A 72089-nucleotide genomic window follows, 5' to 3' on the forward strand; every position below is an offset into this window, starting at 1 on the left:
AAATATCACCAAAAGAAATCTCTATTTGCATGTAAAGAATTACATAAATTGTATTTATGTACAGCGTTGCATGAAAGTGCAATTGTCACTTAAAGTAGTGCAGCGCCATATAGCAAGAAAATGTTCTGGTCATGAAGGGGGGTAAATCTTCCAGAGGGTAAGTGGTTAATGTGCTATACAACATTCTCCATTTACTGGGCTGTTTATTACACCTTTCAAAATCTCCCCTTTTTCAAGGAGCTACAGTCACTGTAATGGGCCTAGCTTGATTCTTTGTCCAGTAACTTCATATTAACGATACATGCGGTCATGTAGCTTTACAGATATTTTAACATGCCCTAAGGAACATGTGTCAAACACAAGGCCCACGGGCCATATCCAAGTCCCAGCAGTTGGCAGCACAGAGGACAGGACTCCTCCTACAGATCCTGTGCCTCTCTGTGCAGCCGCAGCACCCCCTCATCGCTGCCTCCCCTGGTCTCAGGATTCAGCAGATTCTGGCAGCTGACTCCAGCCCTCCTCTGGTCCCCCTCCAGATCCTGAACTTTCTACTTCCCAGCACACTTGCCCTCCACTTTTTCCCAGCAGCAGCACAAAATAAGAAAATAAGGGGGGGTGCACTGTGATGTAAGGGAGGGTAGGGGGAACCTTGACCTCTGATGGTGGGGGGAGGCTCATGATATCTGATGTAAGGGGGGGGGGGTGCCCTGGATGTCTAGTCTTACAGAGACAGTCAGCCCTTTGAGGGCATCCATAATGCGGATGGGGCCCACTATGATAAAGAATTTGACACCCCTGCCCTGAGGTAACGTAACTTACTTTTTAAAAGGTTTTTTATATCTGATCTAGAGGTACATTGTCACTTACTTAGACATTTATCCAGAACTAGTGGTAACTATTATACACATTATCTAGTCAAATAATAATATATACAATAACATACAACTACATGAGGAAAACTATTATTTAACATCTAAGCTACACGTTATACATTGTGGAATATCCAGTTCCGGTTATTACACTTCAGTGTCATTATTAGAAAATATCCAATCACTGTCTGTTTGGGAAATTTCATTCATCTACCTATCTTAACTGCTTGCTGACCGCTTCACATAGGAATACGGTGGCAAAGCGGGCTCCCTGCACTGGACCACGTACTTAGAATGCGATCCGAGCACCGGGACAGGGGGTGCACACATGTGCCCGCCAGACCAGCACTGCTTTGATTCGGTACAGCACTCATCAGTCATCATGCTGATCTGCTGTAATGAATCACAGATCAGCTGGTTCCTGTGTTTACAAAACATTAATCAAAAAAGTAAAAAAAAAACTTAAAAAATTAAAAAGAAAACAAACGTTAAGAAAGTTAAAAACAAATTGTTGTTTTGTTGACTTCATGTTATATTGTTACTGTGTTTTATTGTTAATCGTTGTTTGCTTTGCAGGAAGACCAATCAGCTGCAGCACTGACATGTTTACTCTGACAGAATGTATACGCCCAAATATGGGGGCCGGGGGCGGTCAGTGGGTGGATCGCTCCTATACTTCGGCATATATTTTTTTTCCGTTTTCTTCTGGCACAGATTTCTTCATCCACATTGATCGATGTGAATGGAGGAATCCATATGTTTTATTTTTAGGTATGTGTTCTTCTTGAGGCAATATTCCTCCCACAGACATTAACCACTTGCCTACCGGGCACTTATATCCCGTTCCTTACCAGGCCAATTTTCAGCTTTCAGCGCTGTCGCAATTTGAAGGACAATTGCGTGATCATGCAACATTATTCCCATATGGAATTTTTATTATTTTTTTCTCACAAATCTAGCTTTCTTTTGGTGGTATTTACTTGCTGCTGGGTGTTTTACTTTTTGCGCCATAAACAAAAAAAGAGCAAAAAAAAAAGTTCCTTTGTTTCTATTATAACATTTTGCAAACTGGTCATTTTTCTCCTTCACTGATCTGCGTTGATGAAGCTGCACTGATAGGCAGCACTAATGAGTTGGGTAATGATATTCGGCGATGATAGGCGATACTGACTGGCGCAACTGCTGGGAACTGACTGGCGGCACTGACTGGTGGCACAGGTGGGTGGCACTGCTGGGTACTTGTGGGCAGAACTGGTGGGTGGCACTGCTTGGCATAGGTGGGTGGCACTGCTTGGCACAGGTGGGTGGCACTGCTTGGCACAGGTGGGCGGCACTGCTGGGCAGAAGTGGTGGGTGGCACTGCTGAGCACTGATGATCGGTGCCGATCCCTGCTTTGACAACTGCCGGTTCTCAACAGTACTTTCCTCACGCTCTGAAAGTAGTCAGAATAATAATATATACAATAACATACAACTACATGGGGGAAAACAATGTTTTACATCAAAGCTACACATTATACAGTGTGGAATATCCATTTCCGGTTATTACACTTCAGTGTCATTATTGGGAAATTTCATTCCTCTACCTATCTTAACTGTTTGCAGACCGCTTCACGTAGGAATACGTTGGCAAAGTGGGCTCCCTGCACTGGATCACGTACTTCATACACCATTCAAGCACCCGGACAGGGGGTGCACACGTGTGCCAGCCAGCCCGGCACTGCTTTGATTTGGTACAGCACCGATCAGTCATCATGCTGATCTGCTGTAACGAATCACAGATCAGCCGGTTCCTGTGTTTACAAAACATAAATCACAAGGTAGAAAGAAAAATTTACAAAATTAACTGGTTGCCGACCAGCCACTGTATAAAAACGGCGACAGGGTGGCACCGCTGCACAAAATCACGTTTTAAAACGTCATTCGCACTCCCGTTGTTTTTGCAGGCAGGGGGGCGCGCCCAAGCCCCCGCCGACCCGTGGGTGTCACGATTCGATCTCAAGTACAAAAAAAAATTTAGGAAATTAAAAAGTAAACAAAAAGGTTAAAAAAAAAATGTTTTGTTGACTTCATGTTATATTGTTACTGTGAGGAGGATGATGATGGAGGAGGAGATGATGGAGGAGGGGGAGGAGGAGGAGAAGGAGATGATGGAGGAGGAGGAGGAGAAGATGGAGGAAGAGGACATGGAGGAGGAAGAGCAGATGGAGATGATGGAGGAGGAGATGGGATGATGGAGAAGGAGATGGGGATGGAAGAGGAGGAGATGATGGAGGAGGAGGAGATGGAGATGATGGAGGAGATGATAGAGGAGGAGGTGGAGAAGATGAAGGAGGGGGAGATGCAGGGGAGGAGGAGATAGAGATGGAGGAGCAGATAGAGGTGATGGATGGGGATGATGGAGGAAGAGGAGATGATGGAGGAGATGGAGATGGAAGAGGATGAGATGATGGAGGAGGAGATGGAGATGATGGAGGAGGAGGAGATGGAGGAAGAGATAGGAGGAGGAGGAGATGGAGGAAGAGATAGGAGGAGGAGGAAGAGATTGGGGAGGAGGAGGAGATGGAGGAGGAAGAGAAGATGGGGATGATGGAGGAGGAGATGGGGATGATAGAGAAGGAGGAGATGGAAGAGAAGGAAATGGAGATGGAAGAGGAGGAGATGATGGAGGAGGAGATGATGGAGGAGGAGATGGAAAAGGAGGAGATAGAGATGGAGGAGGAAGAGCAGATGGGGATGATGGAGGAGGAGATGGGGATAATGGAGGAGATAGAAATGGAGGAGATGAGATGATGGGAGGAGATGGAGATGATGGGAGGAGGAGGAGGAGGAAAAAAGAAAGAAGAAAGGGAGAAGAAAAAGAAAGAAGAAAAGAAGATGAAAAGAAGAGGAAAAGAAGAAGGGGAAAAGAAGAAAGAGAAGGAATAGAAGAAGGAAAAGAAGAAAGAAAAGAAGAGGAAAAGAGGATGAAAAGAAGAAAGAAAAGAAGAGGAAAAGAAGAAAGAAAAGAAGAGGAAAAGAAGAAAGAAAAGAAGAGGAAAAGAAGAAAGAAAAGAAGAGGAAAAGAAGAAAGAAAAGAAGAGGAAAAGAAGAAAGAAAAGAAGAGGAAAAGAAGAAAGAAAAGAAGAGGAAAAGAAGAAAGAAAAGAAGAGGAAAAGAAGAAAGAAAAGAAGAGGAAAAGAAGAAAGAAAAGAAGAGGAAAAGAAGAAAGAAAAGAAAAGGAAAAGAAGAAAGAAAAGAAGAGGAAAAGAAGAAAAGAAAAGGAAAAGAAGAAAAGAAAAGGAAAAGAAGAAAGAAAAGAAGAGAAAAAGAAGAGAAAAAGAAGAAGGGAAAAGAAGAAAGAGAAGGAATAGAAGAAGGAAGAGAAGGAATAGAAGAAGGAATAGAAGAAAGAAGAGGAAAAGAAGAAAGAAGAGGAAAAGAAGAAAGAAGAGGAAAAGAAGAAGAAAAGAAGAGGAAAAGAAGAAGAAAAGAAGAAGAAAAGAAGAGGAAAAAAAGAAAGAAAAGAAGAGGAAAAAAAGAAAGAAAAGAAGAGGAAAAGAAGAAAGAAAAGAAGAAAGAAAAGAAGAGGAAAAGAAGAAAGAAGAGGAAAAGAAGAAAGAAAAGAAGAGGAAAAGAAGAAAGAAAAGAAGAGAAGGAATAGAAGAAAGAAAAGAAGAAAGAAGAGGACAAGAAGAGGAAAAGAAGGAGGAAAAGCAGAAAGAAAAGCAGAAGAAAAGAAGACAGAAAAGAAGAAAAAAAGAAGAGGAAAACAAGAGAGAAAAGAAGAGGAAAAGAAGAAAAAAAAAGAGGAAAAGAAGAGGAAAAGAAGAAGAGGAAAAGAAGAAAGAGAAGGAATAGAAGAAGGAAAAGAAGAAAGCAGAGGAAAAGAAGAAAGCAGAGGAAAAGAAGAACAAAAGAAAAGGAAAAGAAAGAAAAAAAATAGGAAAGGAAGAAAGAAAAGAAGAGGAAAAGAAGAAGAAAAGAAAGAAGAGGAAAAGCAGAAAGAGAAGGAATAGAAGAAAGAAAAGAAGAAAGCAAAGGAAAAGCAGAAAGAAAAGAAGAGGAAAAGAAGGAGGAAAAGCAGGAGGAAAAGCAGAAAGAAAAGAAGAAGAAAGAAGACAGAAAAGAAGAAAAAAAGAAGAGGAAAACAAGAGAGAAAAGAAGAGGAAAAGAAGAAAAAAAGAAGAAAAGAGGAAAAGAAGAAGGGGAAAAGAAGAAAGAGAAGGAATAGAAGAAAGAAAAGAAGAAAGAGAAGGAATAGAAGAAAGAAAAGAAGAAAAGAAGAGGAAAGTAATTGGAAAAGAAGATGAAAAGAAGAGGAAAAGAAGAAAGAAAAGAAGAGGAAAAGAAGATGAAAAGAAGAGGAAAAGAAGAAAGAAAAGAAGAGGAAAAGAAGAAAAGAAAAGGAAAAGAAGAAAGAAAAGAAGAGAAAAAGAAGAAAGAAAAGAAGAGGAAAAGAAGAAAGAAAAGAAGAAAAGAAGAGGAAAATAATTGGAAAAGAAGATGAAAAGAAGAGGAAAAGAAGAAAGAAAAGAAGAGGAAAAGAAGAAAAGAAAAGGAAAAGAAGAAAGAAAAGAAGAGAAAAAGAAGAAAGAAAAGAAGAGAAAAAGAAGAAAGAAAAGAAGAGAAAAAGAAGAAAGAAAAGAAGAGAAAAAGAAGAAAGAAAAGAAGAGGAAAAGAAGAAGGGGAAAAGAAGAGGAAAAGAAGAAGGGGAAAAGAAGAAAGAGAAGGAATAGAAGAAGGAAAAGAAGAGGAAAAGAAGCAAGAAAAGAAGAAAGAAAAGAAGAGGAAAAGAGGAAAAGAAGCAAGAAAAGAAGAGAAAAAGAAGAAAGAAAAGAAGAGGAAAAGAAATAAAAAAGAAGAGGAAAAGAAGAAGGGAAAAGAAGAAAGAGAAGGAATAGAAGGAAAAGAAGAAAGAAGAGGAAAAGAAGGAGGAAAAGAAGAAAGAAGAGGAAAAGAAGCAAGAAAAGAAGAGGAAAAGAAGCAAGAAAAGAAGAAGAAGAAAAGCAGCAAGAAAAGAAGAGGAAAAGAAGAAAAGAAAGAAGAAGAGAAGAGGAAAAGAAGAAGAGGAAAAGAAAAAAAGAAGAGGAAAAGAATAAAGAGAAGGAATAGAAGAAAGAAAAGAAAAAAAAGAAGGGAAACAAAAGAAGAAAGAAGAGGAAAAAAGAAAGAAAAGGAAAAGAAGAAAGAAAAGAAGAGGAAAAGAAGAAAGAAAAGAAAAGGAAAAGAAGAAAGAGAAGGAATAGAAGAAAGAAAAGAAGAAAGAGAAAGAAAAGAAGAAAGAGAAAGAAAAGAAGAAAGAGAAAGAGAAAGAAGAAAGAAGAAAGAAAAGAAGAAAGAGAAAGAAGAAAGAAAAGAAGAAAGAAGAGGAAAAGAAGAAAAGAAGAGGAAAAGAAGCAAGAAAAGAAGAAAGAAGAGGAAAAGAAGAGGAAAAGAAGCAAGAAAAGAATAGGAAAAGAAGAAAGAGAAAGAAAAGAAGAAAGAGAAAGAAAAGAAGAAAGAAGAAAGAAAAGAAGAAAGAAGAGGAAAAGAAGAAGAAAAGAAGAGGAAAAGAAGCAAGAAGAGAAGAGGAAAAGAAGAAAGAAGAGGAAAAGAAGAAAGAAGAGGAAAAGAAGAAAGAAAAGAAGAGGAAAAGAAGAAAGAAACGAAGGGGAAAAGAAGAAGGGGAAAAGAAGAAGGGGAAAAGAAGAAAGAGAAGGAATAGAAAGAAGAAAGAAGAAAGAAAAGAAGAAAGAGGAAAAGAAGAGGAAAAGAAGAAAGAGAAGGAAAAGAAGAAGGAAGTAAGAAAGAAAAGAAGAAAGAAGAAGAAAAGAAGAAAGAAGAGGAAAAGAAGAAAGAAACGAAGAGGAAAAGAAGAAGGGGAAAAGAAGAAAGAGAAGGAATAGAAGGAGGAAAAGAAGAAAGAAGAGGAAAAGAAGAAGAAAGAAGAAGAAAGAAGAGGAAAAGAGGAAAGAAAAGAAAGAGGAAAAGAAGAAAGAAGAGGAAAAGAAGAAGAAAGAAGAGGAAAAGAAGAAGAAAGAAGAAGAAAGAAGCAAGAAAAGAAAGAGGAAAAGAAGAAAGAAGAGGAAAAGAAGAGGAAAAGAAGGAGAAAGAAAGAGGAAAAGAAGAAGAAAAGAAGAGGAAAAGAAGCAAGAAAAGAAAAGGAAAAGAAGAAAAAAAGAAAGAAGAAAAGAAGAAAGGGAAAAGAAGAAAGGGAAAAGAAGAAAGAGAAGGAATAGAAGAAAGATATGAAGAGGAAAAGAAGAATAAAAAAAAGAGGAAAAGAAGAAAGAAAAGAAGAGAAAAAGAAGAATGAAAAGAAGAGAAAAAGAAGAATAAAAAGAAGAGGAAAAGAAGAAAAGAAAGAAGAAGAGAAGAGGAAAAGAAGAGGAAAAGGAACAGAAGAAAGAAAAGAAAAGGAAAAGAAGAGGAAAAGAAGAAAGAGAAGGAACAGAAGAAAGAAAAGAAGAAAGAGAAAGAAAAGAAGAAAGAATAAAAGAAGAAAGAAGAGGAAAAGAAGAAGAAAAGAAGAGGAAAAGAAGCAAGAAAAGAAGAGGAAAAGAATAAAGAGAAGGAAAAGAAGCAAGAAAAAAGAAAAGAAGAAAGAAGAGGAAAAAAGAAGGAAAAGATGAAAGAAAAGAAAAGGAAAAGAAGAGGAAAAGAAGCAAGAAAAGAAGAGGAAAAGAAGAAAGAGAAGGAATAGAAGAAATAAAAGAAGAAAGAGAAAGAAAAGAAGAAAGAGAAAGAAAAGAAGAAAGAGAAAGAAAAGAAGAAAGAAGAAATAAAAGAAGAAAGAAGAGGAAAAGAAGAAGAAAAGAAGAGGAAAAGAAGCAAGAAAAGAAGAGGAAAAGAAGAAAGAGAAGGAAAAGAAGAAGGAAGAAAGAAAAGAAGAAAGAAGAGGAAAAGAAGAAAGAAGAGGAAAAGAAGAAAGAAACGAAGAGGAAAAGAAAAAGGGGAAAAGAAAAAAGAGAAGGAATAGAAAGAGGAAAAGAAGAAAGAAAAGAAGAGGAAAAGAAGAAAGAGAAGGAATAGAAGAAAGAAAATAAGAGAAAGAAAAGAAGAAAGAAGAAAGAAAAGAAGAAAGAGGAAAAGAAGAAGGAAGAAAGAAACGAAGAGGAAAAGAAGAAAGAAAAGAAGAGGAAAAGAAGAAAGAAACGAAGAGGAAAAGAAGAAAGAAAGGAAGAGGAAAAGAAGAAGGGGAAAAGAAGAAAGAAGGAATAGAAGGAGGAAAAGAAGAAAGAAGAGGAAAAGAAGAAGAAAGAAGAGGAAAAGAAGCAAGAAAAGAAAGAGGAAAATAAGAAAGAAGAGGAAAAGAAGAAGAAAGAAGAGGAAAAGAAGAGGAAAAGAAGAGGAAAAGAAGCAAGAAAAGAAGAGGAAAAGAAGCAAGAAAAGAAGAGGAAAAGAAGCAAGAAAAGAAGAGGAAAAGAAGAAAGAAAAGAAGAGGAAAAGAAGAGGAAATGAAGAAAAAAGAAGAAAAAAAAGAAGAAAAGAAGGAATAGAAGAAAGAAAAGAAGAAAGCAGAGGAAAAGAAGAAAGGGAAAAGAAGAAAGAAATGAAGAGGAAAAGAAGAAAGAAAAGAAGAGGAAAAGAAGAAAAAAAGAAAGCAGAAAAGAAGAAAGGGAAAAGAAGAAAGGGAAAAGAAGAAAGAGAAGGAATAGAAGAAAGAAAAGAAGAAAGAAAAGGAAAAGAAGAAAGAAAAGGAAAAGAAGAAAAAAAAAAGAGGAAAAGAAGAAAGAAAAGAAGAGAAAAAGAAGAATAAAAAGAAGACGAAAAGAATAAAGAGAAGGAATAGAAGAAAGAAAAGAATAAAGAGAAGGAAAAGAAGAAAGAAAAAAGAAAAGGAAAAGAAGAAAGAAAAGAAGAGGAAAAGAAGAGGAAAAGAAGAAAGAGAAGGAATAGAAGAAAGAAAAGAAGAAAGAGAAAGAAAAGAAGAAAGAGAAAGAAAAGAAGAAAGAAAAGAAAGAAGAGGAAAAAAAGAAGAAAAGAAGAGGAAAAGAAGCAAGAAAAGAAGAGGAAAAGAAGAAAGAAGAGGAAAAGAAGAGGAAAAAAAGAAAGAAAAGAAGAGGAAAAAAAGAAAGAAAAGAAGAGGAAAAAAAGAAAGAAAAGAAGAAAGAAAAGAAGAGGAAAAGAAGAGGAAAAGAAGAAAGAAGAGGAAAAGAAGAAAGAAGAGGAAAAGAAGAAAGAAGAGGAAAAGAAGAAAGAAAAGAAGAGGAAAAGAAGAAAGAAAAGAAGAAAGAGAAGGAATAGAAGAAAGAACAGAAGAGGACAAGAAGAAGAAAGAAGAGGAAAAGAAGGAGGAAAAGCAGAAAGAAAAGCAGAAGAAAAGAAAACAGAAAAGAAGAAAAAAAGAAGAGGAAAACAAGAGAGAAAAGAAGAGGAAAAGAAGAAAAAAAAGAGGAAAAGAAGAGGAAAAGAAGAAAGAGAAGGAATAGAAGAAGGAAAAGAAGAAAGCAGAGGAAAAGAAGAAAGCAGAGGAAAAGAAGAAAAAAAAAGAGGAAAAGAAAAAAATTGGAAAGGAAGAAAGAAAAGAAGAGGAAAAGAAGAAGAAAAGAAAGAAGAGGAAAAGCAGAAAGAGAAGGAATAGAAGAAAGAAAAGAAGAAAGCAAAGGAAAAGAAGAAAGAAAAGAAGGAGGAAAAGAAGGAGGAAAAGCAGGAGGAAAAGCAGGAGGAAAAGCAGAAAGAAAAGAAAAAGAAAAGAAGACAGAAAAGAAAAAAAGAAGAGGAAAACAAGAGAGAAAAGAAGAGGAAAAGAAGAAAAAAAGAAAGAAGAAAAGAAGAGGAAAAGAAGAAGGGGAAAAGAAGAAAGAGAAGGAATAGAAGAAAGAAAAGAAGAAAGAGAAGGAAAAGAAGAAAAAAGAAAAGAAGAAAAAGAAGAAAGAAGAGGAAAAGAAGAGGAAAAGAAGAAAGAAAAGAAGAGGAAAAGAAGAAAGAAAAGAAGAGGAAAAGAAGAAAGAAAAGAAGAGGAAAAGAAGAAAGAAAAGAAGAGGAAAAGAAGAAGAGGAAAAGAAGAAAGAGAAGGAATAGAAGAAGGAAAAGAAGAAAGAAGAGGAAAAGAAGAAAGAAGAGGAAAAGAAGAAGAGGAAAAAAAGAAAGAAAAAAATAGGAAAGTAAGAAAGAAAAGAAGAGGAAAAGAAGAAAGAAAAGAAGAGGAAAAGAAGAAAGAAAAGAAGAGGAAAAGAAGAAAGAAAAGAAGAGGAAAAGAAGAGAAAAGAAAGAAGAAAAGAAGGGGAAAAGAAGAAAGAGAAGGAATAGAAGAAAGAAAAGAAGAAAGAAGGAAAAGAAGAAAAAGAAGAAAGAAAAGGAAAAGAAGAAAGAAAAGGAAAAGAAGAAAGAAATGAAGAGGAAAAGAAGAAAGAAATGAAGAGGAAAAGAAGAAAGAAAAGAAGAGGAAAAGAAGAAAGAAAAGAAGAGGAAAAGAAGAAAGAAAAGAAGAGGAAAAGAAGAAAGAAAAGAAGAGGAAAAGAAGAAAGAAAAGAAGAGGAAAAGAAGAGGAAAAGAAGAAAAAAAGAAAGAAGAAAAGAAGAAGAAAAGAAGAAAGGGAAAAGAAGAAAGAGAAGGAATAGAAGAAAGAAAAGAAGAAAGAGAAGGAAAAGAAGAAAAGAAGAGAAGAAAAAGAAGAAAAGGAAAAGAAGAAAGAAGAGGAAAAGAAAAAAAAAAGAGAAGAGGAAAAGAAAAAAAAAAGAGGAAAAGAAGAAAGAAAAGAAGAGGAAAAGAAGAAAGAAAAGAAGAGGAAAAGAAGAAAGAAAAGAAGATGAAAAGAAGAAAGAAAAGAAGAGGCAAAGAAGAAAGAAAAGAAGAAAGAAAAGAAGATGAATAGAAGAAAGAAAAGAAGAGGAAAAAAAGAAATAAGAGGAAAAAAAGAAAGAAAAGAAGAGGAAAAGAAGAAAGAAGAGGAAAAGAAGAGGAAAAGAAGAAAGAAGAAGAAAAGAAGAAAGAAAAGAAGAGGAAAAGAAAGAAAAGAAGAAAGAGAAGGAATAGAAGAAAGAAAAAAGAAAAGAAGAAAGGAAAAGAAAAGAAGAAAGAAAAAAAAGAGGAAAAGAAGAAAGAAAAGAAGAAAAGAAGAGGAAAAGAAGAAAGAGAAGGAATAGAAGAAGGAAAAGAAGAAAGAAGAGGAAAAGAAGAAAGCAGAGGAAAAGAAGAAAAAAAAAAGAGGAAAAGAAAAAAATTGGAAAGGAAGAAAGAAAAGAAGAGGAAAAGAAGAAGAAAAGAAAAAAGAGGAAAAGCAGAAAGAGAAGGAATAGAAGAAAGAAAAGAAGAAAGCAAAGGAAAAGAAGAAAGAAAAGAAGGAGGAAAAGAAGGAGGAAAAGCAGGAGGAAAAGCAGAAAGAAAAGAAAAAGAAAAGAAGACAGAAAAGAAGAAAAAAAGAAGAGGAAAACAAGAGAGAAAAGAAGAGGAAAAGAAGAAAAAAAGAAAGAAGAAAAGAAGAGGAAAAGAAGAAGGGGAAAAGAAGAAAGAGAAGGAATAGAAGAAAGAAAAGAAGAAAGAGAAGGAAAAGAAGAAAAAAGAAAAGAAGAAAAAGAAGAAAGAAGAGGAAAAGAAGAGGAAAAGAAGAAAGAAAAGAAGAGGAAAAGAAGAAAGAAAAGAAGAGGAAAAGAAGAAAGAAAAGAAAAGGAAAAGAAGAAAGAAAAGAAGAGGAAAAGAAGAAAGAAAAGAAGAGGAAAAGAAGAAAGAAAAGAAGAGGAAAAGAAGAAAGAAAAGAAGAGGAAAAGAAGAAAGAAAAGAAGAGGAAAAGAAGAAAGAAAAGAAGAGGAAAAGAAGAAGAGGAAAAGAAGAAAGAGAAGGAATAGAAGAAGGAAAAGAAGAAAGAAGAGGAAAAGAAGAAAGAAGAGGAAAAGAAGAAGAGGAAAAAAAGAAAGAAAAAAATAGGAAAGTAAGAAAGAAAAGAAGAGGAAAAGAAGAAAGAAAAGAAGAGGAAAAGAAGAAAGAAAAGAAGAGGAAAAGAAGAAAGAAAAGAAGAGGAAAAGAAGAAAGAAAAGAAGAGGAAAAGAAGAAAGAAAAGAAGAGGAAAAGAAGAAGAGGAAAAGAAGAAAGAGAAGGAATAGAAGAAGGAAAAGAAGAAAGAAGAGGAAAAGAAGAAAGAAGAGGAAAAGAAGAAGAGGAAAAAAAGAAAGAAAAAAATAGGAAAGTAAGAAAGAAAAGAAGAGGAAAAGAAGAAAGAAAAGAAGAGGAAAAGAAGAAAGAAAAGAAGAGGAAAAGAAGAAAGAAAAGAAGAGGAAAAGAAGAAAGAAAAGAAGAGTAAAAGAAGAAAGAAAAGAAGAGTAAAAGAAGAAAGAAAAGAAGAGGAAAAGAAGAGAAAAGAAAGAAGAAAAGAAGGGGAAAAGAAGAAAGAGAAGGAATAGAAGAAAGAAAAGAAGAAAGAAGGAAAAGAAGAAAAAGAAGAAAGAAAAGGAAAAGAAGAAAGAAAAGGAAAAGAAGAAAGAAATGAAGAGGAAAAGAAGAAAGAAAAGGAAAAGAAGAAAGAAATGAAGAGGAAAAGAAGAAAGAAATGAAGAGGAAAAGAAGAAAGAAAAGAAGAGGAAAAGAAGAGGAAAAGAAGAAAAAAAGAAAGAAGAAAAGAAGAAGAAAAGAAGAAAGGGAAAAGAAGAAAGAGAAGGAATAGAAGAAAGAAAAGAAGAAAGAGAAGGAAAAGAAGAAAAGAAGAGAAGAAAAAGAAGAAAAGGAAAAGAAGAAAGAAGAGGAAAAGAAAAAAAAAAGAGAAGAGGAAAAGAAAAAAAAAAGAGGAAAAGAAGAAAGAAAAGAAGAGGAAAAGAAGAAAGAAAAGAAGAGGAAAAGAAGAAAGAAAAGAAGATGAAAAGAAGAAAGAAAAGAAGAGGCAAAGAAGAAAGAAAAGAAGAAAGAAAAGAAGATGAAAAGAAGAAAGAAAAGAAGAGGAAAAAAAGAAATAAGAGGAAAAAAAGAAAGAAAAGAAGAGGAAAAGAAGAAAGAAGAGGAAAAGAAGAGGAAAAGAAGAAAGAAAAGAAGAGGAAAAGAAAGAAAAGAAGAAAGAGAAGGAATAGAAGAAAGAAAAAAGAAAAGAAGAAAGGAAAAGAAAAGAAGAAAGAAAAAAAAGAGGAAAAGAAGAAAGAAAAGAAGAAAAGAAGAGGAAAAGAAGAAAGAGAAGGAATAGAAGAAGGAAAAGAAGAAAGAAGAGGAAAAGAAGAAAGCAGAGGAAAAGAAGAAAAAAAAAAAGAGGAAAAGAAAAAAATTGGAAAGGAAGAAAGAAAAGAAGAGGAAAAGAAGAAGAAAAGAAAAAAGAGGAAAAGCAGAAAGAGAAGGAATAGAAGAAAGAAAAGAAGAAAGCAAAGGAAAAGAAGAAAGAAAAGAAGGAGGAAAAGAAGGAGGAAAAGCAGGAGGAAAAGCAGAAAGAAAAGAAAAAGAAAAGAAGACAGAAAAGAAGAAAAAAAGAAGAGGAAAACAAGAGAGAAAAGAAGAGGAAAAGAAGAAAAAAAGAAAGAAGAAAAGAAGAGGAAAAGAAGAAGGGGAAAAGAAGAAAGAGAAGGAATAGAAGAAAGAAAAGAAGAAAGAGAAGGAAAAGAAGAAAAAAGAAAAGAAGAAAAAGAAGAAAGAAGAGGAAAAGAAGAGGAAAAGAAGAAAGAAAAGAAGAGGAAAAGAAGAAAGAAAAGAAGAGGAAAAGAAGAAAGAAAAGAAGAGGAAAAGAAGAAAGAAAAGAAGAGGAAAAGAAGAAAGAAAAGAAGAGGAAAAGAAGAAAGAAAAGAAGAGGAAAAGAAGAAAAAAGAAAAGAAGAAAAAGAAGAAAGAAGAGGAAAAGAAGAGGAAAAGAAGAAAGAAAAGAAGAGGAAAAGAAGAAAGAAAAGAAGAGGAAAAGAAGAAAGAAAAGAAGAGGAAAAGAAGAAAGAAAAGAAGAGGAAAAGAAGAAGAGGAAAAGAAGAAAGAGAAGGAATAGAAGAAGGAAAAGAAGAAAGAAGAGGAAAAGAAGAAAGAAGAGGAAAAGAAGAAGAGGAAAAAAAGAAAGAAAAAAATAGGAAAGTAAGAAAGAAAAGAAGAGGAAAAGAAGAAAGAAAAGAAGAGGAAAAGAAGAAAGAAAAGAAGAGGAAAAGAAGAAAGAAAAGAAGAGGAAAAGAAGAAAGAAAAGAAGAGGAAAAGAAGAAAGAAAAGAAGAGGAAAAGAAGAAAGAAAAGAAGAGGAAAAGAAGAAAGAAAAGAAGAGGAAAAGAAGAAAGAAAAGAAGAGGAAAAGAAGAAGAAAAGAAAGAAGAAAAGAAGGGGAAAAGAAGAAAGAGAAGGAATAGAAGAAAGAAAAGAAGAAAGAAGGAAAAGAAGAAAGGAAAAGAAGAAAGAAATGAAGAGGAAAAGAAGAAAGAAATGAAGAGGAAAAGAAGAAAGAAATGAAGAGGAAAAGAAGAAAGAAATGAAGAGGAAAAGAAGAAAGAAATGAAGAGGAAAAGAAGAAAGAAATGAAGAGGAAAAGAAGAAAGAAAAGAAGAGGAAAAGAAGAAAGAAAAGAAGAGGAAAAGAAGAGGAAAAGAAGAAAAAAAGAAAGAAGAAAAGAAGAAAGGGAAAAGAAGAAAGAGAAGGAATAGAAGAAAGAAAAGAAGAAAGAGAAGGAAAAGAAGAAAAGAAGAGAAGAAAAAGAAGAAAAGGAAAAGAAGAAAGAAGAGGAAAAGAAAAGAAGAAAGAAGAGGAAAAGAAAAAAAAAAGAGAAGAGGAAAAGAAAAAAAAAAGAGGAAAAGAAGAAAGAAAAGAAGAGGAAAAGAAGAAAGAAAAGAAGAGGAAAAGAAGAAAGAAAAGAAGAGGAAAAGAAAAGGAAAAGAAGAAAGAAAAGAAGAGGAAAAGAAGAAAGAAAAGAAAAGGAAAAGAAGAAAGAAAAGAAGAAAGAAAAGAAGAGGAAAAGAAGAAAGAAAAGAAGATGAAAAGAAGAAAGAAAAGAAGATGAAAAGAAGAAAGAAAAGAAGAGGCAAAGAAGAAAGAAAAGAAGAAAGAAAAGAAGATGAAAAGAAGAAAGAAAAGAAGAGGAAAAAAAGAAAGAAAAGAAGAGGAAAAGAAGAAAGAAGAGGAAAAGAAGAGGAAAAGAAGAAAGAAGAAGAAAAGAAGAAAGAAAAGAAGAGGAAAAGAAAGAAAAGAAGAAAGAGAAGGAATAGAAGAAAGAAAAAAGAAAAGAAGAAAGGAAAAGAAAAGAAGAAAGAAAAGAAGAGGAAAAGAAGAAAAAAAGAAGAGGAAAAGAGGAAAAAAAAAAGAAAAGAAGAGGAAAAGAAGAAAGAGAAGGAATAGAAGAAGGAAAAAAAGAAAGAGAAGAAAAAGAAGAAATAAGAGAAAATAATTGGAAAATATGAAAAGAAGAAAGAAAAGAAGAGGAAAAGAAGAAAGAAAAGAAGAGAAAAAGAAGAAAGAAAAGAAGAGGAAAAGAAGAAAGAAAAGAAGAAAAGAAGAGGAAAATAATTGGAAAAGAAGATGAAAAGAAGAGGAAAAGAAGAAGAGGAAAAGAAGAAAGAGAAGGAATAGAAGGAAAAGAAGAAAGAAAAGAAGAGGAAAAGAAGAAAAGAAAAGGAAAAGAAGAAAGAAAAGAAGAGAAAAAGAAGAAAGAAAAGAAGAGAAAAAGAAGAAAGAAAAGAAGAGGAAAAGAAATAAAAAAGAAGAGGAAAAGAAGAAGGGAAAAGAAGAAAGAGAAGGAATAGAAGAAGGAAAAGCAGAAAGAAGAGGAAAAGAAGGAGGAAAAGAAGAGGAAAATAATTGGAAAAGAAGAGGAAAAGAAGAGGAAAAGAAGAAAGAAAAGAAGAGGAAAAGAAAAGGAAAAGAAGAAAGAAAAGAAGAGAAAAAGAAGAAAGAAAAGAAGAGGAAAAGAAGAAGGGGAAAAGAAGAGGAAAAGAAGAAAGAAAAGAAGAAGAAAAGAAATAAAAAAGAAGAGGAAAAGAAGAAGGGAAAAGAAGAAACAGAAGGAATAGAAGAAGGAAAAGAAGAAAGAAGAGGAAAAGAAGAAGAAACGAAGGAGGAAAAGAAGAAAGAAGAGGAAAAGAAGCAGAAAAGAAGCAAGAAAAGAAGAGGAAAAGCAGCAAGAAAAGAAGAGGAAAAGCAGCAAGAAAAGAAGAAAAGAAAGAAGAAGAGAAGAGGAAAAGAAGAAGAGGAAAAGAAAAAAAGAAGAGGAAAAGAATAAAGAGAAGGAATAGAAGAAAGAAAAGAAAAAAAAGAAGGGAAACAAAAGAAGAAAGAAGAGGAAAAAAGAAAGAAAAGGAAAAGAAGAAAGAAAAGAAGAGGAAAAGAAGAAAGAAAAGAAAAGGAAAAGAAGAAAGAGAAGGAATAGAAGAAAGAAAAGAAGAAAGAGAAAGAAAAGAAGAAAGAAGAAAGAAAAGAAGAAAGAAGAGGAAAAGAAGAAGAAAAGAAGCAAGAAAAGAAGAGGAAAAGAAGAAAGAGAAGGAATAGAAGAAAGAGAAAGAAGAGAAAGAAAAGAAGAAAGAGAAAGAAAAGAAGAAAGAGAAAGAAAAGAAGAAAGAGAAAGAAAAGAAGAAAGAAGAAAGAAAAGAAGAAAGAAGAGGAAAAGAAGAAGAAAAGAAGAGGAAAAGAAGCAAGAAGAGAAGAGGAAAAGAAGAAGGAAGAAAGAAAAGAAGAAGGAAGAAAGAAAAGAAGAAAGAAGAGGAAAAGAAGAGGAAAAGAAGAAAGAAACGAAGAGGAAAAGAAGAAGGGGAAAAGAAGAAAGAGAAGGAATAGAAAAAGGAAAAGAAGAAAGAAAAGAAGAAAGAAGAGGAAAAGAAGAAAGAGAAGGAATAGAAGAAAGAAAATAAGAGAAAGAAAAGAAGAAAGAAGAAAGAAAAGAAGAAGAGGAAAAGAAGAGGAAAAGAAGAAAGAGAAGGAAAAGAAGAAGGAAGAAAGAAAGAAAAGAAGAAAGAAGAGGAAAAGAAGAAAGAAAAGAAGAGGAAAAGAAGAAAGAAACGAAGAGGAAAAGAAGGGGAAAAGAAGAAAGAGAAGGAATAGAAGGAGGAAAAGAAGAAGAAAGAAGAAGAAAGAAGAGGAAAAGAAGAAAGAAAAGAAAGAGGAAAATAAGAAAGAAGAGGAAAAGAAGAAGAAAGAAGAGGAAAAGAAGAGGAAAAGAAGAAGAAAGAAGAGGAAAAGAAGAGGAAAAGAAGAAGAAAGAAGAGGAAAAGAAGAAGAAAAGAAGAGGAAAAGAAGAAGAACAGAAGAGGAAAAGAAGAGGAAAAGAAGAAGAAAAGAAGAGGAAAAGAAGCAAGAAAAGAAAAGGAAAAGAAGAAGGAAGAAAGAAAAGAAGAAAGAAGAGGAAAAGAAGAAAGAAAAGAAGGGGAAAAGAAGCAAGAAAAGAAGAGGAAAAGAAGAAAGAAAAGAAGAGGAAATGAAGAAAAAAGAAAAGGAAAAGAAGAAAAGAAGAGGAAAAGAAGAGGAAAAGAAGGAATAGAAGAAAGAAAAGAAGAAAGGGAAAAGAAGAAAGAAGAGGAAAAGAAGAAAGAAATGAAGAGGAAAAGAAGAAAGAAATGAAGAGGAAAAGAAGAAAGAAATGAAGAGGAAAAGAAGAAAGAAAAGAAGAGGAAAAGAAGAAAAAAAGAAAGAAGAAAAGAAGAAAGGGAAAAGAAGAAAGAGAAGGAATAGAAGAAAGAAATGAAGAGGAAAAGAAGAAAAAAAAAGAGGAAAAGAAGAGAAAAAGAAGAATAAAAAGAAGAGGAAAAGAAGAAAAGAAAGAAGAAGAGAAGAGGAAAAGAAGAGGAAAAGAAAAAAAGAAGACGAAAAGAATAAAGAGAAGGAATAGAAGAAAGAAAAGAATAAAGAGAAGGAAAAGAAGAAAGAAAAAAGAAAAGAAGAAAGAAGAGGAAAAAAGAAGGAAAAGAAGAAAGAAAAGAAAAGGAAAAGAAGAAAGAAAAGAAAAGGAAAAGAAGAGGAAAAGAAGAAAGAAAAGAAGAGGAAAAGAAGAAAGAGAAGGAATAGAAGAAAGAAAAGAAGAAAGAGAAAGAAAAGAAGAAAGAAGAAATAAAAGAAGAAAGAAGAGGAAAAGAAGAAGAAAAGAGGAAAAGAAGAGAAAAGAAGAGGAAAAGCAGCAAGAAAAGAAGAGGAAAAGAAGAAAGAGAAGGAAAAGAAGAAGGAAGAAAGAAAAGAAGAAAGAAGAGGAAAAGAAGAAGAAAGAAGAGGAAAAGAAGAAAGAAAAGAAGGAGAAAAAGAAGAAAGAAGAGGCAAAGAAGAAGAAAGAAGAGGAAAAGAAGCAAGAAAAGAAGAGGAAAAGCAGCAAGAAAAAAAGAGGAAAAGAAGAAAAGAAAGAAGACAAGAGGAAAAGAAGAAGAGGAAAAGAAAAAAAGAAGAGGAAAAGAGTAAAGAGAAGGAATAGAAGAAAGAAAAGAAAAAAAAGAAGGGAAAGAAAAAAGAAAAGAAGAAAGAAGAGAAAAAAAGAAAGAAAAGGAAAAGAAGAAAGAAAAGAAAAGGAAAAGAAGAAAGAAAAGAAGAGGAATAGAAGAAAGAAAAGAAAAGGAAAATAGGAAAGAGAAGGAATAGAAGAAAGAAAAGAAGAAAGAGAAAGAAAAGAAGAAAAAGAAAGAAAAGAAGAAAGAAGAGGAAAAGAAGCAAGAAAAGAAGAGGAAAAGAAGAAAGAGAAGGAAAAGAAGAAGGAAGAAAGAAGAGCAAAAGAAGAAAGAAAAGAAGAGGAAAAGAAGAATGAAATGAAGAGGAAAAGAAGAAGGGGAAACGAAGAAAGAGAAGGAATAGAAGGAGATAAAGAAGAAAGAAGAGGAAAAGAAGAAAGAAAAGGAGGAAAAGAAGGAGAAAAGAAGAGGAAAGAAGAAAGAAGAGGAAAAGAAGAAGAAAAGAGGAAAAGAAGAATGAGAAGGAATAGAAGAAAGAAAAAAGAAAAGAAGAAAGAAAAGGAAAATAAAGAAAACAATAGGAAAAGAAGAGGAAAAGAAGAAAGAGAAGGAATAGAGAAGGAAAAGAAGAAAGAGAAGAAAAAGAAGAAAGAAGAGAAAAATAATTGGAAAAGAAGAGGAAAAGAAGAAAGAAAAGAAGAGGAAAAGAAGAAAGAAAAGAAGAGGAAAAGAAGAAAGAAAAGAAGAGGAAAAGAAGAAAGAAAAGAAGAGGAAAAGAAGAAAGAAAAGAAGAGGAAAAGAAGAAAGAAAAGAAGAGGAAAAGAAGAAAAGAAAAGAAGAGAAAAAGAAGAAGAAAAGAAAGAAGAAAAGAAGAGGAAAAGAAGAAAGAGAAGGAATAGAAGAAAGGAAAGAAGAAAGCAACGGAAAAGAAGAAAGCAGAAGAAAAGAAGAAAGAAAAGAAGAGGAAAAGAAGAAAGAAGAGGAAAAGAAGAAGAAAAGAAGAGGAAAAGAAGAAAGAAGAGGAAAAGAAGACAAAAAAGAAGAGGAAAAGAAGAAGAAAGAAGAGGAAAAGAAGAGGAAAATAAGGAGTAAAAGAAGACAGAAAAGAAGAGGAAAAGAAGAAAGAAAAGAAGAAAGAAAAGGAAAAGAAGAGGAAAAGAAGAAAGAAAAGAAGAGGAAAAGAAGACAAAAAAGAAGAGGAAAAGAAGAAGAAAAGAAGAGGAAAAGAAGGAGTAAAAGAAGACAGAAAAGAAGAGGAAAAGAAGACAGAAAAGAAGAGGAAAAGAAGAAAGAAAAGAAGAAAGAAGAGGAAAAGAAGAGGAAAAGAAGGAGGAAAAGAAGACAGAAAAGAAGAGGAAAAGAAGACAGAAAAGAAGAGGAAAGAAGTCAAAAAAGAAGAGGAAAAGAAGAAAAAAAAGAAGAGGAAAACAAGAAAGAAAAGAAGAGGAAAAGAAGAAAAAAAAGAAGAAAAGAAGAGGAAAAGAAGAAGAGGAAAAGAATCAAGAAAAGTAGAAGATGAAAAGAAGAAAGCAGAGGAAAAGAAGAAAGAAGAGGAAAAGAAGATGAAAAGAAGAGGAAAAGAAAAAAGAAAAGAAGAGGAAAAGAAGAAAGAAGAGGAAAAGAAGAAAGAAGAGGAAAAGAAGAAAGAAGAGGAAAAGACGAAAGAAAAAAAAAAGAAAAAGAAGAAGAAAGAGGAAAAAAAGAAGGAGGAAAAGAAAAAGAAGAAGAAAGAGGAAGAAAAGAAGAAGAAAAGAAAAAGAAGAAGAGGAAGAAAGAGGAAGAAAAGAAAAAGCAGGAAGAAGAAAAGGAGAAGGAAGAAGAGGAGACATGTTTAAAAGCAAAACGTTAAAAATATTGTTTTTTTTCAAAAAATAAAAAACGCACAAGCGATCAAATACCACAGAAAGAAAGCTCTATTTGTGGGAAAAGGACAAATTTCATTTGGGTGCAGCGTTGCATGACTGCACAATTGTCAGTTAAATTAACACAGCGCCATATCGCAAAACAGGGCCTGGTCAGGAGTGTGGGGGGGGGGGGGGGATCCTCTGGAGGGCAAGTGGTTAAAGTGGTTGTAAAGGCTCAATGTTTTTTATCTTGAATACATGAAGTTAAAAACAGACTTGTGTACAGCAGCCCCCACTTCCCTGAGCCCCCCCTCATTTCAGGAATGGAGCCAAGCCATGCTGTGTGTGTGTAAATGGTCACACACAGCAGCAGCTCAGGAGTGAGCCTGCTCGAGTGCCCTCATATTCAGAAGAAGCCACGTGACAGTGGTGTAACGCGTGGAGCGCATTGACGTCATTTACGGGTGGAGCTCGGTGACGTGTTTCCGGTGACGCACTTCCGGTTTTTGCCAAACGTGATTTCCTATTACTCCCATAGGATATGGGGGAACCGCTTGTTAACTACTAGGAGCATGTGAGTTATTCGTCTGGTCTTTATATTTAATAATCGTTACATATTGCGCAATGGAGATCTCTCTTTTTGCTTAATCTTCCATGGTCCATGGATATATGGCTGAGTCATCTTATATAATAAGATTTTGAGTCGTGGGGACAAGATATATCCTGGTGTCGGTCTGGAACATCATTTAAATAAATGATCTGTGACCTCTAGGGGTCGAATGTTGGAGGTGAGGAGGCACTCTGGATATTTAGGATTGATGCACTGGAGTGACACCTTGGTCTGAGCACAATTTTGATGAAGAAGCACCTATTTATATCTTAATTTTCACAGAAGAATGATAGCATGATTTTGCACATGATGATATTAGATGTATATTGATTGCATTTTAACACTTGGCACTTTTTGAGATTATTCACTGTGATTTTTTATTATATTTATTAAGACATTATATATGTAAGTAAGCACTTGGTCACCCTTATTTAAGTCGTGTGTGCACATGTTTAACCAGTTTTTAGCCACTTGGGGGCAGACTGGTTTTATATGAATTATATATTTTTATTGTGTTTACACATATAATATTTATTAAGCACTAGTCACTTTCTTTTTTTGTTTTATATATATTTGTACAATATTTTGGTTTTGTGTATAGTACTATTATAGCAGAGCGCTTCATCCAATATTTAATATTTATGTTGTGTGCAAAACCAATGCACAGAGCAGGTAAGTATGACACATTTATTTTTCTTAATCTGCCTTTAATATCACTTTAAGGAACCCAAAGATATGGGTGGGGGTCCAGTCAGCAAAGCCCAACAGCAACACACGGCACAGTGGTAGAAACTGTGAGGCACTTTTAGTGCATTATCATAGCCAAGAATTTTATGGAGAAGACTGTGAATTCCTAAGATATGAGGGGTCTCCATTTACTAATCACCACCCATAATTAAAATATCCATTTTAGGTGGACTGACCCATAAAGCAGATTTATACAGTAATCTCCTCTTCTTGCCCAAATCTGAGTATAGCACATCCAGTATATTGGCACTTCTTATACAGAGCATACAATAAAGAGGCAATATGCCAATCAGGTCCAGACATATTGGCAGGAAAGGTTTCATGCAACTTAAAGGTTTGTTACAAGTTCCACACACTTTAGGGTCACAAATTCCCCCCCCCCCCCCCCCACCTGTGACAGCGGGCCAGGGATCTTCTCTCAGCGCTAGCTGTCACAATTTGAAAAGAATGCAGCCGTGTGGTCAGAATGTAAATTAATGAACTACAAGTATCAACAGTCTTTGCGTCTGACGGCTTGCAGTTCTTGAACTACCAGGGTGCTAGTGAGTGCTCTAGGCAGTTCATTGAGTCTTCCTGTCATCGTGTAACTGCCTGTCCATATGAGGAACGAGCAGACAGATACAATGACAACCTGCAGGAGCCTGTCATTGCACCAGAGATCTGCTGATCACGGGGTGCAATGTTTTACATGCACCAAAACAAATAAATAAATGAATGAATGCACATTTGTTTTACCTGCAAAATAATTGCATGGGAAAGCTTGGGTTTCATCCTACCCCCCCCCCCCCCCCCTCTTTACTGGTCAGCCACATAAAAATGCCAAAAGTAAGGCTGAGAATACAACAGCTCCAGTAAGGATGGCGAGTTGCACATCACATCAGCTGCCTCCATCTCTGGCATGCAGGTTTAACTCAAAGTTAAAGGATAAGTTAATCTTTGGGAACATGCAACATGTTCCCGGGGCCCGCTCTGCTGCATCTAGTCACAGCGAGCAGATCTTTCCCCTGATAGCGGTTACTATTTTTTTTTTTTAAATGCAACCATGTGGGGCTCCTCCTGCTCGGTCGCATCATTCATTTACAGATTTCAGTGAATGGAAAACTACAAGTCAGGATAGCCTTTGCGGCTGTTGGCTTGTAGTTCTCAATGAACTACCACGGAGCTGTTGAACACTGTGGTAGTTCTTTGTCTCTTCCTGTCTGTCAGTGTGTATCATCTTGCCTGTATGAGGTAGGAGCACACAGATACACTGACAGGTCTACAGGAGTCCTGCATGGCACCTGTATCTGCTAATTGTGGGTGCAATGCTTTCTAGGCTCCAAGTAAAAAAATAAATAATAAATGCACATTTTTTTATCTGCAAAACAGAGTTAAAGAATAATTTCACCTTTTTTTTAAAAATGTATTTATGTGTTTTTTCCTGATAACCGATCTGCTCATTTCAACTTGCCCAGTGTAGCCACCCTGCCATAAACAGAGGTGACTAGTAAATTTAGTTCTGCCAGGTTGATCAATAGTCTTTTACTTGGCTCTCCCCTAAACTCAGTGTTGGTGTTCCTGGCTGCTGCTACTAGGAATCACTGACGCTTAGGGCAATAAAAAAGGGAGCTGCAGCAATACTAGATTATAGATATTTATGTCAGTCTTGGTAAACCACAAGGAAAATCCTCAAGCTGCCTTGCCAGGTCAAGGAGCATACAGTACCCAAGCTGGAGAGCCAGGAAAAGAAGTCCTGTTGGAGGAAGATTGGAGTCTGCCCTCAGAGAGTGTGATGACGTTTTGAACCCATGTTGCTGGAGGTATCTCAATCCCTAATCCTCTCTCTCTTATGAGCCAGAGCAGAATACTATAAAATACTAAAGTGCTAGGTGCCCTTCATCACTGTAACTCTCCACTGCGGCCATGGATCCACCCTGGGGTAATATCAGCCCACCTCTGTGCTGGAGGTTTTTCCTTTTCTAGCCAGGAGGAGTCACTACACCAATTTAGGATGATCAATAACAGTTTTTTAGATCAGGGGTATTGAATTAAAATTCAAGAAGTCCGGTCACTAAAATTTTCTTCTGGCCGAGGTCCAAATAGAGTGTGCCCATCAGTGCACCCCCTTACACTAAGTGTCGCCATCAGAGTGCAACTTTACATCATGTATTCCCATCACATCAGGTGTGCCCATCAGAGTGCCCCCTTTACAACAGGTGTCCCCATCACAGTGCCACCTTACATCAGGTATTCCCGTCAGAGTGCCCCCTTTCACTCAGAGTACCCCTTTAAATCATATTCCCCATCAGAGTGCCCCTTTCCACAGTATGTGCCCGTCAGAGTGCCCCCTTAACATAACATGGGCCCGTCAAAGTGCCCCCTTAACATAACATGGGGCCGTCAGAGTGCCCCCTTAACATAACATGGGGCCATCAGAGTGCCCCCTTAACATAACATGGGGCCGTCAGAGTGCACCCTTAACATAAAATAAGGGGCACTCTGATGGGCACATTTATAGTAAGGGGCACTCTGATGGGCACATTTATAGTAAGGGGCACTCTGATGGGCACATTTATAGTAAGGGGCACTCTGATGGGCACATTTATATTAAGGGACACTCTGATGGGCACATTTATAGTAAGGGGCACTCTGATGGGCACATTTATAGTAAGTGGCACTCTGATGGGCACATTTATAGTAAGGGGCACTCTGATGGGCACATTTATAGTAAGGGGCACTCTGATGGGTACATTTATATTAAGGGACACTCTGATGGGCACATTTATAGTAAGGGGCACTCTGATGGGCACATTCTATGTTGTGTCCATCACAGTGCACCTTAACATTAAATGTGCCCATCAGCATGACTCTAACATTAAATGTGCCCATCAGAGTGCCCCTGTAAGACTACACCCTACCTTAAGGGCAGACAGGAGCTGTGTCAGGATCCTTGCTGAAGAATGCTTGTGTACAGGCAGGGAGAGGGAGCCGGAGAGACAGTGAGCTGCAAGGGGCGGGGCGCACACACGTGATGTCATGTTGCTGTGAGGACCGCCCTGCTCAGCGGCAGATCTGTCATTGCAGGCTGGCGGTCCAGAAGGGAGCATTTTGGGGCCGTTCTCGGACTGTGGTCCGCCATTTAGTGACCGCTGGTTTAGATACTGAGCAAGTCTATTGTAGCTAACACGAATAGCATTTTGTTTGTTCACCACAAACTAGAAGAAAAACTACAGCAGCCAGTGGGAAAGGTCTAAATTTAATAAAATTAAACACTGCACACAGAAATCATGACTACGTACATGAAGGTGCACAGAGCAGCAATGCAGGATGGATGGATGGATGGAATGAGTCTGTTGGCGACTTTTACTGCAGTGATCAGGAGGGAAGGAGGATGGGGATTCTGAGGTCATGGAGCTTCATCCCACTAGGCACAGCATTCATGGTTCCCAGGTAGTGACATGGAGTCTTGCGCTCCATCTGTTGGAAAAGAGAAGAAGAATGAACAAATTGAATTGACTGCAGGAGGACATGACACAAAAAAGAAGAGGATTGGAGCGGTTTGCCTTAAAAAAAAGTACAACCTTACATCACTTTAAATTTATCCTGTATGTTGATTAAAAAAAGAGAAAATCAATGTTTCCTGTAATCCCTCACCCTTTCCCAACAATTCCCCCCCTTCAACAAGCACCAGCATGACTTCACAAACACCACTCCTTCGGGGCTTTACTTTCATTTCCAACCTTACAGATTGGCTGAGGAGCAAAAACCAGGAAAGTATTTGCATTTGTGGAGGTTGGCATTATGGTGAACCTGTCGCTTTATCCTGAATGTGCAGATTAATTTAACCTTCATGCGTTTACTTTGCAAGGAAGAATGAAGGTTGAATTTTATCAAAGAGAACCTGTCACCCAAACACCATGGAGAGACCCATCCTGTGCACAGACCCAATACACAGCTTATTAGTATAAAATTATGGATGTACTACAAGCCACAATGTTAATGCTGCTCCCTGGGCAATTCACAGGCTGTATTTTATTAAATATTAGACCATCCTAAAAGCGTGGTCTTCCACGGGGCTAGGAAATGCACAGTTGAATAGGGACCCATCCATCTTTCAAAACAGCTCTTAAATTTACCCATATATTAGAAACAATGTGAAACCCCCCGGAAAAGCAATTGGCTGGAAAAAGACATTTGATATACCGTATTTTTTGCTCCATAAGATGCATTACCCCCCCAAAAAAAAAAAAATGGAGAAAAATGTCTGTGCATCTTATGGAGCGAATATGGAGCAGCCGGTCTGGTATTCCTGCTGCCGCCGTGTCAGAATACCTGGCCGGCCACTCGGCTCTTCTCTGCAGCAGAGCCCTTACCTGTTCCTCGGTCCAGAGCTCTACAGTCTTCTCTCCCAGCACCGGCATCTTTAGTGTGGGCACCAGGCTGTGACAGCCGGGTGCCCACTGCGCATGCATGAGAAGTGTTGCTCTCTGTGAGTGGTCCAGCAGTCTTCTGGGACCTGTCAGTGTCCCAGAAGACGGGGAGGGAGGACAACTCAGTGCAAGTGGGAGTGGGTACCTGCTACCCCTCCCTCCCCAAAGGTCCGCAGTCTCTGCTCATCCCCTGTACTGTGTCACCAGTCTCTGCTCATCCCCTGTACTGTGTCACCAGTCTCTGCTCATCCCCTGTACTGTGTCAGCAGTCTTTGCTCATCCCCTGTACTGTGACCGCAGTCTCTGCTCATCCCCTGTACTGTGACCGCAGTCTCTGCTCATCCCCTGTACTGTGACCGCAGTCTCTGCTCATCCCCTGTACTGTGACCGCAGTCTCTGCTCATCCCCTGTACTGTGACCGCAGTCTCTGCTCATCCCCTGTACTGTGACCGCAGTCTCTGCTCATCCCCTCTACTGTGTTCGCAGTCTCTGGTCATCTCCTGTACTGTGTCTGCAGTCTCTGGTCATCTCCTGTAGTTTGTCCGCAGTCTCTGGTCATCTCCTGTACTATGTCCGCAGTCTCTGGTCATCTCCTGTAGTATGTCCGCAGTCTCTGGTCATCTCCTGTATTATGTCTGCAGTCCATTGGGTCAAAATATTTTTTTTCTTGTTTTCCTCCTCTAAAACCTAGGTGCATCTTATGGAGCAAAAAATACGGTATATCCACCTGTGTCTGTCTGGGTCTCTTCCCTGCCGAGTAACCACCAGCTTATCACTGACCATTCCTGCAAACTTCCAGGAATCTAAAAAAAAAAAACAAAAAAAAAAAAAAACACTTAGCTTAACACTTAACACAAAAAACATAGCTGGTGTCAGTGAAAGGAATAGTCCATCACTGATGGGAGGAATAATACCTCATTGTTGGTCAGAGGGAGGAATACACCCTGTTCCAAATTATTATGCAAATTCTATTTAAGTGTCACAAAGATTAAATATTTTGTTTTTCAGTTTAACTCATGGATGGCATTGTGTGTCAGGGCTCTTTTGATCACTGAACACAATCTCGGACACCTGTGATAATTAGATTAGCAGGTGAGCCCAATTTAAGGAAACACTACTGAAGGAGGGCGTTCCACATTATTAAGCAGAGCACCGTTTTCAAGCAATATGGGGAAGAAAAAGGATCTCTCTGCTGCCAAAAAGAGTGAAATAGTTCAATGCCTTGGACAAGGTATCAAAACATTCGATATTTCACGAAAACTTAAGCGTGATCATCGCACTATTAAGAGATTTGTGGCTGATTCAGAGCACAGACGGGTTCGTGCAGATAAAGGCACATTGAGGAAGATTTCTGCCAGATCCATGCATCGGATCAAGAGAGCAGCTGCTAAAATACCATTACATAGCAGCAAACAGATATTTGAAGCTGCTTGTGCCTCTGGAGTCCCACGGACAACAAGGTGTAGAGTCCTCCAGAGTCTTGCAACTGTGCATAAACCTTCTATTCGGCCACCACTAACCAATGCTCACAAGCAGAAACAGCTGCATTGGGCAGAAAAATGCATGAAGACTAATTTTCAAACAGTCCTGTTCACTGATGAGTGTCGTGCAACCCTGGATGGTCCAAATGGATGGAGTAGTGGATGGTTGGTGGACGGCCACCCTGTTCCAACAAGGCTGCGACGTCAGCAAGGCGGTGGTGGAGTCATGTTTTGGGCCGGAATCATGGGAACAGAGCTAGTCGGCGCCTTTAGGGTCCCCGAAGGTGTAAAAATGACCTCTGCAAAGTATGTGGAGTTTATGACTGACCACTTTCTTCCCTGGTACAGAAGGAAGAACTATGCTTTCCGTAATAAAATCATCTTCATGCATGACAATGCACCATCTCATGCTGCAAAGAATACCTCTGCATCAATGGCTGCTATGGGGATAAAAGGAGAGAAAGTCATGGTGTGGCCTCCATCCTCCCCTGACCTCAATCCTATTGAGAACCTTTGGAGTTGGATCTGTGTTTAACAGATGAGGCTGAGCGCTCCTTACGTTGGACTCGCCAGAAGTGGTATTGCAAAGCTAACAAACCAGACTCTATGTTGGCCCGTAGATTGCGTTCTTTTGCGCAACACCCTAAACCGATATCTTTACGTACTCGTCACAATACCCTTACGAGCAACCCAGTAACGGTTTTAGAGGAGTTCCGGCACAGACTAGCTAAACTTTACTCTGATCCCACCCGGGCTGACCCTCAGTCTATTTCTGACTTCTTATCTAGTTTGTCATTACCTACTTTAACACCGGCCCATAAGGATCTGATGGATCGCAATATCCAAGTATCTGAAGTTTTGCAATGTATAGCGGAACTGAAAACAGGCAAACGCCCAGGTCCTGATGGATACACGGCACTATATTATAAGAAATTGGCTGATGTGCTCGCTCCCCACCTTGCCGCTATGTTTAATGCGGTGAAGGGAGGTTCAAATTTTTCCCCGGACTCTTTAACTGCTAATGTAGTTATGATCCCTAAACCGGACCGAGATCATTCTTCCTGGGCTAATTATAGGCCTATCTCTCTTACCAATATCGATATGAAGATTCTTACTAAGATTTTGGCTACTCGATTGAATTCCTTCCTTTCTCGTCTGATTAAAAAGGATCAGGTGGGATTTGTTCCCCATAGGCAGGCCGGAGATGCCATTAGACGTATTTTACAATTGCAACATTTGGCCCATACTCGTAAAATCGATATGATGCTCTTATCCTTGGACATCAACAAGGCTTTTGACACTTTATCCTGGCCGTATCTCCTGTCGGTCCTCCATCGTTTTGGCTTCGGTCCTTCCTTCTTGCGATGGATCTCTTCACTATATACATCCCCTCAAGCGAAGCTTAGATACTACGGATTTGAGTCTTCTACGTTCTCGGTTGCTAGAGGTACTAGGCAGGGCTGCCCGCTTTCCCCTTTACTTTTTATCTTAGCCCTGGAACCGTTGGCAGAAGCAATCCGTGTACATCCTGATATTAAGGGAATCGATGTGGCGGGCTCCCAACATAAATTATCGTTGTTTGCGGATGACATATTATTGTCAATCTCGAATCCGGGGATTACTTTGCCTAATTTACTAGCAGTTCTTGATTCTTTTGCCACCCTCTCAGGTTTACATGTCAATCCAGCTAAATCAAGAGCTATGTCAGTTACCCTCCCACCATCACTTCTGACTACTTTGAAGCAAACGTTCCCCTTCCAATGGCTTTCGGCCTTACCATATCTAGGAATTAAGCTTACCCCGACATATGATGGACTGTATCAGGCTAACTTTCCCACTGTTTTTCATGAGTTGACTGAGCTTTTGTCCTCTTGGTCCCATTTCCCGTTATCATGGTTTGGCAGAATTAATGCAATCCGTATGACCTACCTTCCTAAACTATTATACCTATTTCGTGTTCTGCCAGTTTCAGTACCTTCGCATATATTGCGTATACATCAGCGAAAACTTTTGTCCTTTATTTGGGGCTCCTCTCGACCTAGAATTAGCAAGCACATTTTATTTGCGCGGCGGAATGCGGGCGGGTTATCTGTTCCAAATCTAGAGTCCTATTATTTGGCGGCTAACATTGCCCCTTTAGCTCATATTCATGCTTCTCACCATTTCCCCCTGTGGGCTGTAGTAGATATGATGGACTCTCACCCGATACCGCTCCCCTCCTTGCCCTGGCTCCCTAATGCTCAGCGTCCATCTAATCTTAGCCCAACGCTGACACTTTCGCTTCGTCTTTGGGATTCTATAAAATACTCCGCTGGCCTTATCTCTCCTCATCTGCCTCTGCTACGTCTATTGCATAACCCATTATTCCCTCCGGGTAAGGATAACCCTAGACAGTTTGTCTGGTGGCAGACACATGGTTTTTATGATATTCATTCACTCCTATCCCCCACCAGAATAATTACCTTTGACACTTTGCGTTCTTCTTATAACATTCCCCTCCGAGAACATTTTGGTTATCTTCAACTTCGTCACTTTATTCATACTCTAATACGTACGCATCCAGGACCTTACCGTTTATCCCCTTTTGAAAGCCAGTGTAGACATAGACCTCATGCTCCAGGTCTGATCTCCCTGATTTATTCTTCCATTATGTCATATAGAACCCCTCCGGTTCGTTCCTACCATCAGCGTTGGCAGTCGGAATTAGGGGGAACCCTGGATCAACAAGACTGGCAGCTCATGACCCAAACATTATCTAAGTGTTCCAGGAATGTTATTATTCTTGAGAATGCCTACAAAATTCTATACCGATGGTATTATACGCCTGCCCGTCTAGCTAGTTTTATTCCTACCTATTCCCCGGTTTGTTTTCGGGGATGTCAGCAATTAGGTACCATGGCACATATCTGGTGGACTTGTCCTAAGGTAAGCAGGTTGTGGATTAGGGTGTATGCCCTCCTCCGCACTATTCTTCATACAGACATTAAGCGTAATCCATATGAAGCGCTTCTATTTAAACCACCAGAGGGCCTTCTCCGCTCTGAACGGCAACTGGCATCACATTTATTTATGGCAACTAAGTTGACGATTGCGAGGGCTTGGAAGACTCCTGTTCTTAGCTTTGAGGCTGTCAAAAACCGGATGAACTTCATAATGGTCAATGAAAAACTGACGGCCATATTATTGGATACCCATACAAAATTTCTGCAGATATGGCGTCCCTGGCTGGACGTAGCCCAGCCCTCGAGATTCGACCAGTCCCTTCTATCGATATGAGGATGGATTCTGCTGTGATCCCCCCGGGGCCCCTCCCTCTCCCCCCTTTTTTTTTTTTTTTTTTTTTTTTTGTTGTGTGTCTGTGTGTGTTGTCCATGTCTCTCTACTATTTGTCTTTTTCTACTCTTCTGTTTACTCTGCTCTTAAACATAATTTACGGATTGTACCTCCTGTTCTCTACGCTGCATTCGTAAGGCTATTTATGCAATCTAGATTTCTTTTTAAATTCTAGGTCATGAATATGTGCTGTTTTTTGATGCGGCCTTTTCTCGGGCCTTTCCTGTTTATTATAATGTTGATATAGCAATACTTCCCTTTGGAGTTTACATTATCATTGCCCACAAAGGTCTGTTGCCCGTTCTCTCCCAACCTCCCTCCCCATCCCCTCCCTCCGGGCACCTATGTAAACTTTTCCGATTTTGCCTTTATTGATGCATGCCTTGCACCAGCTTCCCTTCATTTATTGTACTATGTAAATGTTGGTCATTGAATTTTTGTTACGATTGTCTGTTCATCTTTGCTTATTTTTCAATAAAGCTTTTTGTAAAAGAGAACCTTTGGAGCATCCTCAAGCAAAAGATCTATGAGGGTGGGAGGCAGTTTACATCCAAACAGTAGCTCTGGGAGGCTATTCTGACATCTTGCAAACAAATTCAAGCAGAAACTGTCCAAAAACTCACAAGTTCAATGGATGCAAGACTTGTAAAGCTGCTATCAAATAAAGGGTCCCATGTTAAAATGTAACGTGACCTGTTAAAATGTTGTTAAAAGTTTGATTGAAATAGCTTTTGATTTCAGTAAATATGCTGCAAACACAAGAAACTACAATTTTCAGTTCTTTACAACCTATAAAGTGTTTTGAAACTTACTGTGCGGAATAATTTGGAACAGCGCATTGTAAGTGTTTTAGGTTTCAAAAAAATCCTGTTATCATTAGGAGGTTTGTTCAATCAAATTTGAATTGTACTCTTAATAGTTGATAACATGAGAATTATGCCGACTGTTATTTACATCAATTATTTAGGTAAATGAGAAAAATATCATTTGCATAATAATTTGGAAGTCCAAAGGGCTAGATAAAGGCAAGTAAAGGACTGGATATGGCCCTCGAGCAGCAGTTTGGAGACCACTGGTCTAGGGAGTAGTGATGGACGAATTGGAAAGCACTTAAATGTGTTCAACAATTCACAGGATAAAGTAATATTTGAGCAGGTAAAGACTTAACAACTGGGACTTCTAACCTGCCCAACTGACTGTAGGTTGGGAGATCAGGGCACACTCACTCAACATCATAAAGCAACTGGAAATGACAGGATTCTCCCAATTAAGTCTTCTTAAATGTAACCCATTGGAATTCTGCACCACAATCCTTTTGCAGGGTTTGAACACTGAAACACTGACAATCCCTGTTATTTCCCCACCCTCCCCAATAACTGGCCCTACAGCCACTGCTTATTTTTAGTCAGGAGCAAAATAGAAGTATCATCGCCCATGCCATGTATGAATGCGAATTCACCCTGCACTGCAATATGGTAAATGTCTGCAAGCAATATCCATCTGTACTATCGCCCATGCCATGTATGAATGCGAATTCACCCTGCACTGCTATATGGTAAATGTCTGCAAGCAATATCCATCTGTACTATCGCCCATGCCATGTATGAATGCGAATTCACCCTGCACTGCTATATGGTAATCTATACTGCTTTTAAAATCCACCTCTAACTGAAGCCGATTCATGGCTATCAATGTTCTTGGTAATTCTTACTGCTTCCCAAATCTTTACGGCTACGTTCACACTAGCTTTGTCAGCAGGCGTCAGACAGGCGTTTGGGAAGTGTTTTTAACGTTTCTCAAACACCTATGAATATTCTGCACATGGCAGCACACAGTGCTGTTCACACTGAAGCGTTGCGTCGCCGCAAAACTGACGCCTCATGTTGAGTCAGGAGGAGTTGAAACCTCCCATTCAAGTCTATGGTGACGCTCCTCAAACGCCTGGGCGTTTGTGGAGCATTAATACCATTAAACTTCATTATAGGTGTTTGTGGTGCGGTTTTAATGCTTGGTAAATGCCTCAAAAACGCTTCCCAAATGCCTGTCAAACACTATAGGAGCGTTTGGCAAGAGTTAGAGATAAGTCAAGTGTGAACGAGCTCTAACTCTGTCCATATTACTGTGGTGTTTATTTTGCTCTTATTGTCTTACCCAAATTTATGAGTTGATCCTAATCTTTACAACTCTGCCCTCCTGCAGTCTTTTTGTCCTCCTTTGGTGTGAGAAATTTGCCCTGCTAGCCATGTGTCTCTCCTATGCATTCCTCATTGATTAATTGGCAATACCCCCACCCAACTCAGTAAAAATTTAGACCTTCCTTAGGGGAGGCACAGCCAGAGGCAGCACAGCCATGGGTAGCATTGGCAACTATCATCTTGGATTAAGTATTGAGCATTGCACTTTGGCTCTGCACTTCAGCAAAACCACAGCAGACGACTTCAAATACTAAACAGACTACAGGTGACCTGTTTCCTCTTCCACTCTTTCATCTCTTACCCAGTCTGCTTCTTCATCTCACCACTCTGTAACATGCACTCCCTACTCCTCCTTCTCACAGTTGTATCCTCTCTCTTCAAACTCTCTCTCCTACACCCCTCTTCTCCACCCCACAACTCATATATATCACCCTCACTCCTACCTTCACCTTATTACTGTACTCATCAACTCCTGCTAATTCTGAACTCACATCCTAATAAAACCTCCAGGACACTGGGACCTGTCCCTCCATATAAGTCACACTCCCATATTACCTCTCTCACCCTTCTGCATCTCCTAACATCTGGGAGACATTTCCCAAATCCTGGGCCACCATCTTTCTCATTTGACCAACACACCTTATCCTCGAACTGCGGCCGCAATCCACACAATCTGGTTACTATTCCTCTTCTTTCTAGAACCAGCCTCCCCTTTTCCTGTGCCCTTTGGAATGTCTGCTCTGTCTGTAACAAACTCACTTCTGTCCATGACCTTTGAATCACTAACTCCTTTAACCTACTTGCAACTATGTAAGGGTGTGACGCATGGATGAATACTGACATCTAATGTTAAACTATATTGTGCCTGTAATATGCTCTTTGGTCAGTAGATGGCAGCAAAGTACAAGAATCGATTTTGTAGTGACTTTTGCTAAGACAAGATAAATGCTTATTTACCCTATAAAGTTTCATGAATACTAATTTAGGGGCCGAGTAGGACCCTCAGAAGGGTCATAGTGAACTGTAAATGCAGGTTTGAGGCTGCAATTAAGAAATGACTTACTGCATCACAAACTCTGAGGAGGAAGTGGAGTCTGGGTCTGGCTTTTGGATGCTGAGGACGTCTGGAGAATCTGTGTGGGGCCTGGAAGAGGATTTACGGCTCACAGTGGAATCTGGCAAGGGCACCTAAGGAAGATCCACAACGAGGCCAGGAAACAAGTGACTGTGTGGTCTGGTTCCGGAGTGGGTCAGGAGAAAACACCAAGAGCCTGGCAGGGAACCGTAAGTGCGGCTTTGCCGCAGCACATCGCACCACACGTGGTCAGTGACATTTTATATATACCAGAAAGTTACAAGAGACATACTCCACTTTCCTTTGGATTACAAATAGTATTGCGCAATACTTAGGGTGCACCCCAACGTTATATCTTGCTCAGGAACATTCAGGCGCAGCCAGGCTGCTTTCTGGACATTGGGGAAAAGTCCGCAAGTACGGGGTTAGTGTTAGACAGTATTATTCTTACTGTATGGTTATGCGCTGTTATCATTCTGTTTACGTATGCTCAACTACATGATCACTATAACTCTTCAGTAAACGTAATTGTGGCATCGTGTACCCTCTGAATCTGTGGGCCCAGCCCTCGGTTTTCCTTCAACTACAGAAACCTGGCTTCATGAATCTGACTTTCCCTCTCCTGCTGCCCTTTCCCATGGTGGTCTCCTCTGGACTCACTCTTACAGGTCTAGTGGATGGAAAGGAGGTGGAGTTGGAATCCTCCTATCCCCTCAAAGCACTTTTCAGGACCTCCCTCTCCTCATTTGAAGTTCACTGTATACGTCTATTCTCTCCAATTTCTTTAAGAATTGCTGTGATCTATCAGCCTCCTGAACCGGTATCACGCTTCCTTGTTGACTTCTCTGCCTGGCTGCCTTACTTTTTCTCTTCTCAAATTCCCACAATCATTCTTGGTGACTTAAACATCCCTGCTTATCTTAAAACTCCTGCTACCTCTAAACTTCTGAGCCTAACCACTTCTATTGACTAAAACAATGGACACATGCTTCTACTCACTCTAATGGGAACTGCCTCAACCTTGTATTCTCCTACCTATGCACTTGTCAGGGATGCGGGTGTGACCAGAAGTGTGTGGACTGACACAGGGAAACGCAGGCTTCAGATATGGTATAAATAAGACAATTTATTAAGACTAACAATACAAATATAAACGCAGTGCACCAAACACCAAGCTAACACAAATTCATACAACAAGGTAAAACAAACCCAAACCTAAACTGATATAGATACACAGGTACATACACATATAGAGCACAACGTAGCCAGGCAGGCCGTGTCGATAACTATCGGGCAGGTAGGTACAGGAGGAGCAGGCGGAGAGTAGTCAGGTCACGAGCCGGGTACAGCAACTAACGGACAGGTAGGTACAGGGGGTCAGGCAGAGAATGGTCAGGGTCACAAGCCAGGGATCAAACAGGAGAAGTCAGCAGAAGTCAGGATTAGGCAGGGTCGGCAACAAGTCAGGCAGAAACAGGAACAGGAATGCAGGTTACAAGATACAGGGGCCCATGGAAAAACACACACCAAGGCACAGACTGCAGGTCTGGCCATCCCTTAAATACACCACCTGCAATCAGCCCCAGGTGATGGCTAATTGCCGAAGTGAACCTCTGGTTGTTGAGAGCACCCGCTGGCCAGCCCTGGTACTGCAGCCCACAAGGCAGGTGAGTCCCACCACTATTGGCAAGTCCATTCCTGACAGCACTCTTTGCAACCTCACCAACTTTTTTCCGATCTCTGATCACTCCGTTATTAGCCTCACTCTCTCCTTGGCTTCCAACTACCAGTTACCGGTAGAAACCTTCGTTATCTTAACCCTTCTCTTCTTTTTTTCGGCAACAGATTGTCTCTATGACAAAATCTCAGCCCTGTCCTGTCCCAACCTGGCCACTTCTGTCTACAACAGTTCACTGTCATCCACTGTGGACACATTGGCCCCCCTCACTACACACAGACCTAGGCCCTAACCGCTACAGCCCTGGCAAAAAGACAATACCAGATGCCTCAAAAAATGTAGCCATGCTCTTGAGCGTTTATGGCATACGACTAAGCCCCAGCAAGACTTCAATCAATATAAATCTGCCTTTCAAAAATACAATTCCTGTCTCCACACTGCCAAACAGACCTATTTTATCACTCTCATTAACACCCTCTCACGCAATCCCCATCAACTCTTTTCTCCATTTAACTCTACTTCATCCTTTACCTCCAGCCGCTAACTCACTCACTGCCCAGGAGATCGCTAATCACTTCAAAAATAAGATTGATACAATTAGTGACGAGATCTCTACTGTACAGATATCTCCCTCACCCTACACTCCTTGTCTACCTGCACAATCTATACTTCCCTTGGTTAACCCAGCTACTATAGAGGAGGTTGGTAAACGTTTCTAAAGCCTACCTAACCACCTGCCCCCTGGACCCTGTTCCCTTGCAAATACTTCGGTCATCCTCTGGCTCTATTCTTCACTCTTTAACTCGTATCGTCAGTCTCTCCCTTTCTACTGGCATCTTCCCCAACTCTCTAAAACATGTGCTAGTCGCCCCCATACTTAAAAAGGCCTCACTGAACCCCAGCAATCTTAGCAACCTAAGACCCATCTGCTTACTCCCTTTTGCCTCCAAACTCCTTGAATGTCTAGTCTACAACCAGCTGAGCTGCCACCTTATTGAGAATAACCTTCTCGTTCCCCTTCAGTCTGGATTTCACCCACAACACTCCACAGAAACTGCTCTCCTAAAACTCACAAACGACTTACTAACCGCGAAAACCAATGGTCACTATTCCGTACTCTTGCTCTAGGACCTCTGTGCTGCCTTTGACACAGTTGGCCACCCCCTCCTCCTCAAAAAAACTCTATTTACTTGGTCTTGGTGACTGTACTCTCCGTTGGTTCAAATCTTACCTATCTCACCGCACCTTCAGTGTCACTTACAACTATACTTTCTCCTCTCCTACTCCTCTCACTGTCGGGGTCCCCCAAGGTTCTGTCCTTGGACCTCTCCTAATCTCGATCTACACTTCTTCCTTGGGTCAGCTGATAGCTTCCCATGGTTTCCAATACCATGTCTATGCTGATGACACACAAATCTACCTCTCTACTCCTCAGCTCACCACCTCAATTCCCTCACGTATTAACGATTTACTAACAGACATATCAGAGACAAATCAGACTGGATGTCACACCACTTCCTAAAACTCAACCTATCCAAAACCATTTCTCAGTCAGGATCAATAGCACCACTATCAACCCATCCCTGAATGCCAAAGTGCTAGGGGTAACCCTGGATTCTGAAATATCCTGTCAGGCCCACATCCAATCCCTGTCCAAATCATGCCGCCTCAACCTCCGCAACATCTCCAGAATACGCCCCTTATTAACAAAATGATGCCACAATGCTCCTAATTCACTCTCTGATTATCAGTACAATTTGCACTGTTGTCATTACAGTTACAAATTGTATTGTAACTGTAATGTCAACCTTCATTTTGTATAGCGCTGCGCAAACTGTTGGCACTATATAAATCCTGTATAATAATAATAATAATCAGAGAATCTGTCATTCAATAACATTTTGTTGGGGTGGTTACTGCACTAGCTATTGAGTCACAGAATAAATCCACAACAATTGCAGTCAGGACACCGGTACACCACGATCCAAACATATCAACAAACTTACCTTGAACACATCCTAGTTGTGGTCCAGCGTGAAAAGCACCAGCAAGTCAGACGTTCCCTTGGACAGATTCTTGGGGACGACAATTGCTCCAGAGAACTTTCTCTTTACAGTCATTCCGTTTTCACTTTGACAACAAAAATAAACATATTAGTTATCTGGAAGAGCATCAACCCCAGCACTGCCCTCATATTCTACCATGGACAGGAATACAATCAGTTTGATTTAAAATTCCAAACACTTGACTTCTTATGAACAGTTTTCATATTTCCATTGTCTTTAGGATGTATTTGGGTGCATTTATTTTACATTACAATTTAAAGAAGGATCGAAGTCTACACTCAGAAACCTGCAAGTTTAAAGGATAAGTTCACCTATTGTAAAAAAAAAAAAATAATAAATGCACGTGTTTTTTGCAAGCACCAAAAATGTGCATTTATTATTATTTTACATTGCATTCTGTAAAGTATTGCACCTGTGATCATCAGATTGTGGGTGCAATGCCAGGTTCCAGCAGGCTCACAATAAGCTGTCTGCCCGTACCTGGACAGAAACGGGTGTGGAAATTTTTGAAAAAACTACTTGTTCAGGGACTAAATCGGTCTCCAGGTCTACTTGTCCTGACTAAAAAATAAATATATTTTAACCAAAACACTATTTAAATCTGAGGTGCTTTATGGACTGTCTGGGGCTTTTAAAAAAAAAAAAAAAAAAAGGGACTTTATGGCGAATTAAACGTTTAATATTTTTAACATTGCACTCTATATCTCCTCCTCCCCTCCCTGCCTGTCTCCGGCACCGTACCCGGGGACTAGCAGGGAGGGAAGAGACCTTGCAGTGTAATGAGCACTGATTGGCTGCTCCTCAGAAAATGGGAGTGTTGGACTTATCCTTTATCACTTTCACTGCCAGAGCCATTTTTGCGTTTTTTGTGCACATTTAAAAAATCATTTAAGGCCTGATTACACAAAACTCTTAAACATTATATATTTTGTGAAAGCAGAGACCCTAGAAAATAAAATGGCAGCAGTTCCAATTTTATATGTCACATGATATTATCACAAAGATCTATGAAACTTAAAATTTCAGTAAAAAATCCACTTAATTTAATTTCAGGGCACAAAACGCAATAAATTATCAGATTTTCTTGTAAAATATAAAAGATGAGATTGCATCAAGTAAACAGATATCCAACATGTCAAACCTTAAATTTGAATGCACGCGTGAAAAAGGTCCCAAACTTCAGTTCCCTATATTTTCTATAGGTGACGCTTTTAAAGCTCCTTATAGGTCATCAGTTTAGCGTTACATAGGAGGACTGGTACTAGAATTATCGCTCTCATTCTGGTGTGCACGGCGATATAAAACATGTGTATCGCACTTGACGTTTTGATGTGTAGGCGCCCCAGCGCATGCTTTTACATTTGTGTGTGCGTACATATGTGGGGGTGAGGGGCATTATATGCTAGGGTGTAACTTACATTTTTAAGAAATACATTTTTTTTTTTTTTTGTTAAATCACATAGGGGACAAAAAGTCCCCTATGTGATGATTTTGGGTGACAGATTCTCTATTTTGAGACATCCAGGATCTAAAAGACCCTGCATGCCTCCCCTGTGCTCCACCAAGATCAATAACACAAGCATCATTCCCTCCCCTCATGCCAGGGTACTAGGTGTAATCCTAGACTCCCATCTGTCCTTTCAGCCCCAAGTCCAGTCACTGTCCAAATCTTGTAGACTTCACCTCCACAACATCCCCAAGATACGCCCGTTCCTAACCTCAGAAACCACTAAGCAACTTATCCACTCCCTTGTTATATCTGGCCTTGACTATTGTAACTCCCTCCTCATTGGCCTACCTCATCACAGGCTATCCCCTCTTCAGTCTATCATGAATGCTGCTGCCAGACTCATCCACCTTACTAACGTTCTGTAACTGTCACCCCTCTCTGCCAATCCCTCCACTGGCTTAACGTTGCCCAACGGATAAAATTCAAAACATTAACAATAATGTATAAAGCCATTTATAACTCTGCCTCAAATGACATCACCAATCTTGTCTCTAAATATCACCCAAACCGTACTCCCTGCTCCTCACAAGACCTCCTACTCTCTAGCTCCCTTGTCTCCTCCTCCCATGCTCGTCTCCAGGACTTCTCCAGAGCTTCCCCATCCTCTGGAACTCTCTACCCCAATTTATCAGACTATCGCCTACTCTGCAAACCTATCTCTTCAGGGAAGCCTATCCTTCCCTCAACTAATACTGGAATCTTCTACTCTTCCAACCAGTTCATCCCCCAAAGTTACTACCTTTTGTACCACTAGCCCCTCCCTCCTAGATTGTAAGCTCCAAGGATAAGGCCCTCCTATCCCTCTTGTATTGAACTGTATTGTTGCTGTATTGTCTCCCGTTATATTGTAAAGTGCTGAGCAAACTGTTGGCACTATATAAATCCTGTATAATAATAATAATAATAATCACATTCTTTCCTGGCAGGGCCGGATTTAGTTTGTCTGGTCTGGGGGTGCAGTAAAAAAAAAAAAAAAAAAAGTCGGGGGCATAATGTTTACACACATTTTATCCAATCCTCTCTTAGCTCCCTACAACTCCATGTGGCTGTATTATGCCAGCGTTTTTCAATCTTCAGATCCAGCTGAGGAAAGCTGGGATTGAACAGAAAATAAGTCCAGCAGTGCATGTAGCACACCATTGCAATTGGTTGTCACGGTCAGGTTGTGCCTAGCAGTGGAAATGGCTTAAAGCAGGATGAAAAGAACCTGAGCCTAGTCCCAGTATACAGTACACTGTACACATATGGCACAGTCCTTGTACCCACAAAATGCTTCTAATTTATATGCCACAAGTGACAGTCTCACAGTAAGAACATAAACCTCAGGGCAAAGGAGTTAAAAAGAACCCTTCCTTTACATTTGCTTTTCTGCACCCAAAAAGGTATTGTTTTGCCTCACTGAGCATATCTTAAAGAACTTCATAACAGGTTGCCGACCAGCCACAGTACATATACTTTTTTTCTTTTGTTTAGAAAAAATTAGTCTTAGCCTTGCATTAATTTTACTAAAGCTCTTATTATTAGCGTTCGTATTAAAACCACAAAAATGACCACGGAGTGTGTAATTGTGGGAGAGTCTGCGCCTACACTGGGTACAATACTATCACTGAATTCTCTGAACACAGCGCACTAAGCTTTGCAGCAGCTGTAAAACAGTCCTGCTGCCACCCTGTTCTCCACAGAGGGGGAAGTTAAGGATATATACAGTATCTCACAGAAGTGAGTACACCCCTCACATTTCTGTAAATATTTGATTCTATCTTTTCATGTGACAACACTGAAGAAATGACACTTTTCTACAATGTGACGTAGTGAGTGTACAGCTTGTATAACATGTAAATCTGCTGTCCCTTCAGAATAACTCAACACACTGCCATTAATGTCTAAACCGCTGGCAACAAAAGTGAGTCCACCCCTAAATGACAAGGTCCAAATTGGGCCCAAAGTGTCAATACTTTGTGTGGACACCATTATTATCAAGCACTGCCTTAACCCTCTTGGGTATGGAGTTCACCAGAGCTTCACAGGTTGCCACTGGAGTCCTCTTCCACTCCTCCATGACGACATCACAAAGCTGGTGGATGTTAGAGATCTTGCGTTCCTCCACCTTCCGTTTGAGGATGCCCCACAGATGCTCAATAGGGTTTAGGTCTGGAGACATGCTTGGCCAGTCCATCACCTTTACCCTCAGCTTCTTTAGCAAGGCAGTGGTCGTCTTGGAGCGGTGTTTGGGGTCGGTATGTTGGAATACTGCCCTGCGGCCCAGACTCCAAAGGGAAGGGATCATGCTCTGCTTCAGTATATCACAGTACATGTTGGCATTCATGGTTCCCTCAATGAACTGTAGCTCCCCAGTACCGGCAGCACTCATGCAGCCCCAGACCATGACATTCCCACCACCATGCTTGACTGTAGGCAAGACACACTTGTCTTTGTACTCCTCACCTGGTTGCCTCCACACACGCTTGACACCACCTGAACCAAATCAGTTGATCTTGTTGTCATCAGACCACAGGACGTGGTTCCAATAATCCATGTCCTTAGTCTGCTTGTCTTCAGCAAACTGTTTGCAGACTTTCTTGTGCATCATCTTTAGAAGAGGCTTTCTTCTGGGACGACAGCCATGCAGACCAATTTGATGCAGTGTGTGGCGTATGGTCTGAGCACTGACTGGCTGACCCCCTTCCCATTCAACCTCTGCAGCAATGCTGGCAGCACTCATACATCTATTTCTCAAAGACAACATCTTGATATGACGCTGAGCACGTGCACTCAACCTCTTTGGTTGACCATGGCGAGGCCTGTTCGGAGTGGAATCTGTCCTGTTAAACCGCTGTATGGTCTTGGCCACCGTGCTGCAGCTCAGGTTCAGGGTCTTGGCAATCTTCTTATAGCCTAGACAATTGTTTGATAAAAAATTCCTCCTGCGCTGTAATGGACCCCAAACCCTACCTATCAGCTGCTTACACTCAAACTGATACCCAACCAGTGCAGAATAAATATTAAACAATAGTGCAGCGCTAATAAACTGAATCACTATAAATATTGCTACATGGGCTAAAAATGCCAAACACACCTACATGTGAAATAATGATATTGAAAACATGGAAAAAAAATTAAAAAATGAAAACATATGAAATGTGAAAAATATGACACATCTTAAAGTGACCAAATCATCTTAGTGCCCCACACAAGTGCCAGCAAATAATATTGGAATAAAGATAACAAACATAAATCACGTGATAGTGCCACTTCAAATCTCATAAATGTACAAACGCAGAAATATATAAGTCCAATATGAATAATTCAGTGATGCAACATACACATACACACGCAGCTGGAGTGGAAAAGTGTGTTGGCACTTACACGATTGAGCACCAATTGCACATTGCATGTGTATGTTGCATCACTGAATTATTCATATTGGACTTATATATTTATGCGTTTGTACATTTATGAGATTTGAAGTGGCACTATCACGTGATTTATGTTTGTAATCTTCTTATAGCCTAGGCCATCTTTATGTGGAGCAACAATTCTTTTTTTCAGATCCTCAGAGTTCTTTGCCATGAGGTGCCATGTTGAACTTCCAGTGACCAGTATGAGAGAGTGGGAGCGATAACACCAAATGTAACACACCTGCTCCCCTTTCACACCTGAGACCTTGTAACACTAATGAGTCACATGACACTGGGGAGTGAAAATGGCTAATTGGACCTTGTCACTTAGGGGTGGACTCACTTTTGTTGCCAGCGATTTAGACATTAATGGCTGTGTGTTGAGTTATTTTGAGTGGACAGTACATTTACATGTTATACAAGCTGTACACTGACTACGTCACATTGTAGCAAAGTGTCATTTCTGCAGTGTTGTCACATGAAAAGATAGAATAAAATATTTACAAAAATGTGAGGGGTGTACTCACTTCTGGGAGATACTGTATTTGCCAACTAATTCAAGACCAAGAAAAATACAAGTGCCGCAGGACCAAAACAGCAGGGACGTTTACCGACATGAATAGAAGGACCTTCCACCAATGCGTTTTTTCTAATATACCTGCTCTATGTGCAGCACATTGGGGTGTATGGATTATGAATGGCACACCCTTACATTGTACAGCAGACCGCAATGCACTGCACTACAACCAACATATACCATTTTATTGTGGGTATTGAGCCTAAAACACTTTTTCCCCGCTCACACTCCCACTCAGAACAGTACGGCACCTATAGGACTGATGAGGTCACAGCTCCTCATGTTCCTCTGGTTGGGGAATCCCAGCGGGCTGCTGACAGGAGGCCGGAGTGTAGAATTCCATGAGGTATTCACAACGACTTGGCTCCGACGTGGACATGATGACTGTTTCTTTACCACAGAACAATTTCACCTGCAGAAGGGAGAAAAATTACGGCATTTGCATGTCTTAGTCTGATCAAACACCTCATCACGATTGCTACGGTGCAACATACAGGGGGAAACACGCCTCCTCACACGTTCCCAAAGATTCCGAGTACAATCCTTCCACGTGGCTGTATGTGTACAGATGCACTTTTATGGAGACTACAAAACTGCTATGTAGCTGTATTTATAAAGTGACTGCAATGCTGTTACATAGCTGTGCAGAGTAGGCATAAGATATATGGTGTATGTGACCTTCTAGGTGTCTCGTTATCCTGTAATGAAGCCATACCCTGCACTTTGGTCACAGCAGGCAATGCCCCGCAATCCAACATGTTATTCCCATCGGTCATCCCTAGTGACACTCACCAATGTGGACCGGTTGGGACCCTGCCAACAGCCTGTGCCCTGGTCGTACTTCATGGCACTACATCTGTCATTTTCTGGTCCGGCCCAGGTGTTCCAGATGCTGTGAATATGAAGTCATAACAAAAAAAGAAAAATCACATTTACTAGAAGGTGCTCAGGAGCCTATTTGCCCATTTCCTGTGAGTCCGGTTCACACCAATGCACTGAATGAAATGTTATTTTGTGAAATTTTATTAAAGGACAAGTTCACCTTTTGTAACGTTACGTGTTATACCCGTATTCAAGGTGTAACATGTAACAAGTTACTTTTGCAGCAGCAACAAGGCCCCCCCCAATCCTCATTGTGTCAGCATGCTGCTGATCTTCTCCCCACACCCACCATTTTAAATAAACACGGCCTTGCGGCGCTCCGTCCACCCAGCCGTGTCATCCATTCACAGAATTTTGTGAACGGGAAAACTACAAGTACCAACAGCTTTTGCAGCTGACGGCTTATAGTCCTCAACCACGGCACTGTTGAGTGCTCTAGGTAGTTCACTGCTCCTCCCAGTACGTGGTGATAGCAACACTGACATTCTGCAGGAGCCTAATATTGCACCCAGGTTGCACAAAAAAAAAAAATAAATAAAAAACATTTTTACCTTCAAAAACTTTCCTTTCTTTTCTTTTTTTTTTACAAAGAGCAGCTTATCCTTTGAAGTAAAACAAGTAAACGGTGTGATGCATAATGTCGATGGTGTGAATGGATCCTACAAAGAGTGGGCTTGTGGATAGGAATTGTGTTCCAACACAATTGTGTTTTTTTTTTTAACTTTAGGTACTTTCACATTTGTTTCTTATTTAAAACATGCATACAAATATCAATGCCATTGGACTCCATTGTTTTCACTTTTGTATAGAAGGCTTACTGCTGGCAGGTTTGGGGCATCCTCACAGTAGTAAAAATCATCATTTCTGAGCTTACAGAACCAGAAATAAACAAGTACTAACACGCATAAAATGACAACAAATGAAGAACATTTCCTTAAAGCACAGGAGAAAAGCTGCAGATTTGTGGCAACTACTGCACCGAAACACATTAAAACTCCAGCAGGTAAAAAAAAATAATAATAAATAATAAAATAATAAATAAAATAAATAATAAAAAAAAATAAACACCCCTAATAAGGCACCTTTCAAACCGTTTGGCTCCGATCAGCAGGGTATCTGCTCACAGATCGCAGTGGACTTTCCTCTGTGTGAAAGGAGCCTTAGCATTACTATTTTTGTGACCTGCAGGAGTAATAATGTTTCAGTGTGTGACCGGTCACATCCGTGCCCTTACAGTTTCTGTGGACACAGGCAGACCCGTCAGCTCTATGGGTGGCCAGGTGTAAATGGGCTCTCCTGTACCTCCCATCCAGTCAACAAAAATGAAAAATTACGCATTTCTTTTCTGTTTTTTTGCTTTCTGGACCTGGATGGCGGTAGGTGGATGTAAAGAGACACAAGCCCAATTACATCTGCCTGTCCATAGGGCTCCATGGACCTTCCAACCAGGTCTGCCTGAAAAACTGACAAGTGGACCTGATTGGAATGCTGGTGTGAAAGTAGCCTAACAATTACATCAGCACTTGCCCTATAATAGATCATACTCATCTGCAGCTTAGACCAAATTAGGGCTCATTCACAAAGAGAAAAAAACACAGTTATTTACCTGTTAACTATTTCCAGGAATCTTCCAGGACAGCTTCACATGAGAGATAGGCTCCTCCTACCAGGAAACACCTGATCCACTTTTTCCTAATAAATAGCCTCTCCACCCCTGAGATCCTCAGTGTAATAATATAACCGAAGGTCTAGGATAAAACACAAATATAACAGTAGGAATATCATATATCTAGTCCATTGTATGACAGAACACCAGCTTATAACTAGAAAAGCTACAATTTCTGGGGAAATTGTGTGAAGTGTTCTTGCCTCCACCAGTAGTCTATAACTGGAGTGGGCGGTGTAACTGGGTGGAGTGGGTTCCTATGGCAACTCACTCTACAGCAAGGCCAGAGAAGAGCGGTTAAAAAACTGCTCCAACTTGCTCACTTCACTGGCGGTTGGCCTCTTCAAAAGATTGTAGTTTAAAAATGATAAATCTGAAGAGCTTTATATTGTGAGAATCACAAGACCCAGCCCCACATTTTGTTGCATAGTATGTCTCTGAAATATTAAAAATGAAGGCACAGTCGCAGTTTAGAAATTGCCCTTCAAATTTGAGGTGGCTAGAGTGCAGTTTCAATGAATGTCAATGGGCGGCGTGAGTTGCAAACAAATGGTCATATTGTGAAGACTATCAGGACTATCGCCTAGCCGTGGACATTTTTAGTGGCAGCAGGGATAGCTGAACGTTTTGATATAAGATTTGTGTAGGTGGGCTTGAAAATGAGGGAGTGATGGCAGTTTACAAATCATGTCCTGATTTTTCAGCTCACACTCTAGCTTTTGTCAGCTCCCACTCTAGTTTTCAACATTCCGCCATTCATTCCTATGGGACCAATTTCACCACAAAAACGCTGATATTTCGTGAACCATTCGGCGAAACGTTTCAACAAAGTAATAGCACACCAATCGGGAACAATCCGCACGTTTCGGTATATTACTGTCTATGTAGTGTAAAAACTGCGGGAGGAGTTAGGGTGGTAAATTTGGCAATAATAATAGGAATATATATGTGAGATAACAGTAAGTGGTTGCCATGCAAGAACACTTAATGACAGGATTCTCCCAATTAAGCCTTCCTAAATGTAACCCATTGGAATTATGCACCACAATCCTTTTGCAGCGGTTTAACACTGACACTGGTATTTCCCCACCCCCCACCGATAACTGGCCCTACAGCCACTGATTATTTTCAGCCAAGAGTAAAATGGAAGTTGATTCTAATCCAAGAATCTGTCATTCAATAACATTTTGTTGGGGTGGTTACTGCACTTGCTACTGAGTCACAGAACAAACCCAAAACACTTGCAGTCAGGACACCGGTACGCCACGATCCAAACACATCAACAAACTTACCTTGAACACATCCTAGTTGTGGTCCAGCGTGAACAGCACCAGCAAGTCAGACGTTCCCTTGGACAGATTCTTGGGGACGACAATTGCTCCAGAGAACTTTCTCTTTACAGTCATTCAGTTTGCACTTTGACAACAAAAATAAACATATCAGTTATTTGGAAGAGCATCAACCCCAGCACTGCCCACATATTCTACCATGGACAGGAATACAATCAGTTTGATTTGTAATTCTGAACACTTGACTTCTTATGAGCAGCTCTCATATTTCCGTTGTCTTTAGGGTGCATTTATTTTACATTACAATTTAAAGGAGGATTGAAGTCTACACTCAGAAACCTGCAAGTTTAACCACCTATCTACCGGGCACTTATACCCCCTTTGTGCCCCGGCCAATTTTCAGCGCTGTCTCACATTGAATGACAATTGCACAGTCATGCAACATTGTACACATATGACATTTTTATAATATTTTTCACACACAGAGATTTTTTTTTGTGGTATTTAATCGCAGTTGGGTGTTTTATTTTTGGCACTATAAACAAAAGAAGAGCAACATATGCAGCAATGATGGGCACTGATAGGCGGCGCTGATGGGCGACACGGACAACCAGCCCTGACTGCCGAAGCTGAATGGGTGGCATTGATGGACGGTACTGATGGGGGCCCTGCTGGGTGGTACTGAAGGGCACTGATCATCAGTGCCCTGATGATCATTGCCGATCTCCTCTGTGACAGCTGCCAGTTATCGGCAGTACTTTCTGCACGCTGTGACAGTGTGAGGAAAATGCTGCCGATAACAGACAACTGTATTTACACAGTGAACTGTTGTGTCATTGGACGCAGCTGATCATGTGGGAAAAGGCTGCTGTGATTGGCCTTTTACCTCATCATGTGATCAGCTGTCTCCGTAGGACACAGCGATCACGGAGATCGCCGGGTGCGTGCCCCTGATGGTGCGCGGGGGGCACATTCTGGGAGGACGTCATAAGACACCCTCCCAGAATTAGGTAACCGCGCTGTAGCCGTCATTTGGCTATATCACGGTTACCAAGTGGTTAAAGGATAAGCTCACCTTTTGTAAAAAAAAAATAAAAAATTAAAAATGCACGTTTTTTTTTTTTGCAGCCAACAAAAATGTGCATTTACTATTTTTGTACATTACATTCTGTAAAGTATTGCACCTGTGATCAGCAGATTGTGGGTGCAATGCCCGGATCCTGCAGACCCACAATAAGCTGTCTGCCCGTACTCCCATATGTCAGAAAGTTCCTACACTGCAGGAAGAATCAATGAACTACAAGAGTGCTCATCAGTGTCCTCGCAGCTCATTGAGAACTACAACCTGTCAGCCACAATGGCTGACAATACTTGTAGTCCGTTCATTCAAGGAAACTGAATGAATGACGTGGACATGTGGGTGGAGCCCTGAAGGGCCACACTGTTTTTAAATTGTGACAGCGGGTGAGGGAAGAAGCCCACTGTCATGGAGAGGAGCGCTGGTGGCGGGAGGTTGGGGAATAGGAGCATGGTAAGTGTTACACCCCAAATATGGGTGACATGCTCCGAAAGGTGCTTAGATCCTTTCATTTCTACATTGTTTTTGTTCAACCAGAGTGGCTCCAGGCAGAAAAGTACAACCTGAAGATGAACTGCTGAAAAACAATCTGGAATACATAGAACAGAGACATTTTACTTGCCAAAAGATTCTTTATTTCTGTCTGTCCAGTTCTGAGAATTTCAAAGCTCTGTCACACTGCACAGCTCTGTCTAGCAGGGCAGTAGACCTGATTTTAATCTGCTGCAGTAACTTACAGTTCTTGCTCCTCCCTCAGTCTGAATGGATAGTGAAAGAAGCAGTAGACTGATGAGCTCACACCCGTCACTCTGCTCTCTCCTCCTAACCGCATGCCCCTTACACGAGTATTGCAGCAGAACTGATTCACTTCTTGTGCTGCGGCTTCTCTCTGGTCAAATCTGAACTCTGCTGTACAGGGATTTTAAGAGTCAAATATCAAGTCAAAGTGTAGGCACTTGCATCATTCAATGTAATAATTATATATAAGCAGTAGACGAGCACATAAATGCTGCATTCTAGTCCATGGGGCGTCATTTTAAATGACTCATTCAGGGCAGAGAAATATTTTTTAAAAATGTGAGAGCCCATAAAGCTGCCCGTACATTTCACCTCCCACAAACCTATATGGATCAGGCCATATGAGCAGAGATGCAGTATGGATCCTTTTTATGCAGGATCTTTCAGCTAGCAAGATCCTGTAAAAATGTCGGCAGCCGTCAAAGGACAAGTTCACCTTTCGTAACGTTAAACCCAAACTCAGGGTGTAAAATGTAATATGTTGTTATGATCAGACTGGGCCCTGTGGGGGATCTTCTCCCCTCTCGCTGTCAAATTTTTAAAACCGTGGCCGTGTAGGGCTCCGCCCACACAGTCACCTGTGGATGAGAGACTACAAGTCCCAAGAGCCTTAGCGGCTGTCAGCTTTAGTCCTCAATAAACTACTACTGTGCTGTGAAGTGCCGTGGTAGTTCATTCATTTTTCCTGTCAGTATATCTGTTGGCTCGTACATCCCTTTACGTGTAAGAAGATATACTAACAGATCTGCAGGAGACCCGCATGGCGCTGGCACAATGGTCTACGGGCTCCTGCAGACAGAAATAAGAAATGCACATTTATTTTACCTGCAAAAAAAAAAAAAGTGCAATAATTATTGTTTTTTAAAAGGTGAACTCATCCTTTAAAGGATACAGTCACCTTTTGTAACGTTACACCCATATTCAGGGTTACAATCACACCAGCCCCTGCACCCCCCCCCCCCCCCCCATCACCGTTGTATCTGCTAATGGGGGATCTTCTCCCCCCTGCTAGCTGTCAAAATGTAAAATAAAAACTGCTATGCGGGGCTCCGGCAGCGTCACTCATTCACAGTATTCTGTGAATGGGAAAACTACAAGTCCCAGCAGCCTTTCCAGTTGTCAGTTTGTGGTTTTCAACCAACTATCACGCCAGTCCACAGCACCATGGTAGTTCATTGAGCCTTCCTGTCAGTAAGTATCTGCTTGCCCATACGGGATGTACAAGCAAGCAGATTCTGGCTGTGGTGGGAGCACAGCCTGCCTGTCCTCCAATGGGCAAGATTTATTTTTAATAGTAATGGCGGCGATCAGCAACTTATAGCATGACTGCGGCGGGCATTCTGACACTGGGGGGAACTGACTTGATGTCACTGACATCCCCAGTGACACCAATACACTGATCAGTGCTAATAAAAAGCGCTGACACTGTACTAATGGCACTGGTCAGGAAGGGGTTAGCATGTGGGGCGATCAAAGGGTTAACTGTGTGCTGTGTAAGCCATGCAAAGCATTGTGCAGTAGCTGACAGGGGAGAGCACTGTATTGTTTACATACAGTTCTCTCCCTCCGTCAGTAATGCTCCTCAATCACCGGGACCCGGTGACTGACAGCTAAGGCTGCGAATAGCTGCACGGGTAGGGGCGTGCACGGCTCAGAAATGCAAAATGACGTATATATACAGGTGATTTTGCGCACCCCTGCCGCCCTGTAGCAGTATATCTTCTATAGGGCGGCAGGAAAGCGGTTCACTGAAAGTACAAATACGAGGTAACCTGATAAGACTTCTTTTCTGATCTTCTGGAGTTTAATGGACACTAGCTAGATCAAAGCTGAGCACATAAATCTTGAAGATCTGAACTTCAGCTTCCCTTCAGTCTTACACAGTTGTACAGACTTCTCTGCTCTACTGACATGGCATGATTTCACTGCACACTGAGCTTCTCACAGTGTGCATCACAAGTCAGAGCCCACCTTATTTCCTTGCTGGAGGACGTCAAGCATCTATTCTTTCCTCCCCGGCCTTCCTGTCCCTGGTCCACCCTTTTCATTCATTGGATTTCACTTTCAATCATGAAGATTCGGCATCACATGTGTGCATTACCTGGAGTGATTTGTGTGCCAACCAAGCCTGCCGAGAGTGCCACTGCTGAGAGACGGACATCCAACCATCAAAGCATTTTGATTTTTGCACAAATCGTCCTAAGAGTCAGCCCACTGCTTGTATCAGAACTGAGGACCTATGAGAGGAGTACTGAGGCAGGGTGCTGTGATCATTTCAGAAGGCCAGCATCCCACTAGCACCTCTCACCAGCCATTGCATAGGGAAGCACAGAGACCCAGTGATGTCTAAACAAGCTATATAGTGAAAACAGAAAGTTTCCTTTTAAAACTCATCAGCATGTTGATGGGGATGGAAAGACTTCAGCTTCAAAGGAAACCCTGAGGAACATATCGAGGTGACCCTTTCTTCTGAGAATTGTAGTACCCGCCATGATACTTTGGATCATCCTTCACAAGTACAGAGATGAGGAATTCTAACAGTTTTCTGACATTCACAGCATGCTTGTTCCAGGCATTGAAGCCAAACTACCAGGCACATAGCATTTTCAGAAGACCAACAATGGCCACAAAAGCAGACCCATACTTCTCATGACAGGTAGACTTTGAAGGAAACGAATGCATGAAACAATATGGAGATCATTATGGAACACTCTGAAAATGCTATTTGCCTGGCTGTCTCTAGAATCCATACTTTGAAACACCAACTTGAAGCCAGCATGCAGGTTAGAAAGCAGGGATGCACCGATACCATTTTCTGATCGGCCAGTACCGATACTTTCGGTCAAGTACTCGCCGATACCGATTGCCGATACTTTGTGGTGCGATGTGCGTCAATACAAAATGTATGAACACAAATTGCACCACAAAGACCAGCATGCAATGTGAACAGGAATGCAATTTCTGTCCAAAACAAATGCGGTTTCCCCACTGGACAGGAGCGGTGAAGGGAGTTTTCCCGCAGCGGAGAGTGGGCATGTGGGGATGTATACCATGGTGGCAGATACTCCATATTCTCAGCGGTAGGAGAGGAGACAAAGACGCCGACATCTGAAATCCCTGCCGATTTCTCTCCTCACCTTGCAGCAATGACAGTTCAGGCTAGAGGACTATTGATGTCACATGGACGGTGCTGACCAATCAGATGCCACAGGGATGTTGGATTCCTATCTCCTGACGCCCGGGACATGTAGTTCCGGGCGCTGGGCAGGTAGTTTCATTCTACCTTTAGGTCTGCTGCGGGCAAGCAGCAGGGCTCACCTGTCAGGTGAGGCAATAGGTGGCAGCGCTGCTGTTGACTGCGTTGCACAGTGCCAGCCTCTCCGCACCCCCGTCGTGTGCTCTCCCCGTTGGGTAGAGGGGAGGGAGAAGAGCGGACGAGTCCCCTCCCCTTCTTGTGCTGACTCGGAAGTGACGTTATGATGTCACTTCCGGGTCCCCGTTGAGAGATTGTAGAGCAATCCCCATAGGAACAGAGGGGAGACATCCAGAGTCTTTTAGACCTTGGATGTCTCGAAGAGAACCTGTCACCAAAAATCATCACATAGGGGAAGTTGTCCCCGTGATTAAAAAAAAACTTTTTTTTTACAATTATAAACAATGAAAGTTACACCCAAGCACATGCCATCCCCCCAAAAAGGCCGGCACCCCCACACATACAAAAACGTACAAAACGTAAAAGCACACGCTGGGACGCCTACGCATCAAACCGTCGATTGCGATACGTTACATATCGCCGCGCACGCCAGAATGAGAGCGATAATTCTAGCACCAGACCTCCTCCGTAATACTAAACTGGTGACCTATAAAGGAGCTTTAAAAGTGTCACCTATAGAAAATACAGGGTACTGAAGCTCCTCGCCATTTCACAAGTGCGCACAAATTTAAGGATGACAAGTTGGATATCTATTTATTCGCTGCAACCTCGGCTTTTAGATTTTACAGAAAATAGGGTCATTTATTGCTTTTTTTGTGCCCTAAAATTAACATACTTGTATTTTTTACTGAAATTTTGCGATAATATGGGACATAAAAAATTGGAACTACCACTATTTTATTCTCTAGGGTCTCTGCTTTCAGGAAATATATATTTGGGTGTTATGCCATCTTCAGGCTTAAAATGATTTTTTAAATGTGTGCAAAAATGGCAAAAACGTCTCTGGCAGCCAAAGGGATAAAGTATAAGCCCTGACCCACCCATTCCTGACGAGCAGCCAATCGGTGCTCAGTACACTGCAAGGTCTCTCTCCTCCTTGCTAGTCCCCGGGTGCAGTGCTGGAGAGAGGGGGGGGGAGGGGGAGGAGATAAACAGCGCAATGTTAAAAATATGACACGTTTAAGTCGCCATAAAGTCTCTTTTGCTTTTAAAACAAGTAGATTGTCATGAGGGACAAGTAGATTGGGGCCCCGATTTAGTCCCTGGACACGTCGTTTATCAAACATTTCCACCCCCCTGTGCCATCTCGCCCGTACTGTCATCGCTGCAAGGAGAGGAGAGAAAGCCGCTTCACAGGTCTGCAGATTTGAAATCCCCACAACTATCTATTCTCTCCTTGCAGCGATGACAGTCCGGGCAAGGCGGCTTCTGATTGGTCAGCACCGTCCATGTGTCCATAACAGGAAGTGAGAGGAAATCCATGCAAACTGGACCCCCCAGATCACCAGAACTAGTGTCCCCATCGGAAGATTTCCCCTCTATCACTTTTCTGGGGACAACCCAAAATGTGGGATCGTCTTTCCCATTCACTTTGGATGATGATGGTAAACAGGACAAACAGAGAGGGGGGATCTCCCCAACAATGGGGGCACAGACAGCAATAAACACTGACAGGGGCTCCAATCATCTCCACTCCATCCAAATCTAAACATGACTTTCCTTTACTTATTTCATTTCTTTTAATATTTAGATTTGTTTTCAGTATTCCTCAGTGATTGTATGACACGGATCTCTTTATGAAGAGTGGGGGAGGGGCGGGGAAGTGATATTTGGGGGATTATAGCTCTGTATTCATTTCCTTTATGAATGGCTGATATGGGGGGGGGGGGGTCTGGCACAGCTGCTGGGGGGATTATTGGGGGGGTTTCTGCACAATGCTGGGGTACTATAGAATGAATACATGGAGAGAAATGAGATGTATTCTGTGCAGGCATGGGGGGGGGGGGGCAGAAACACTGGAGGGGGGGATGGGGGAAGTTGTAGTAACACTGGGGGGGCAGAAATACTGGGGTGGAGGACAGATACACTGGGGGGATGGGGGCAGTTGTGGTAACACTGGGGGGGGGGATGGGGGAAGTTGTGGTAACATGGGGGGGCAGAAACACTGGGGTGGAGGACAGATACACTGGGGGGATGGGGGCAGTTGTGGTATCACTGGGGGGGGATGGGGGAAGTTGTGGTAACATGGGGGGGCAGATACACTGGGGGGATGGGGGCAGTTGTAGGAACACTGGGGGGGGGGATGGGGGAAGTTGTGGTAACATGGGGGGGCAGATACACTGGGGGGATGGGGGCAGTTGTGGTAACACTGAAGGGGGAGGGAAGTTGTGGTAACATGGGGGGGGCAGATACACTGGGGGGATGGGGGCAGTTGTAGGAACACTGGGGGGGGATGGGGGAAGTTGTGGTAACATGGGGGGCAGATACACTGGGGAGAATGGGGGAAGTTGTTGTAACATGGGGGGGGGCAGAAAAACTGGGGGGGGAATGGGGGAAGTTGTTGTAACACAGGGGGGGGGGGGGGCAGAAACACTGGCGGGATGGGGGAAATTGTTGAAACACGGAGGGAGCAGAAAGACTGGGGGGGGGGGATGGGGGAAGTTGTTGTAACACGGGGGGGGCAGAAACACTGGGGGGGGGATGGAAGAAGTTGTTGTAACACGGGGGGGGGGGGAAGAAACACTGGCAGGATGGGGGAAATTGTTGAAACACGGAGGGAGCAGAAAGACTAGGGGGGGATGGGGGAAGTTGTTGTAACACGGGGGGGGGGGCAGAGACACTGGGGGGGGAATGGGGGAAGTTGTTGTAACACGGGGGGGGGCAGAAACACTGGGGTGGAGGGAAGAAACACTGGGAGGAAGGGGGATGTGGGTAGTTGTTGTAACGGGGGGGGGGGGGGGGGGAACACTGTCGGGGATGTGGACAGTTGTGGTAACACGGGGGGGGGGGGGAGGATGGGGGCAGTTGTAACACTAGGGGGGGGCAGAAACACAGGGGGTATGGGGGCAGTTGTAACACTGGGGAGGAGGGCAAAAACACTGGGGGGGGGCATTGGGGAAGTTGTGGTAAAACGGGGGGGGGCAGAAAGACTCGGGGAGAAGGTGGGGGCGCTTGTAGAAACACTGGGGGGGCAGAAACAGTGTGGGGGGAAATTGTAATACGGGGGGGCACAGAAAAACTGGGTGGGGGGCCATTGGGGAAGTTGTGGTAAAACAGAGGGGCAGAAAGACTGGGGGAAGGTGGGGGCAGTTGTGGTAACACTGAGGGGGGGCAGAAACACTGGGGGGGGCAGGTTTGGTAAAACTGGGGGGGGGGCAGTTGAGGTTACACTGGGGGGGGTCGAAGCTCCAGGTATGTCCCCCCCCCATCATTTATTTGTCTCTCAATAGATAAAATCCCCCCCACATCATCCAGCACTCCCTCGGCCTCTTCCTCCTCCCCACCCCCGGCCTTCTCCTCACCTGGGCTCCCCCGGTCTCCATCTTGCCCACCCCGGACCCCGTTTCTCTCAGCTCCCGTCTGTCTCCTCCATCCCTCCTCGGGCTCCTATTACTCTCTGTGACATCAAAAGATGGCTGCCGAAGGAAAGCCATGTCTATAACGTTTAATGGAGCTGATTGGGAAGGGAGACACCTATGGCGGGGAGCGGTATTACCGCCATGGAACACATACAGGCACAGTGACATCTGGAGGCAGAATTTAGGAAAACCCACTAAAGTCACCACAACACTGATTCATTCTATGGGAAAATCAATAAAATAGCAGATTTAGTTTGGTTTTCAGTAAAAATATGTAGGCCCGAAAAGTGACGCTGTGATTGGCAGAGTGATTAGCTCCACCTCCAGGCTCTGATTGGCAGAGTGATTAGCTCCGCCTCCAGGCTGCCTCTGACCTCACTTCCTTTCTGGTTGTTGAGCGATACAGATCGTCAGAGCGGTTCTCCTGCAACTGACTGCGATCATTAGCATTTCTATTGCTGATATCATTATATTATTCTTTAGTAGTGGGAAATATTTATATTTTTAGCCACTTTGAGGTCATCCAGCACCATCACGATGCCACGACCTTCACGACGCCCATCCCGTGGAAGGTCTTCACATCAGGTGAACGGAGGGTCTCCGATCGCCCATCGGACGAGGTCCAGGGTCCAACGTCATCGGAGACGGGAGGAGGCCTCCACCCACCGCAGCCGTTCACCAAGAGAGCGAGCCCGGGCCCCTGAGCACCCTCCACCACCGGCCATGGAACAGCGCGCCGGGGCCCCTGAGCACCCCCCAGCCATGGAGCAGCGCGCCGAGGAGGAGGTAATTCTCTGTCCCATCTGTTTGGCAGGTTATGAAGATGGAGAGGACACGACCATCCTGGCCTGCGCTCACGAGTTCCACACCAGCTGTATCCACCGATGGCTTGAAGAGAGCGCCACCTGTCCAATCTGCAGGACTGCTATTCCCAACCAGCAGGACGACCAGCCACTCCTCCCTGAGGACATACAGGAAGTCATGATTGAAGACATCCAGTTTGGATATGAAATAGATGAAAATGGTGATGTAGACTTGCATGTCATTGTATTCCTCAGGGTGCAGGTAATGTAAATGGGAACTGTTACTGTGTACAGTGTATATATTTTTAAATTCTTTATATATTATTTTTAATATTTATATTATATATGTTACATGTTTATCTGTTTTAGCCTTTAAGTAGTTATTGTATTAATGCTTTGAGAAAAAAAAAAAAAAAAAAAAAAAAAAAATTTAAAAACCAAAAAAAAAAAAAATTTTATTATTATATATTTTTAGATGTTTTATGATTATAGTAATGTTAACTAATGCTTTGCAACGATGGGGCGCAATTCCCCCCCCGCTGACACCAACGATGGGGCGCAATTCCCCCCCCGCTGACACCAACGATGGGGCGCAATTCCCCCCCCGCTGACACCAACGATGGGGCGCAATTCCCCCCCCGCTGACACCAACGATGGGGCGCAATTCCCCCCCCGCTGACACCAACGATGGGGCGCAATTCCCCCCCCCGCTGACACCAACGATGGGGCGCAATTCCCCCCCCCGCTGACACCAACGATGGGGCGCAATTCCCCCCCCGCTGACACCAACGATGGGGCGCAATTCCCCCCCCGCTGACACCAACGATGGGGCGCAATTCCCCCCCCGCTGACACCAACGATGGGGCGCAATTCCCCCCCCGCTGACACCAACGATGGGGCGCAATTCCCCCCCCGCTGACACCAACGATGGGGCGCAATTCCCCCCCCGCTGACACCAACGATGGGGCGCAATTCCCCCCCCGCTGACACCAACGATGGGGCGCAATTCCCCCCCCGCTGACACCAACGATGGGGCGCAATTCCCCCCCCGCTGACACCAACGATGGGGCGCAATTCCCCCCCCGCTGACACCAACGATGGGGCGCAATTCCCCCCCCGCTGACACCAACGATGGGGCGCAATTCCCCCCCCGCTGACACCAACGATGGGGCGCAATTCCCCCCCCGCTGACACCAACGATGGGGCGCAATTCCCCCCCCGCTGACACCAACGATGGGGCGCAATTCCCCCCCCGCTGACACCAACGATGGGGCGCAATTCCCCCCCCGCTGACACCAACGATGGGGCGCAATTCCCCCCCCGCTGACACCAACGATGGGGCGCAATTCCCCCCCCGCTGACACCAACGATGGGGCGCAATTCCCCCCCCGCTGACACCAACGATGGGGCGCAATTCCCCCCCCGCTGACACCAACGATGGGGCGCAATTCCCCCCCCGCTGACACCAACGATGGGGCGCAATTCCCCCCCCGCTGACACCAACGATGGGGCGCAATTCCCCCCCCGCTGACACCAACGATGGGGCGCAATTCCCCCCCCGCTGACACCAACGATGGGGCGCAATTCCCCCCCCGCTGACACCAACGATGGGGCGCAATTCCCCCCCCGCTGACACCAACGATGGGGCGCAATTCCCCCCCCGCTGACACCAACGATGGGGCGCAATTCCCCCCCCGCTGACACCAACGATGGGGCGCAATTCCCCCCCCGCTGACACCAACGATGGGGCGCAATTCCCCCCCCGCTGACACCAACGATGGGGCGCAATTCCCCCCCCGCTGACACCAACGATGGGGCGCAATTCCCCCCCCGCTGACACCAACGATGGGGCGCAATTCCCCCCCCGCTGACACCAACGATGGGGCGCAATTCCCCCCCCGCTGACACCAACGATGGGGCGCAATTCCCCCCCCGCTGACACCAACGATGGGGCGCAATTCCCCCCCCGCTGACACCAACGATGGGGCGCAATTCCCCCCCCGCTGACACCAACGATGGGGCGCAATTCCCCCCCCGCTGACACCAACGATGGGGCGCAATTCCCCCCCCCGCTGACACCAACGATGGGGCGCAATTCCCCCCCCGCTGACACCAACGATGGGGCGCAATTCCCCCCCCGCTGACACCAACGATGGGGCGCAATTCCCCCCCCGCTGACACCAACGATGGGGCGCAATTCCCCCCCCCCGCTGACACCAACGATGGGGCGCAATTCCCCCCCCGCTGACACCAACGATGGGGCGCAATTCCCCCCCCCGCTGACACCAACGATGGGGCGCAATTCCCCCCCCCCGCTGACACCAACGATGGGGCACTATTCCTCCCCACTGACACCAACGATGGGGCACTATTCCTCCCCACTGACACCAACGATGGGGAAACGATGGGGCACTATTCCTCCCCACTGGCACCAACGATGGGGCACTAATCCCCCCCACTGGCACCAACGATGGGGCACTAATCCCCCCCACTGGCACCAACGATGGGGCACTAATCCCCCCCACTGGCACCAACGATGGGGCACTAATCCCCCCCACTGGCACCAACGATGGGGCACTAATCCCCCCCACTGGCACCAACGATGGGGCGCAATTCCCCCCCACTGGCACCAACGATGGGGCGCAATTCCCCCCCACTGGCACCAACGATGGGGCGCAATTCCCCCCCCACTGGCACCAACGATGGGGCGCAATTCCCCCCCCACTGGCACCAACGATGGGGCGCAATCCCCCCCCCACTGGCACCAACGATGGGGCGCAATTCCCCCCCCACTGGCACCAACGATGGGGCGCAATTCCCCCCCCACTGGCACCAACGATGGGGCGCTATTCCCCCCCCACTGGCACCAACGATGGGGCGCTATTCCCCCCCCACTGGCACCAACGAAGGGGCACTATTCCTTCGACTGACACCAACGATGGGGCAATATTCCTCCCCACTGACACCAACGATGGGGCAATATTCCTCCCCACTGACACCAAAGATGAGAAACTATTCCTCCCCACTGACACCAACGATGGGGAAACGATGGGGCACTATTCCTCCCCACTGGCACCAACGATGGGGCACTAATCCTCCCCACTGGCACCAACGATGGGGCACTAATCCACCCCACTGGCACCAACGAAGGGGCACTAATCCTTCGACTGACACCAACGATGGGGCAATATTCCTCCCCACTGACACCAACGATGGGGCAATTTTCCTCCCCGCTGACACCAACGATGGGGCACCGTTCCTCCCCGCTGACACCAACGATGGGGCACTGTTCCTCCCCACTGACACCAACGATGGGGAAACGATGGGGCACTATTCCTCCCCACTGGCACCAACGATGGGGCACTAATCCCCCCCACTGGCACCAACGATGGGGCACTAATCCCCCCCACTGGCACCAACGATGGGGCACTAATCCCCCCCACTGGCACCAACGATGGGGCACTAATCCCCCCCACTGGCACCAACGATGGGGCACTAATCCCCCCCACTGGCACCAACGATGGGGCGCAATTCCCCCCCCACTGGCACCAACGATGGGGCGCTATTCCCCCCCCACTGGCACCAACGAAGGGGCACTATTCCTTCGACTGACACCAACGATGGGGCAATATTCCTCCCCACTGACACCAACGATGGGGCAATATTCCTCCCCACTGACACCAAAGATGAGAAACTATTCCTCCCCACTGGCACCAACGATGGGGCACTAATCCTCCCCACTGGCACCAACGATGGGGCACTAATCCACCCCACTGGCACCAACGAAGGGGCACTAATCCTTCGACTGACACCAACGATGGGGCAATATTCCTCCCCACTGACACCAACGATGGGGCAATATTCCTCCCCACTGACACCAAAGATGAGAAACTATTCCTCCCCACTGGCACCAACGATGGGGCACTAATCCTCCCCACTGGCACCAACGATGGGGCACTAATCCACCCCACTGGCACCAACGAAGGGGCACTAATCCTTCGACTGACACCAACGATGGGGCAATATTCCTCCCCACTGACACCAACGATGGGGCAATATTCCTCCCCACTGACACCAAAGATGAGAAACTATTCCTCCCCACTGGCACCAACGATGGGGCACTAATCCTCCCCACTGGCACCAACGATGGGGCACTAATCCACCCCACTGGCACCAACGAAGGGGCACTAATCCTTCGACTGACACCAACGATGGGGCAATATTCCTCCCCACTGACACCAACGATGGGGCACCGTTCCTCCCCGCTGACACCAACGATGGGGCACCGTTCCTCCCCGCTGACACCAACGATGGGGCACCGTTCCTCCCCGCTGACACCAACGATGGGGCACCGTTCCTCCCCGCTGACACCAACGATGGGGCACCGTTCCTCCCCGCTGACACCAACGATGGGGCACCGTTCCTCCCCGCTGACACCAACGATGGGGCACCGTTCCTCCCCGCTGACACCAACGATGGGGCACCGTTCCTCCCCGCTGACACCAACGATGGGGCACCGTTCCTCCCCGCTGACACCAACGATGGGGCACCGTTCCTCCCCGCTGACACCAACGATGGGGCACCGTTCCTCCCCGCTGACACCAACGATGGGGCACCGTTCCTCCCCGCTGACACCAACGATGGGGCACCGTTCCTCCCCGCTGACACCAACGATGGGGCACCGTTCCTCCCCGCTGACACCAACGATGGGGCACCGTTCCTCCCCGCTGACACCAACGATGGGGCACCGTTCCTCCCCGCTGACACCAACGATGGGGCACCGTTCCTCCCCGCTGACACCAACGATGGGGCACCGTTCCTCCCCGCTGACACCAACGATGGGGCACCGTTCCTCCCCGCTGACACCAACGATGGGGCACCGTTCCTCCCCGCTGACACCAACGATGGGGCACCGTTCCTCCCCGCTGACACCAACGATGGGGCACCGTTCCTCCCCGCTGACACCAACGATGGGGCACCGTTCCTCCCCGCTGACACCAACGATGGGGCACCGTTCCTCCCCGCTGACACCAACGATGGGGCACCGTTCCTCCCCGCTGACACCAACGATGGGGCACCGTTCCTCCCCGCTGACACCAACGATGGGGCACCGTTCCTCCCCGCTGACACCAACGATGGGGCACCGTTCCTCCCCGCTGACACCAACGATGGGGCACCGTTCCTCCCCGCTGACACCAACGATGGGGCACCGTTCCTCCCCGCTGACACCAACGATGGGGCACCGTTCCTCCCCGCTGACACCAACGATGGGGCACCGTTCCTCCCCGCTGACACCAACGATGGGGCACCGTTCCTCCCCGCTGACACCAACGATGGGGCACCGTTCCTCCCCGCTGACACCAACGATGGGGCACCGTTCCTCCCCGCTGACACCAACGATGGGGCACCGTTCCTCCCCGCTGACACCAACGATGGGGCACCGTTCCTCCCCGCTGACACCAACGATGGGGCACCGTTCCTCCCCGCTGACACCAACGATGGGGCACCGTTCCTCCCCGCTGACACCAACGATGGGGCACCGTTCCTCCCCGCTGACACCAACGATGGGGCACCATTTCTGCAGCACTGACATGTTTACTCTGACAGCAACAGGGTGTTGCCCTCACAATATACAGGTCAGTCCTTGCAGTGCTGCAGGAGGAAATTTCTCATCCGCAGTTAAAAAAAGAACATATATGCCCAAGCATGGGGTCCGGGGGCGGTCAGTGGGTGGATCGCTCCTATGCTTTGGCATATATTTTTTTCACTTTTCTTCTGGTACAGAGTTCATCATCCACATTGATCCATGTGAATAGAGGAAACTGACACCAATGATGGGGCACTATTCCTCCCCACTGACACCAACGATGGGGCACTATTCCTCCCCACTGACACCAACGATGGGGCACTATTCCTCCCCACTGACACCAACGATGGGGCACTATTCCTCCCCACTGACACCAACGATGGGGCACTATTCCTCCCACTGATACCAACGATGAGGCACTATTCCTCCCACTGACACCAACGATGGGGCATTATTCCTCCCATAGACACCAACGATGGGGCATTATTCCTCCCATAGACACCAACGATGGGGCATTATTCCTCCCATAGACACCAACGATGGGGCATTATTCCTCCCATAGACACCAACGATGGGGCACTATTTCTCCCCACTAACACCAACGATGGGGCACTATTCCTCCCCACTGACACCAACGATGGGGCACTATTCCTCCCCACTGACACCAACGATGGGGCACTATTCCTCCCCACTGACATCAACGATGGGGCACTATTCCTCCCCACTGACACCAACGATGGGGCACTATTCCTCCCCACTGACACCAACGATGGGGCACTATTCCTCCCCACTGACACCAACGATGGGGCACTATTCCTCCCCACTGACACCAACGATGGGGCACTATTCCTCCCCACTGACACCAACGATGGGGCACTATTCCTCCCCACTGACACCAACGATGGGGCACTATTCCTCCCCACTGACACCAACGATGGGGCACTATTCCTCCCCACTGACACCAACGATGGGGCACTATTCCTCCCCACTGACACCAACGATGGGGCACTATTCCTCCCACTGACACCAACGATGGGGCACTATTCCACTGACACCAACGATAGGGCACTATTCCTCCCCACTGACACCAACAATGGGGCAACAATGGGGAACTATTCCTCCCCACTGGCACCAACGATAGGGCACTATTCCTCCTCACTGACACCAAAGATGGGGCACTATTCCTTCCCCCTGATACCAACGATGGGGCAATATTCCTCCCACTAACTCCAAAGATGGGGCACTAATCCTCCCCACTGACACCAGCGATGAGGAACTATTCCTCCCCACTGACACCAGCGATGGGGCACTATTCCTCCCCACTGACACCAGCGATGGGGCACTATTCCTCCCCACTGACACCAACGATGGGGCTCTATTCCTCCCACTGACACCAACGATGGGGCTCTATTCCTCCCACTGACACCAACGATGGGGCTCTATTCCTCCCACTGACACCAACGATGGGGCTCTATTCCTCCCACTGACACCAACGATGGGGCACTATTCCTTCCCCCTGATACCAACGATGGGGCACTATTCCTCCCACAGACACCAACGATGGGGCACTATTCCTCCCCCCTGATACCAACAATGGGGCAATATTCCTCCCACTAACTCCAAAGATGGGGCACCATTTATCCCACTGTCACTATTGATGAGCGATTTGAATGGAGGCTTTTTTTTTTTTTTTCTTAAGGAATTTGTTTCTTTTTTCTGTCCCTTGGGGCAATATTCTTCTCACTGAAACCAGTGATGGAGCACTATTCCTGCAACTGACACCAACAATGGGACTCTATTCCTTCCCACTGACACCTACGATGGGACACTATTTCTCCAACTGACACCAATGATGGGGCACTATTCCTCCCCACTGACACCAACAATGGGGCTCTATTCCTCCCACTGACACCAAAGATGGGGCACTATTCCTTGCCACTGACACCAACGATGGGACACTATTCCTCCCCACTGACACCAACGATGGGGCACTATTCCCCCCACTGACACCAACAATGGGGCAACGATGGGGCACTATTCCTCCCCACTGACACCAACGATGGGGCACTATTCCTCCCACAGATACCAACGATTGGGGCACTATTCCTCCCCACTGACACCAACGATGGGGCACTATTCCTCCCCACTGACACCAACGATGGGGCACTATTCCTCCCACAGACACCAACGATTGGGGCACTATTCCTCCCACAGACACCAACGATTGGGGCACTATTCCTCCCCACTGACACCAACGATGGGGCATTATTCCTCCGCACTGATACCAACGATAAGGCACTATTCCTCCCCACTGACACCAACGATGGGGCACAATTCCTCCCCACTGACACCAACGATCGGGCACTATTCCTCCCCACTGACACCAACGATGGGGCACTTTTCCTCCCACAGACACCAACGATGGGGCACTATTCCTCCCCACAGACACCAACGATGGGGCACTATTCCTCCCCACTGACACCAACGATGGGGCACTATTCCTCCCCACTGACACCAACGATGGGGCATTATTCCTCCCCACTGACACCAACGATGGGGCACTATTCCTCCCCACTGACACCAACGATGGGGCACTATTCCCCCCACTGACACCAACAATGGGGCAACGATGGGGCACTATTCCTCCCCACTGACACCAACGATGGGGCACTATTCCTCCCCACTGACACCAACGATGGGGCACTATTCCTCCCCACTGACACCAACGATGGGGCACTATCCTCCCCACTGACACCAACGATGGGGCACTATTCCTCCCCACTGACACCAACGATGGGGCACTATTCCCCCCACTGACACCAACAATGAGGCAACGATGGGGCACTATTCCTCCCCACTGACACCAACGATGGGGCACTATTCCTCCCACAGATACCAACGATTGGGGCACTATTCCTCCCACAGACACCAACGATGGGGCACTATTCCTCCCCACTGACACCAACGATGGGGCACTATTCCTCCCACAGATACCAACGATGGGGCACTATTCCTCCCACAGACACCAACGATGGGGCACTATTCCTCCCACAGACACCAACGATGGGGCACTATTCCTCCCACAGACACCAACGATGGGGCACTATTCCTCCCACAGACACCAACGATGGGGCACTATTCCTCCCACAGACACCAACGATGGGGCACTATTCCTCCCACAGACACCAACGATGGGGCACTATTCCTCCCACAGACACCAACGATGGGGCACTATTCCTCCCACAGACACCAACGATGGGGCACTATTCCTCCCACAGACACCAACGATGGGGCACTATTCCTCCCACAGACACCAACGATGGGGCACTATTCCTCCCCACAAACACCAACGATAAGGCACTATTCCTCCCCACTGACATCAACGATGGGGCACTCTTCCTCCCCACTGACACCAACGATGGGGCACTCTTCCTCCCCACTGACACCAACGATGGGGCACTCTTCCTCCCCACTGACACCAACGATGGGGCACTCTTCCTCCCCACTGACACCAACGATGGGGCACTCTTCCTCCCCACTGACACCAACGATGGGGCACTCTTCCTCCCCACTGACACCAACGATGGGGCACTCTTCCTCCCCACTGACACCAACGATGGGGCACTCTTCCTCCCCACTGACACCAACGATGGGGCACTCTTCCTCCCCACTGACACCAACGATGGGGCACTCTTCCTCCCCACTGACACCAACGATGGGGCACTCTTCCTCCCCACTGACACCAACGATGGGGCACTCTTCCTCCCCACTGACACCAACGATGGGGCACTCTTCCTCCCCACTGACACCAACGATGGGGCACTCTTCCTCCCCACTGACACCAACGATGGGGCACTCTTCCTCCCCACTGACACCAACGATGGGGCACTCTTCCTCCCCACTGACACCAACGATGGGGCACTCTTCCTCCCCACTGACACCAACGATGGGGCACTATTCCTCCCCACTGACACCGATGGGGCACTATTCCTCCCCACTGACACCGATGGGGCACTATTCCTCCCCACTGACACCGATGGGGCACTATTCCTCCCCACTGACACCGATGGGGCACTATTCCTCCCCACTGACACCAACGATGGGGCACTATTCCTCCCCACTGACACCAACGATGGGGCACTAGTCCTCCCACAGACACCAACGATGGGGCACTAGTCCTCCCACAGACACCAACGTTGGGTTAATATTCCTCCCACTGATACCAACGATGGGGCACTATTCCTACCACTGACACCAACGATGGGGCACTATTTCTCCCACTGATACCAATGATGGGGCACTATTCCTCCCGCTGATACTAATGATGGGGCACTATTCCTCCCACTGACACCAATGATGGGGCACTATTTCTGCAGCACTGACATATTTACTCTGACAGCAACAGGGTGTTGCCCTCACAATATACAGGTCAGTCCTTGCAGTGCTGCAGGAGGAGATTTCTCATCTGCAGTTAAAAAAAGAACGTATATGCCCAAGCATGGGGTCCGGGGGCAGTCAGTGGGTGCATCGCTGCTATGCTTTGGCATATATTTTTTTCACTTTTCTTCTAGTACAGATTTCTTCATCCACATTGATCCATGTGAATAGAGGAAACTGACACCAACGACGGGGCACTATTCCTCCCCACTGACACCAACGACGGGGCACTATTCCTCCCCACTGACACCAACGACGGGGCACTATTCCTCCCCACTGACACCAACGACGGGGCACTATTCCTCCCCACTGACACCAACGACGGGGCACTATTCCTCCCCACTGACACCAACGACGGGGCACTATTCCTCCCCACTGACACCAACGACGGGGCACTATTCCTCCCCACTGACACCAACGACGGGGCACTATTCCTCCCCACTGACACCAACGACGGGGCACTATTCCTCCCCACTGACACCAACGACGGGGCACTATTCCTCCCCACTGACACCAACGACGGGGCACTATTCCTCCCCACTGACACCAACGACGGGGCACTATTCCTCCCCACTGACACCAACGACGGGGCACTATTCCTCCCCACTGACACCAACGACGGGGCACTATTCCTCCCCACTGACACCAACGACGGGGCACTATTCCTCCCCACTGACACCAACAATGGGGCAACAATGGGGAACTATTCCTCCCCACTGGCACCAACAATGGGGCAACAATGGGGAACTATTCCTCCCCCTGATACCAACGATGGGGCAATATTCCTCCCACTAACTCCAAAGATTGGACACTATTCCTCCCCACTGACACCAACGATGGGGAACTATTCCTCCCCACTGACACCAGCGCGGGGGCACTATTCCTCCCCACTGACACCAAGGATGGGGCATTATTCCTCTCCACTGACACCAACGATGGGGCACTATTCCTCCCACTGACACCAACGATGGGGCACTATTCCTCCCACTGACACCAACGATGGGGCACTATTCCTCCCACTGACACCAACGATGGGGCACTATTCCTCCCACTGACACCAACGATGGGGCACTATTCCTCCCACTGACACCAACGATGGGGCACTATTCCTCCCACTGACACCAACGATGGGGCACTATTCCTCCCACTGACACCAACGATGGGGCACTATTCCTCCCACTGACACCAACGATGGGGCACTATTCCTCCCACTGACACCAACGATGGGGCACTATTTATCCAACTGACACCAACGATGGGGCACTATTCCTTCCCCCTGATACCAACGATGGGGCTCTATTCCTCCCACTGACACCAACAATGGGGCACTATTTATCCAACTGACACCAATGATGGGGCACTATTCCTTCCCCCTGATACCAACGATGGGGCAATATTCCTCCCACTAACTCCAAAGATGGGGAACTATTCCTCCCCACTGACACCAGCGATGAGGAACTATTCCTCCCCACTGACACCAGCGATGGGGCACTATTCCTCCCCACTGACACCAACTATGGGGCACTATTCCTCCCCACTGACACCAACTATGGGGCACTATTCCTCCCCACTGACACCAACTATGGGACACTATTCCTCCCCACTGACACCAACGATGGGGCACTATTCCTCCCCCCTGATACCAACAATGGGGCAATATTCCTCCCACTAACTCCAAAGATGGGGCACTATTTATCCCACTGTCACTATTGATGAGCGATGTGAATGGAGGCTTTTTTTTTTTTTTTCTTAAGGAATTTGTTTCTTTTTTCTGTCCCTTGGGGCAATATTCTTCTCACTGAAACCAGTGATGGGGCACTATTCCTGCAACTGACACCAACAATGGGGCAACGATGGGGCACTATTCCTCCCACAGATACCAACGATTGGGGCACTATTCCTCCCACAGACACCAACGATGGGGCACTATTCCTCCCCACTGACACCAACGATGGGGCACTATTCCTCCCACAGACACCAACGATGGGGCACTATTCCTCCCACAGACACCAACGGTGGGGCAATATTCCCCCCCATTGACACCAACAATGGGGCACTATTCCTCCCCACTGGCACCGATGGGGCACTATTTCTCCCCACTGGCACCAACGATGGGGCACTATTCCTCCTCACTGACACCAACGATGGGGCGCTATTCCCCCCCCACTGACACCAACGATGGGGCGCTATTCCCCCCCCACTGACACCAACGATGGGGCGCTATTCCCCCCCCACTGACACCAACGATGGGGCGCTATTCCCCCCCCACTGACACCAACGATGGGGCGCTATTCCCCCCCCACTGACACCAACGATGGGGCGCTATTCCCCCCCCCTGACACCAACGATGGGGCGCTATTCCCCCCCCACTGACACCAACGATGGGGCGCTATTCCCCCCCCACTGACACCAACGATGGGGCGCTATTCCCCCCCCACTGACACCAACGATGGGGCGCTATTCCCCCCCCACTGACACCAACGATGGGGCGCTATTCCCCCCCCACTGACACCAACGATGGGGCGCTATTCCCCCCCCACTGACACCAACGATGGGGCGCTATTCCCCCCCCACTGACACCAACGATGGGGCGCTATTCCCCCCCCACTGACACCAACGATGGGGCGCTATTCCCCCCCCACTGACACCAACGATGGGGCGCTATTCCCCCCCCACTGACACCAACGATGGGGCGCTATTCCCCCCCCACTGACACCAACGATGGGGCGCTATTCCCCCCCCACTGACACCAACGATGGGGCGCTATTCCCCCCCCACTGACACCAACGATGGGGCGCTATTCCCCCCCCACTGACACCAACGATGGGGCGCTATTCCCCCCCCACTGACACCAACGATGGGGCGCTATTCCCCCCCCACTGACACCAACGATGGGGCGCTATTCCCCCCCCACTGAAACCAACGATGGGGCGCTATTCCCCCCCCCACTGACACCAACGATGGGGCGCTATTCCCCCCCCACTGACACCAACGATGGGGCGCTATTCCCCCCCCACTGACACCAACGATGGGGCGCTATTCCCCCCCCACTGACACCAACGATGGGGCGCTATTCCCCCCCCACTGACACCAACGATGGGGCGCTATTCCCCCCCCACTGACACCAACGATGGGGCGCTATTCCCCCCCCACTGACACCAACGATGGGGCGCTATTCCCCCCCCACTGACACCAACGATGGGGCGCTATTCCCCCCCCACTGACACCAACGATGGGGCGCTATTCCCCCCCCACTGACACCAACGATGGGGCGCTATTCCCCCCCCACTGACACCAACGATGGGGCGCTATTCCCCCCCCACTGACACCAACGATGGGGCGCTATTCCCCCCCCACTGACACCAACGATGGGGCGCTATTCCCCCCCCACTGTCACCAACGATGGGGCGCTATTCCCCCCCCACTGTCACCAACGATGGGGCGCTATTCCCCCCCACTGTCACCAACGATGGGGCGCTATTTCCCCCACTGACACCAACAATGGGGCGATTTTTCTCCGACTGACATCAATGATGGGCACTGTTCCTCCCGCTGGCAACAATGGAGCACTGTTCCTCCCGCTGGCAACAATGGAGCACTGTTCCTCCCGCTGACACCAACGATGGGGCGCTATTCCCCCCCGCTGACACCAACGATGGGGCGCTATTCCCCCCCGCTGACACCAACGATGGGGCGCTATTCCCCCCCGCTGACACCAACGATGGGGCGCTATTCCCCCCCGCTGACACCAACGATGGGGCGCTATTCCCCCCCGCTGACACCAACGATGGGGCGCTATTCCCCCCCGCTGACACCAACGATGGGGCGCTATTCCCCCCCCGCTGACACCAACGATGGGGCGCTATTCCCCCCCCGCTGACACCAACGATGGGGCGCTATTCCCCCCCCGCTGACACCAACGATGGGGCGCTATTCCCCCCCCGCTGACACCAACGATGGGGCGCTATTCCCCCCCCGCTGACACCAACGATGGGGCGCTATTCCCCCCCCGCTGACACCAACGATGGGGCGCTATTCCCCCCCCGCTGACACCAACGATGGGGCGCTATTCCCCCCCCGCTGACACCAACGATGGGGCGCTATTCCCCCCCCGCTGACACCAACGATGGGGCGCTATTCCCCCCCCGCTGACACCAACGATGGGGCGCTATTCCCCCCCCGCTGACACCAACGATGGGGCGCTATTCCCCCCCCGCTGACACCAACGATGGGGCGCTATTCCCCCCCCGCTGACACCAACGATGGGGCGCTATTCCCCCCCCGCTGACACCAACGATGGGGCGCTATTCCCCCCCGCTGACACCAACGATGGGGCGCTATTCCCCCCCCGCTGACACCAACGATGGGGCGCTATTCCCCCCCCGCTGACACCAACGATGGGGCGCTATTCCCCCCCCGCTGACACCAACGATGGGGCGCTATTCCCCCCCCGCTGACACCAACGATGGGGCGCTATTCCCCCCCCGCTGACACCAACGATGGGGCGCTATTCCCCCCCCGCTGACACCAACGATGGGGCGCTATTCCCCCCCCGCTGACACCAACGATGGGGCGCTATTCCCCCCCCGCTGACACCAACGATGGGGCGCTATTCCCCCCCCGCTGACACCAACGATGGGGCGCTATTCCCCCCCCGCTGACACCAACGATGGGGCGCTATTCCCCCCCCGCTGACACCAACGATGGGGCGCTATTCCCCCCCCCGCTGACACCAACGATGGGGCGCTATTCCCCCCCCCGCTGACACCAACGATGGGGCGCTATTCCCCCCCCGCTGACACCAACGATGGGGCGCTATTCCCCCCCCGCTGACACCAACGATGGGGCGCTATTCCCCCCCCGCTGACACCAACGATGGGGCGCTATTCCCCCCCCGCTGACACCAACGATGGGGCGCTATTCCCCCCCCGCTGACACCAACGATGGGGCGCTATTCCCCCCCCGCTGACACCAACGATGGGGCGCTATTCCCCCCCCGCTGACACCAACGATGGGGCGCTATTCCCCCCCCGCTGACACCAACGATGGGGCGCTATTCCCCCCCCGCTGACACCAACGATGGGGCGCTATTCCCCCCCCGCTGACACCAACGATGGGGCGCTATTCCCCCCCCGCTGACACCAACGATGGGGCGCTATTCCCCCCCCGCTGACACCAACGATGGGGCGCTATTCCCCCCCCGCTGACACCAACGATGGGGCGCTATTCCCCCCCCGCTGACACCAACGATGGGGCGCTATTCCCCCCCCGCTGACACCAACGATGGGGCGCTATTCCCCCCCCGCTGACACCAACGATGGGGCGCTATTCCCCCCCCGCTGACACCAACGATGGGGCGCTATTCCCCCCCCGCTGACACCAACGATGGGGCGCTATTCCCCCCCCGCTGACACCAACGATGGGGCGCTATTCCCCCCCCGCTGACACCAACGATGGGGCGCTATTCCCCCCCCGCTGACACCAACGATGGGGCGCTATTCCCCCCCGCTGACACCAACGATGGGGCGCTATTCCCCCCCCGCTGACACCAACGATGGGGCGCTATTCCCCCCCCGCTGACACCAACGATGGGGCGCTATTCCCCCCCCGCTGACACCAACGATGGGGCGCTATTCCCCCCCCGCTGACACCAACGATGGGGCGCTATTCCCCCCCCGCTGACACCAACGATGGGGCGCTATTCCCCCCCCGCTGACACCAACGATGGGGCGCTATTCCCCCCCCGCTGACACCAACGATGGGGCGCTATTCCCCCCCC

General features: G+C 45.1%; 1 long non-coding RNA gene across 4 annotated transcripts; it reads right to left on the minus strand.

Moving 5' to 3' along the window:
• Positions 1-24472: 24472 nt before the first annotated feature.
• LOC149443743 (uncharacterized) lies at positions 24473-56521 on the minus strand. 4 transcript variants are annotated; one of them, XR_016306619.1, is made up of 8 exons: positions 55427-56521; positions 46819-46942; positions 45467-45608; positions 43771-43870; positions 43230-43390; positions 37434-37557; positions 26393-26468; positions 24473-24712 (listed from the first exon to the last, which is right to left on the minus strand). It is a non-coding gene; the product is annotated as an uncharacterized LOC149443743 (long non-coding RNA). The 4 variants fall into 4 exon arrangements; XR_016306618.1 differs by lacking the exon at positions 26393-26468 and having other exon boundaries at positions 55427-56493; XR_016306620.1 differs by lacking the exons at positions 26393-26468; positions 55427-56521 and adding an exon at positions 50793-53760.
• Between the last annotated feature and the right edge of the window lie 15568 nt (positions 56522-72089).

Source organism: Staurois parvus, unplaced genomic scaffold (genome assembly GCF_062004578.1).
Source record: "Staurois parvus isolate SC_StPar_1 unplaced genomic scaffold, SC_StPar_1.0 ptg000833l, whole genome shotgun sequence".
Lineage (NCBI taxonomy): Eukaryota > Metazoa > Chordata > Amphibia > Anura > Ranidae > Staurois > Staurois parvus.